Source organism: Gopherus flavomarginatus, chromosome 24, assembly GCF_025201925.1.
Source record: "Gopherus flavomarginatus isolate rGopFla2 chromosome 24, rGopFla2.mat.asm, whole genome shotgun sequence".
Classification (NCBI taxonomy): Eukaryota; Metazoa; Chordata; order Testudines; family Testudinidae; genus Gopherus; species Gopherus flavomarginatus.
Genome location: NC_066640.1, coordinates 9,937,197 through 10,002,905, shown reverse-complemented (window position 1 = coordinate 10,002,905; position 65,709 = coordinate 9,937,197). Strand labels below are relative to the sequence as shown.

Here is a 65,709-nt window from a genome sequence, read left to right as displayed (position 1 = left end):
TCAGCCCCCTTTCAAGATATCACACATTTGCTCTGAGCGGCACGGTAAGGGGGTGGGGGATTGGATAAGGGGCAGGGGGTTCCAGGGGGCAGTTAGGGGATAGGGAACAGGGGAGGTTGGATAGGCATGAGAGTTCTGGGGGGCCTGTCAGGGGGCCGGGATTTGGACAGGGGTCAGGGGGCCGGGATTTGGACAGGGGTCAGGGCAGTCAGGGGATTGGATAGGGAATGGGGTCCGGGGGGGCAGTTAGGGGTGGGGGGGTCCCAGGATGAGGTGATCAGGGACAAGGAGCAGGGGGGTGGGTTGGATAGAGAGCAAGGGAGTTTGGGATGGTGGTCACGGGGCAGGGGTGTGGATGGTTGTTGGGGAGGAAACAGAGGGTTGAATGGGGGCAGGGCTCCCAGGGGGCAGTCAGGAAGGAGGGAGGGTTGGATGGAGCAGCAGGGGGCAGTCAGGGGACAGGGAGAAGGGGTGGTTGGATGGGGCAGGGGTCCCAGGGGGCTGTCAGGGAATGGGGATGGTGGTGGATGGGGCAGAAGTCTGGGTGGAGGGGGCAGATAGGAGGTGGGTGCCAGGCCATGACCCCCTCCCCTAACCGGTTCTCCATACAATTTATGAAACCCGATGTGGCCCTCAGGCCATAAAGTTTGCCCACGCCTGCTCTAAATAGAGAAGATAGATTAGGGGGAAAGGATATAAAGAGGTTGAAGTGTTGGGATGCTTGTTGCAGTTGTTCAAAACAGCTGCCAGCTCTAATGAGACTTGATTTCTCAGGATGCAACCAAGTTGGCTGCACTTTTTGGCATTTGGAGCATTGCGGAACATGTTGAACCGTTAGTCATTTACATGCACTGCCTTGAATAAGGCCTCATAGGTTATCAAATCCACCTTTAAAATGTCACCGATTTGGTACCAAGTGTTACATGGACTCCTGCTGCTTTTTTGGAAAGGGTTGAATGTATATATTGTTTGCAGTGTTGTTCTAGCCAGTGGTCCCGGGATATTAGAGAGACAAGGCGGGTGAGATCAAGACGACCATGTAGCCTGAAAGCTCATCTCTTTCAGAAACAGACATTGGTCCAGTAAAAAATATTGCCTCACCTACTCTGTGTGTATACCAGGGGTAGGCAACCGATGGCCCAAAGGCAGCACACGAGCTGATTTTCAGTGGCACTCACACTGCCCAGGTCCTGGCCACCGGGCCAGGGGGCTCTGCATTTTAATTTAATTTTAAATGAAGCTTCTTAAACATTTTAAAAACCTTATTTACTTTACATACAACAATAGTTTAGTTCTATATTATAGAAAGACTTTCTAAAAAGGTTAAAATGTATGACTGGCACGCAAAACTTTAAATTAGAGTGAATAAATGAAGACTTGGCCCAGCATTTCTGAAAGGTTGCAGACCCCTGGTGTATACGGTCTAATATGGCCACCTAATGGAATCAGGGAGAAATGCAACTTGTCTTCTGAAACCCCTGAGAAAAATCTACACTAAGCTTTCATCTTGAATGTAATTCCTGTTTTCAGATGCAGCAAACCCCACAAGAGGGTTAGAAATGGCAGTGCCTTTTTGGAGGTTTGGTCTACAATCTAATTCACCTTGGAATGCACCTGAGATTGCAAACACTTATGGTTCTTTTCTGACTGACCAGTGTAAATAATAAAATCAACCAATAGAAACAATTTGGAGTAAGTTGATTTTATTGTGCTCAGTATCCACTCCCGGTTTGGGATAAACTCCTAAGTCAATTTACTTGCCTGAGGGAATCTGAACTGTATCAATTACTAGATACAGAAGGCTGCTTCTCATCTTTAGCTGTAGGATTTAAACAACACTCCGAGTGCTACACAGTAATAACACCCAGCTCCTGATAGTACTTTTCAGCAGTAGATTGCAACTTGTTTCCCAAAGGCGACATCACTAGCCTGTCCACAAAACCCTCCAGTGATGGGGATTCCACAACCTCCCTGGTCCACAGCTCTACCAAGAGTCAGTAGCCCACTGGTCGTCAATCACTGTGAAATGTATGTACCGCTAATATTCAAGGAATTGTGTGTTTATACTGAAAATTATGTTCTTAAGGCAGATAACCAGGAGGTGACTTGTCTCAGACAGAGGTAAAAGCTGCTTATCTCCCTGTCTAGTCGTTGTCTCTCTCACCATGTAGGCCTATTTGCAAACTGAACCAGGTTAATAGATTACTCCTATCTTGTAGATTTTGCATACAGGAAAAAACAATGGGGTGTGAGGGTGGAGGAACATATTGTCTGATTTATTCAGGGGTGCAAACAGGCATCCAGGATCTTTCACCAAGGAGGCAAGCTGACAGCACAACTTGTCTCATGAATGGAAGATCACAGCCAAGCCTGGCTGTAAAACATTGGAAGGACTGTGGGTGAGCACTGTCCGGCAAGATTAGCCTCTAAAATGCACGCTGATTTTATTTTCTATGTAACCATTTGTCCCCAATTACTTGAATCTCTGTACATCATTATAGAAACTGTAAACACAGCTAAGGACTGCAGCAAAGCCATGAACACTGTACAGCGAGTTTCCAGCAGCACAGGGGTTGGATGCTCAGGGACACGTTTGGAGGGCTTGGTTGTTGGAGTCAACCTGTAGAGAGCACGCAGCCTGCATAGATCCAGAGGGGAGCTTTTGTGTTGCCGGGGCTGGTGAGTCGGGGAGCTGGGCCCTGTCGTGAACAGACAAGACTTCCCCCTAGCTAAAGGGCAGGTGGCAGAGAGGTGCATCACAACCCTAGGTACCCCCAGGAAGCATCACAGGGACTCCTGTGAGGGAGGAGGCCCACAGACAGGGCAGAGTCAGCAAGCAGGCTGGTTGGAGAGGGGAGTACCGCTGAAGATACACAGGGGCAAGGTGGCTTCATAAAAGGCACTGGGAGATTGAGCAGAGGGTCATGAACAAGGGACTGAGGGCAAAGCAGGAGTAGGAGTCACGGGGGAAATGGGAGGAGGGAAAGGACCCAGGGGAAAATGGGCTGGCCAGGCTCTGCAGGGAAAGGGTGACAGTGGAGTGGGTGCTACTTCCCCAGCCGAGCAGAGCGTAGGGTCCCGAGACCACACAGTGGGTTGCCCCCTGGGGTAAATGCCTGATTCCCAGTTCCAGGCAGTTGTCAGCATGACTGTGATGTGACTCACATCCACGCACTGCAGTATCCTCTTGTATCTGTCCTACAGCTCATACTTACCGAGCATGCAATGACGGATCCTCACAGTGTCTGACTCCCAGGCCGTTCACTATGTTGGGAGTGTGGAGTGGCACCTGCCACCGCCACATGTTGTGGGAGCAAGGACACCCAAGCTTCCCTGCCTTATGGCTCCCACTCTCTTCTGCCCCTTTCAGTTTCTCTCCTTTATATGGCCCAGGTGCCTTCTCTTACGCCCAGCTGGGAAGCAGCTGACAAGTCCCAGGTGTACTGGACCCTGGTCAGTCACTCTGTAATTAGGTGTTTGCAGCAGACGGGTTACTCTTCTGGCCACCAAAAATGTAAAAACAAAAAAGCCTCTAAATGTGTTAAGCTGAAGAGGGTTTTGCATGCAAATACTGCTGTGTCTGCACCAGAGTTCGGGAGGGACGCAGAAACAGCCCGAGAGCGACCTCAGAGATCAGAAGGGGCAGGGAGTGAACCCAGCATGCAGAGCCCAGCTCCTGGGCCAGGCAGACAGCTACCTTCATGGAGACCTGGAGAGATGAGAGCGGCCCCAGGCCACACATGGACCCAGCAGTCACCCATCCTCAGCTTGCAACTGAGCTGTAGATACAGTAGCTTCCAACTTTTAAACCCGCCCAAGCCTCTCTTTCAGCCAGACAGCCAATCGCAGGGGCATGATGTGGAACATCGCAGGGTTACCACAGTAAGGGGGCAGGGCCATCCCCACCTTGTAAGCCATTTCCCAGGTTGTGCTGGGATGAAGCTGTAATTAGGATGGTAACCACTGCACAGAATACACCGGCCCAGTCCCGTCTGGCCATCTAAGTAGGGAGAAGCGTGAAAATAAGCAAAGATGGTCAAGTTTCTGTTTGAGTTATGTCAGGGATTATTAATGGCACAGAAGGAAATTGGCATTAATTTAAAAGAAGTTTTAATCCTCCCAAGTCATTTTATGAAACCCAGCTCCCTCCCCACCCAGGTGTTCCTCTCCCTTGCTTTTAGTCTAGTGCTTGCAAACCCCTTCATTACCCACACATTCTGATTTGCAGCAGCTAAGCTCTAGGTTGATTTCCTCAGATTTCTGACCTGCTCTGGGTTACTGCTGTCACAGAAGCATCCTTTGACTGGCAGGGGTGGCCAAACTGAGGGCCATATCGAGTTTCCAAAATTGTATGGAGGGCCAGTTAGGGGAGGCTGTGCCTCCCTAAACAGCCAGGTGTGGCCTGGCCCCCACTGCCTATCCAACCCCCCCTGCTTCTTGCCCATTGACAGCCCCACCGGGACCCCTGCCCCATCCATCCCCCCCATCCTCTGACTGTCCCCTGCCACCCCATCCAACCCCTCCTCTCACTCCTGACTGCCCCCCAGAACCTCTGCCCCATCCAACCGCCCCTTCTCCCTGATCCCCCCAGGTATCCTTTCCCTGACTGCCTTCCGCCGCTCCATCCAACCCTTCCCCTTCCTTCCTGATTGCCCCACCAGGACCCCTGCCCCCATTCAACCCCCCTGTTCCCCATTCACACCCCCATCTCGACCACCCCCACAAACTCCCCTGCCCTCTATCCAACTCCCCCTGCTCCTTGCCCCCTTACCACACTGCCTGGAGCACCAGTGGCTGCCGGCGCTACAGCCGCACCACCCAGAGTACCAGGACAAGCAGCTGCACTGCCCAGCTGGAGCCAGCCATGCCACCACACAGCACAGAGCACCAGGTCGCGCAGCGCAGCTGCAGAGCTGTGGCCTGACAAGAGCTCGCAGCCCCGCCACCCAGAGCATTGTGCCAGCAGCGCAGTGAGCTGAGGCTGCGGGGGAGGGGCCAGGGGCTAGCCTCCTGGGCCAGGAGCTCTGGGGCTGGGCACGAGGGTCCCAGGGCCTGCGTAGGAGGGTACATGGGGCTGGATATGGCCCACAGGCCATAGTTTGCCCACCTCTGGACTAAGGATATGTCTGCACTACAGAGACTATATTGGCATAGTTGTACTGACATCGATGTGTGGCCATAACCTCACAGCACAGATGCAGCCTACACCCCATGGAAGAGGAGTTACTGTTGACGCAGAAACATCTCCCTAAACAAAAGTTTGTTTCTGCTGAGAAACCTTTGTCCATCACCATAGCTGTATCTACGCTGGGGGTGCGGTCCTCATAGCTATGTCAGTCAAGGTGTGTTTTGTTCTTCCCTCTGACCTACATAGCTATGGTAACCTAACTTTTAAGTGTAGACCAACCCATAAGAATAATAGTCCTCTGCCTTGTTTGGGGGCACCATTCTCAGTGTTCCCTGTGTGGACACACACTATTCCAGAATAAAAGTGAGTTCATTCCAGTAAAATTATTCACAAGGGATCTCTGGGAGACCTCATGGAAATACAAATCTCCGCCTGTTTCCTCATCACTCCAAGAGCCTTACAGGATTTGGTCAGTGTCTTTTCTGTGTCCCTGGACCCTCCTCTCTCTCTTTTCTATTTAGCCTGTTTCTCCCCCCCTAAAATGGCTGGTAAGAGAATCCTCTTTTTAAAGTTGCAGTCCCCTTTGTCAGGTGACCTCCTGGTCAAATTCTAACTCTGGCATTTGCAGTGCCAATGGGACAGAAGACAGTTAACTGTAAACTGGTTTTATTTATGGAAAATGGAATGCTTCATCGACTAACATTTTAAATGGGGTATGAACAACACATTACCAAAACAAAGGAGTTCACATTGTAGTGAGCTATATAATGTGGCAACAGCTTAAAAAATTACACATTTATGGTAACCCATCAGTTACAGTTAACGATAACCTTGGGTAATAGAGAATTCACCTCCGTTGCCATCTCACATTAAAAAATTAAAACACATTCAGTAGCGACGGTTGAAACGGGGGTCATTGGGTCTGTTTGCTCTTTCTTGGCCTGCAAATCCTTCCCCTTGAATCCCTCCGCCATGAATCATCTGGCCTTGGTTGCCACTCTGCATGAAGCCTCCACGCCTACAAGGAGAGTCATACACTAAGTTTTTTTCAAAGAGTTTACGTTTTCACTGCAACTTTGATTATCAAATTGATACAGTCGGTGACAACTCCATTTCTTGCATGATTTTCGTTCAGTAAGATGTACCAGATAAAATCATGGGAGTATTTATGACTCACTGTCATTATATCAATGACGAATCACAAACGTTCTTCAATTATTTTACTTTGCATAACTCCAAATAACTTTTGTTCTCTCACAAAAGATTGTGCTGAATAATTTAAACATGCAAAGGAATGGGAACAGGAATAAATGGTACAAACCCCAATTATCCTTGATAAAGCTGCTTACCCTGACAGGCCTCCCCGATGTACTGCATGGCCTGGTCTGCCTCTACCACCACCTAGAATTAAAAAGAATTTTCAAGCATTCTCTTTATTATTCCCCCTATTTCAGTTTTGCTTTCTTTATGCTCATAATGTTCTGTGTTTACCAGCAGAAATCTAGCAGCAATTGGCAATAAAGCAGTAAGCGTACCTGGCCATCTCTCATGATCCCGCCCCATCATTCCTCCATCTGCACTGCCCTGCCACGAACGATCTTTATGTCCCTCAAACTTTCGACCATGATCTCCCCAATCACGTCCATCTCTGGAAGGAGAGAGAGAAAGAAAAATCTTAGGTATGTTTCTTACCAGTTTCATAGCATGCAGTGCAGCCAAATGTAACATCTCATTCATAAACATATTAATATCATTTACCAAGATACAAGTTTACCAATCCTGAATTACAATGTTCAACTGTTTAACCATATTTCAGTAATAAAGTTACTGAACAACCCACCTAACGTAACAAACGAGGAAATAGGATTTCCTTAATCCTATTTATGCAACAGGGTATATTTGATGCACAATGACTTCTCCGAGTATCCAGACTGGCCATTCTGAGCAACCCACTAATCAAAATTCAATCTGAGAACAATGTATGTTGTCATGTTCTGCAGAGTGGCTATTCAGAGGAAATTGTATCTAATTTTAAAGTTAACAAAATGTTCAGCTTTGGAAGTGTTTTTACTGGGTTGTTTTCCTGAAGGGAGCTAAATGCTCTTCCAGGCTGGTCCCTGCCACTTGAACAGAAAATCAAAGGTAAAACCCCACGGTGGAACTGACAAATGTGGATAGTCACAGAAGTAACAAACAGTAGATCTTAATATTGCGATAAAAGGAAGATTAATGGAGTAATTTCACTGAATACCTGTGAGTGCTTCCCATTATACAGCTGGAAAATCTTAATTCATGCTGAGACTGGCATGATGGTTAAACATGAACTGTCTGGGATTCCAGGTTTGTCCCATATTGGGTTTTCCATTAAGATTCTGGCTTCTCTTCCATTTAACAGTCTCAAATTCAGTCCACTAGCTACAAGTTACTCCCTCTTCAAAGAATTTCAGGAGCACCAGGGTCATATTCAAATTTGATCCTTAGAAGAGGAAGCCTTACAAGAGAACTGTGAATATAAGCAAAGCACAGCAACTCCTTACTACAGAGCTTCACAGTGCCCTGGGGCACTACATGTGTAAATCCATTGCACAGCCAGGAGAGAACAGACCTCAGTGAAACTATTTGGAGAGAAGATTTACTCTGGTAAAATCGGTTCCCTACTATCACCCTTCAAAAAGTTCATTTGAAGTTTCAAAGAAGCGTGACCATTGCAAGTGCTGGTGAAAGACTGCCCTCATTTCCACATACTAACCGAGACTGTGGAGGTATCCCTCTCCCTTCACTCATTCTTCTGTCAGATCCATAGCCACCCCAATTGTCCCGTGAGTCTCGTGAATGACGATCTGGTCCTCCATGGCGCTCATCTGCATAATGCTGAAAGGTAAAGGATACACATTGGAATGCTGTAACCTGATCCTCAACTTGGTAAGAGCTGGTCAATAGAATTTTCCCAATTCAATAATCTATCCATCAGTACAGGGCACGTTACGATCGCAAGGTTTCAGAAAGTGCATCTAGGAGTGTCACCACTAGAGCAAAAAATTTTCTCTGAACAACTTCAAAATTTTTTTGCTAATTCCATTTTGGTCTAGTTTAATCTGACAATTACTGTGTGGAATTAAATTATTCCAATGACTTCCTTACTCACTTTTACCGCTATGTTGTGCCTTTGCATTTTCTATGCACCCTTTTGGTACACTTTACCATACTGAGACACTCACTAGTTGTGTTTATAGTGCCAGAGGAACTACTTCTACTTCTGATGTATTTATGTACAAGTAAGTAGAACAAGTGATCAGACTACTCAAGTGTTTTCATTTTTACCTATTTAAAAAAGAAATTAAATTTTATAATGCACAGGTTTTCCTTTCCTTATCTGCATCTCTTACACTAGTTCACTATAAATTAATTGGACATTCAGTATAGGAAATCAGTTTATAAAAATTAAGCTACTCTAGGACAGAATACACATACAACTCACCTGCCCATCGCGATCTCCCATCACTGTTCTTGATCCTTCTCTCCTGAAACAGAGCAATTCGAATCAGAATCTTGCAATAACATTATTAAACTGTAACTTATACAAAGTATTTAGGGCTGTATTTTCACAGGTGCCGAGCAGAGGTTTCTGCTGGAATTGTAGATTCTCAATCTTTATAAAGTATCAAATTTCACATATGGAAACTGCGAAACATTCCGGATAGTTTAAAAACCGTGTCAGTCTCAACATAAGAAGGTAAATAGAATATTCATTGTATAGAGACATTTATCTTGTCTACCTGTTAGTGTGAGCTTTTAAAACATTCGGCAACTTTCTGACTTGCAACACTGGGAATATATAAATACGAAAGAAACCAATTAGTCATGGGGAAAAAGTGCTGGGTGCTCACAATGCTGTTTCACGGACTTTATGAGTCCTATTGCAATAAGTTTTGCTTGTAATGCTATTTCCCACATTTTGAACACATTTGTTGGAAGCTTTTAGTTGATGACACAGTACATTCAAACACCTTGTTTTGTAAGATTTCTTCTGGTTACACAGGTTTCACAAGTAAACCCCATAGACACTTAAACTTCAGCATGGAACAAGAATAGACAAGCTCAGGTCCTTTTTTAAAAAAAAACAACAGTATTTATCAAACAAACAGAGAAAAATGCCATACTAAATATACTATTGCCTTTACCTGATTTCAGGTAATGCAGGAAAACAAATCACTAACCTGTCCATAGAATGGTCTTGGTATCGGCCACGATCCCTGTGGTCATAATCATGGAAGCGATCTTGGCGGCTAAAATCAGAATGGTATCTGTCATCCATCGCCATTCGCTTTGCCTCTGGCCAGTAAGAGTCATCTCGCCTATAATAAAGTAGAGATTTAATACTATATGGTAGTCCAGACAGAATCATCTTTCTGTTTTGTTCTCTTCATATCTAGTCCCACTTAATTACTACTATTTTTTTTTTTAAAAGATAAGCAGAATTGTTGATAGGATAAGATATTTTCTTACAGAAGTGGAAAGGTGACATATGAGAAAGGAATACAGCAGAGCTAAGGCAATACAAGTTATGAGTTTCAGTACATGTACACAGAATTACAAAAATTATATGAATTACACCGTTAATCAGTTCCGTCCATGTTTCTTTGAATTTAAATTAAGGAAATACATTATTCCATTTCTATTCTGTGATATATCTGAACAGTTAATAATCATTTAGATTTGATTATTAAAATCTGATCTGCCAAAACAGTATCTTTCAGTTTCAGAAAAAAAGAGTGCTTTGAGTTAACTTATATCAATCTTTACCTTATTGTGCATGTGCTGAAACAAGAAAAGAAATATTTTCTTCTATCTGCATTTGTTTTAAGATATTCTACAGTGATTTGTCCATCTGTCACAAGGCCTGTCTATATGAACTATTAGTGCAGGGCACGCTGGGATGTAAATCTACCTTGTACTAACCTGCCATGCACTAACTGTGTAGACTATGATGCTGTTCACTAAAAGTTCCCTACTGTGCTTTGATCTACCCCTCTTCAGTACACCCAGAAACTTTTAGTGGGCAGTAGCAGGTTCCACAGAGACAGTTGGTGCACGACAAGCTAGCACAATGTAGCTTTACATCCCAGCATGCCACGCACAATCCCTCAGTGCCTCATAAAACAGACTGCTTGAACTCTAGTCAAAATGAGATTCCTATCAGCAACAGAGGGAGAAAGATAGATTGAGGTAGGTTTTTTGAAATTACATGGATCTTCTAAATCCACCTTTAGGGGAATTTACTAGATTTTGAGTTCTCTCAATTCAGAGTGAACTGTTATAGATAACTTTATGAAGAGTAATGTGTTTAAGAATGGTTACTGACTGAACTGTTGAATACTGGCAAGCACATTTTTGTATGTAATCTATTGGAGCATCTGACACGAAAGCCCATCAATGACTGTCCGCCTACCAAGTTCTCTCCATGGTTTGGGACTTCCGGAGAGAATCTACGGACTGCTAGCTTTTCTGCTTGCATCAACAAATGGGAAATCATTAATTCACTGTGTTTGGAGTTTTTACCTCCCATCTATGTCATATGGTCTTCTCAACGCCGATCGCCGTTCCTGTTCATAGCGAAGTTGCTCATGCTGACGACGCAGCTCCTCTCTCTCTCGCTGTATGCGATCCTGTTCTCGTCTCCTTTCATGTTCTATGTGCATCCGCTCTCTCTCCAGGCGCTCTCTTTCCATCCGCTCTCGCTCAAGGCGCTCTCGTTCAATTTGTAGGCGTTCTCGAGCTATCTCAAGTCTGTCTCTTTCTTCTCGTTCCCGTATGGTTTGCAAATGCTGCTGTCTCTCCCGACGCTCACGGGTGCTATATAAATAGCAAGGTAAAAGGTGTAAAGATTTAACCCTTCAATGCTGAAAATGAACTACAAAGCGAAAATAGGAACTGTAATAATCCTAGATTTGTGTTGGGGGTTCCCTCTAACCAGGCTACAGGGTATTCAGCACTGAGGATGGCTGCTCACCCGTAACTGGAGTTCAATTATATCACTGCCACAGAAGCATGCACATCCTCACAGATCTGAACATTAGGTGCAAGGTCAAGGAACCATGATCAAAAATGCCCTAAATTCATTCCTATTACTCAAAATATCATCCAAGGACTGTGAAGAAGCAGGAAAGGATGATGGGTTAGTGTGAATCTGCAACGGCCAGGAACTCTACTTACAGGTGGGTGAGTAATCTCTCTTCCCATCAAGAACTACCTTGGAATATCCACTGTTAAGAGGGCTGAAAACTGAATACAGAGTCTAATCTATTTAGATCTATGAACAGACAGAGATTGTCTGGACTTGTTCAAAAAAATACTAAAAATTATGTTGAAGTCTTATGAAAGGGGTTGGTTTTTTGTTTTGTTTTTTTTTACCCTACCCAGATTTAGCTTTCCCTAGATAAGCTGTGAAATTTTGAAAAGGATGGGAAATGGATGCACTGATTAAGATGAAGTAAAGATCAAGGAATTTAGAATGTGGACACAGTACTACCTTTATCCTTTTATAGAACAATATTAAAGGGGTATCAGAAATAAATAAGTATCTGCACTAGGTCCCCCTCTGAGCTGAAAGGACACAGAGAATGTAGCTTTGAGGGACAGTTGGTAAACCATTTATACAGAATCATAGGACTGGAAGGGACCTCAAGAGGTCATCTATCTAGTCCAGTCCCCCGCACTCACAGCAGAACTAGGTATTATCTAGACCACTCCTGACGGGTGTTTGTCTAACCTGCTCTTAAAAAAATCTCTAAGGATGGAGATTCCACAACCTCCCTAGGCAATTTATTTCAGTGATTAACCACCCTGACAGTTAGGAAGTTTTTCCTATTGTCCAACCTAAACCTCCCTTGCTGCAATTTAAGATCAACTTTGCACACATGCGTAACCAGCTTTTTTAAAATTTCAATTTACTTGTAAACTTTGAATGGTCTGACAAGGTTAGTTACCTAAAAGGGAGCTAAGATTCACGCTGCCAGATGGAATGAGTCTGGATGGAAATCTGCCCCCGATTTCGAGACAGAATCATCCTCTCAGGCATTTGCCTGAAAGCCATGAATTGGGTGGGATGGAATTGTTTTGGGGGATTTTCACCTCTCTTGCCTGATAATGTGTGTGCCCAGAGCCAAGCAGCAGAATACTTAACATTAATTAAACCTATGTACAAAATAGAAAAGGCAGAGGACGACAATATGAGCTATGTTTTCACATATAGCTCAAACTGTCACTTCTGACTTTTCCATTTTGTACATTTTTTCTGTTTTCACATATGTTCAGATCCAAAGGGGGTACATGAATAACCTCAACAATCAGTGCTTTGCAGTCTCTTCTTGGGCTTGTGGCCTCCTGAAGTATGACCTGACACTGGGCATCTACGTGGGCAATGCTTAACTGAATTAAAAAACTATACTTCATATACCAACGATAAAAGGACTATGTCCCCTTTAAATAGCTTTAGTGAGAAGTCAGTCACCAAAGTTCTAAAAAGAAAAAAAATCTCAAACAACTTTGCCATTGAACTTACCGGCGTTGCTCTGCCTCTCTAATTTTTCGCTGTGCTTTGATTTTGTCGAATGGCACAATACCTTGTCTCTCTTTGCTCTCTGATTTGCGGTCCTGGCTCTTAAGGCTCTATCGTAAATATAAAAGTTGATCAAGGCTTACTGGAGTGCATTTCTAAGAACACAGTTATGATAAACGATCAAACAATACTCATAACATCCCTTCCTTTTACAAATGGAAGGTCTGAGAACTTAGTCTCTGCATGAATTTTTTTTTAACATACTTATTCCTTTTATAAGTGCACACAAAACTCACAAAAGAAACATGGCTTAGCTTGAGAGCAGTGCTGGAGTTTTGGGATGTCAGCCATTTGAAAGCCATTTTAACTAATGGAAATTTTGAACCCAGAAAAATTCAACTTACTCTCTCTTTTGATGTAGTTGAAGTTTTCACGCTAATAACAGGTTCTCCTTTGGATTTGTCCATTACTACTATCCTCTCTGCTCCCTTACTTCCTATACAAACCATAACAAAAGATTACATAATATAATGGGAGCTTTGACTTTCAGTGGCAAAAGTCCTCAAAACATGAACATTTTTAACATTAACCCCTTTTCAAAATGCTGTTTCACAAAAGTGACTTCTGCAATTTGTACCCATAAAATAAAGTAACATTTTTAGTTTATCTTTGCTACGTTACAAACTGAGTTACACCAGGGGCAGATCCCTTGTAAGACTTTTTGATGCTACTTGATATTAAAGAGATATCAAAGTTATCAGGTACATAGTGAATACATTTTTATACAACTGTTTCAATTTCTAAAACCAACAGATACTAAATATGAAATGCACTTGTCAGTATAACCTGAAGCATTCAACAACGATTGTTATAACAAAAAGAAACAGACTTCATAAACACGATTTAAGTTTTATAATTTTGGCAGTTTCCAGCAGATTTCTACTGACAAGTTATTGTTAAGTTTTACTTACTGTTTAGTTTACTACTAAGTTATATTTGATTAAATTACGCACCCTGTGTGTTCACAAATATATCGGGCATGGAGATATACGAGACATTGAACTACAAAAAACAAAATCCTATGTTTTCTCATTCTACCCAGACTTTACTACATAACTAGCGTGATGTAAAAGTCCAGTGTGACATTTTGACTACACATCCTATTTCTAATCGCATTCACTTGAAGTATCCTAACATACATAGCAAATAGTGCTTGTTTCTAAGCTTCTCCCCTAAAAATGGACCTGATAGTCACAGTTACACAGCTACCTATATTATTATTTGGGAGGGAGAGATAGCTCAGTGGTTTGAGCATTGGCCTGCTAAACCCACGGTTGCAAGTTCAATCCCTAAGGGGGCCCCTTAGGGATCTGGGGCAAAAATCAGTACTTGGTCCTGCAAGTGAAGGCAGGGGGCTGGACTCAATGACCTTTCAAGGTCCCTTCCAGTTCTAGGAGATTGGTATATCTCAATTATTATTTATTTATTATTATTTATTTATTAGCCTTGATGTCTATTTCATATATGTGCATGTAACACTTCAATTTTTCAAATTACCAGTTTCATGAAGTCTTGACAGAACACCAGCAGCATTTCATCACCCAAAATTATGCACAACAACTCTGTTTAATGATGACGACCAAAACATAGTCAGCTACAGCAATTTTTTAAAAAGTACCATCCTACCTTTCATCTTACAATCTCAAAAGATTTTACAAAACATTTAAATCATTTGGTTTGGGAAGACACAATTGTAAACATCCACACGAATCATGCCTAATACTCTAGAACAAAACAGCAGTTAAATTACCTGATTTTGTTATCTTCAGTTGATCTGATGACCCAGACTTCAGCTCATCTTTATCCTTCTCTTCTTTTTCTTCTTTTCCTTCTGCTTTCTCAACATCATCTTGTTGGTCAGCCTTCTCATCCTTTTTAACACTGCCAGACCTACAGAAAATAAACTGATTTAAAACTGAAGGAAAACACTCAACATCACATTGACAAAGAATGATATAAATGTGCAGAAAGTCTGAGCGAAAAGCAGATTGATATAAATGTCCTTTTGCATATAAGGCATTGGCTTAAGTCTCTGGAAGAGATGCACATTATGTTCAATGGCACTGATACTGAAAATGCTAATTCCTCTATTGGCATGAAGTGAAAAAGATCAGAACCTACTGTACAGCTTCAAAGAAGTTTTGGCCTAGCATAAGATCAGGATAACTGAACTATACACAATAGGAAAACACACCCTATGGTGTGCCTAATGCCAGAGAAGATTCCTGAGGGAAAACATGGCAACCAAAGTCAAGCCTGGTCGGGTTTTTGTAGCATGGCTGCTGAATCCAACAAAACTGACACTATACAGTGGGTGGGCAAACCTCTCATAAAATTAAGTTTCCAGAGGTGAGGGTTAAATTAAACAAAGACGAAAAAACTAGTTATCAAACAGCATTTGACAAGAAAGTTATGCTTCAAGAAAACATTTAAAGCAGAGGACTTAGCTGAACCCTCCTGGCTACTCTAAGTATTCCTAAAATGAAAAGCTGTGTGGCACTGATGAGAACAAATGGTGGGAACAGAATCTTGAACATCTGATCTCCAACTGTTGGTTATTACAGTAGCACTAAGTAGCCTTGTTCCACGAGAGAATCTCTCATGTGTAAAAACCTCTGGTACGGGAACAGACTAATGAATAGATCAGGACTCTGGAGTGGCGCTCTTTACAGCAGCAAAGAGTTCTGTGGCACCTTATAGATTAACAGATGTTTTGGAGCATGAGCTTTTGTGGGTGAATACCCACTTCGTCGGAGGCATGGGTCTATAGGTTTATGATACTGACGAGTAGCAGGCTTTATTGCAGGCTGGCATAAGAAGATCTAGAAATACCAAAAAGCCCATGACTGAGAAAACATGGATTTTATATATGCCTAACCAGGCATGCAGTTGAAATATCTGCACTTCATTCACTGTTAACTTTTATAATAGTATATTTGGTAATATAGATCAGAAAGAACAGTCATTATGATAAAACATCAGAGAGCCAAAAAAACTGAATTGGAAAATGGAACTGAGAAATGCAACTGAGGTAGGAAGTAAGGATCCAAGTGCATATCAGGGAAAGTTAGCATTCAAGAAAAATAATCAATTTCTGAGATTTCTCCACCATCAACAATAATCAGGATACTTCAAAGTCTACACAGGGAGTCAGGGTGGAGATCTTTTAATTAAAGTCAATCAGGGATTTATGTTGTGTTTCTGTAACTCATTTTTACTGTTTCTTTTTGCTACTTAAGCCTTATTAGTTTCTATATAATCAGATACGGATTTGATTTGTGACTACATACATCTGACCAGAAATGTAACAACGAAACACAAATATTGCTTCCATTCATATTCCTATTTTTGCATGCATCACTGCAGACCTTTTTGTGTATTCACCTTGCTCACTTCTTAACACAGGTTTGTTTTTCCAGACAAAGCAGAAAATACCCCAAAACGATCACACTATTTTTCAGATATGGAATCTATAGAGTGATACCTCTCACTGACAACTGTCTCCTTCTTCACTTCATTTTCTTTTTTCTCTGTAGGTTTTTTCCCAGCAGGTTCATTTTTTGCCTGAAATTATATTTGACAAACACCAGTTGAAACATTTCAGTAATTTAGGAATTCTTAGACGGGGTTATTCTATCTTTGGTTGAGAATTATAACTTACTTTTTCTACAGAAATTATTTTTCCATGTAACTCTGTTTTGTGAAGGTGTGTAATACATTTTGTTGCCTCCTCAGCCGTAGACATTGTAACAAACCCATAGCAGCGAGAACCAGGACTGCGAGCATTGGTTACCACTTTTGCACCAACCACCTTAAGGAGGATAATTATAGTGTCACTCTAATATAAGTATACAACACACACATATGTAGCCCATTTATAACCTTAAAATATTAGCTTCTTTCTCCCCCACCTCTTTTACCTACTATAATGCAGCCTATCATACCTGGAACATCTGTTTTTAAGTGACAAACAACTATGAAAACAATCTCTTTTGGAACCAAGCACTGTAACTGCAATGTTGCAAAAGTTCAACTGGTGAAAAGCAGACAATGTGAAATCTATTTATAAGAAATCCTCTAAAATCAATTAGCTCTTCTGCGCATCACCATCATTTTGATGAATGGCAACAAGAAGAACAACAGTCAAGGGCAAGCGTAATTTCCACCCGTGTTGATACTAGTTCATCAATCTGCTAGGATGAGTCTCAATGTCAATATCAAAAATGTAACTTTTCAGTCATTGGTAGTTGTACGCACAAAATACTAACTAATTTTAAATGTTTTCAAATACAATTCAGTTTGAGAGATGGGAAGCACTCACCAAAAATACAATTTAAAAAAGCCTACTTATATGCAATTTTCAAGTACGCTACAGAAGACAGGGAAGAAAATGCTGAAACAGCATGTATAGAAAAGTATTTCCATAAAAGCTCTTTTTTTTATGTAGATGAAGTCTATACAGCACACTTTACACTGGGGGAATAAATCAGAAATTCACATAGGCTTCCCATTTGAAAGTGCAGCTGAAGGTGGAATATGCTTTTAACAAACATGTAATTTACCGCAGATATACTTTTGCCTCTTGTAAGTTTAACTTTGTCCATAATTAATATTCCAAAGAAGAACGTGGATTCTTTTGTTTGAATTACAGTCACTGCGGTCAGATTATTCAGGCAAATACAAAGACAGCTGTCACTGGTATTTTGGATTCACATTTGTGTCATCTCCTCCCAGATCATCAGATGAAATTTTGGAATAAACTAAGCAAAATGAGTACGCTTCATTTTAATAATGTAGTTTGACATAGTTAATTCTCTTGGCACCAAATGCAATAGCCACATGCAATTCAAACAAATCCCCGGATGTACTGAACTTAACTCATTTGATTTAATGTAAGACCACAATAAATTAAGTTTTGCTATTTCTCAAGTTAAAATTTGCGGAAAGCCATTGCCACCACTTGCAGTGGGAACAGTATTTAAGCACTCTCATCATCTGACAATGTCGTTTTAAAGTACACTACTGAACTTCTGAAAAAATACTTACGTATTCCCTCAAATATGAGGAAAGTTACTAATTTTGGCATCCATCATATATTAAATCAGCCCTTCCAATTTTCCTCTTAACAGGGGTTACAGGATTTAATTCAGCACACCATTAACAGCAGCATACAAAACCTTTTTTCAGGTGTTAAAGCCATTAGCCTAAATTGATTCAAACTAGGATCTGGAGAGGAAAGGATATTTTTTGTATTGAGTGAGGGACAAAATACAAAAGCTTAAATGGCTTAGATTAGTACATCTTATTTGCTGCTGTGTGTGCACCAAGAATATTTTTGACAATTTACACTTCCAATTACCTGTACTTAATCTGTGGTACTGGTATTCCATTAAAATACTTTAAATAGCAAACACCAAGAGAAGAAATATTGTTAGCTAGTTTTGGACAAAAGGATCAAAAACCTTACCTTTCCGTATTTGCTAAAAAGATTCTTCAAGTCTGTAGCTCTAGTGGTGGAGGCAAGTCCACTCACCCAAAAGTTTCTACCAGAACTGCTACTAGCGCGACCTAATTCAAAAAGAAAACTCATTATTTCACCATAATTAAAAAAAGCAATTCCAGTTCATTCTTTAGTCACAGGTCAATTGAAATATAGTGTAAAATTTACCTTCACTGATTGACATTCTTGAAAATGAGTACCTTTAATATCAAAGTATTTGCAGTTGTAACAAAGAAGCTTTAACATGCATGATAAAAATATAGTACACTACTTTACAAACACTCAGACTCCACTAAATAGAATCGTTACTCACCTTAGATAACTGTGGATCTTAAGAGACGTTTTTGTCCATGTGAATCCCACTCGTGGCACAAATATTCCTCATGCGTGAGAGACTGGAATTTTTGACCATTCAATCTAGACTCCTAAGTGTTTAAAGCCCTTTTGAAAATGAGATTTAGGCTCATAAATTAGTTAGGTGTTGTGGCACTGAGTGCAGCAAAACCTAAATACCTTTAAAAATATGTGCCTACATGTCTTAGGAACCTAAGTGACTTGAAAAAAATGGATTTTAGGTATTTCCAAGGTAAAATTTTCAATCACTTAATCCAGGGTATAATGACTGTTAAAGACATGGGTTGAGCTCCAAGTGGCAACCCTGCAGATTTGATATAAGAAAACTTCTTAGGCATCCTGAAAAGGATGTCTCACTTTAGTTGTGTGGGCCCTGACACCCAACGGAGGGGGCTTATCTACTCATGCGTAACAAATTGCAATGCACCGAGTGACACACTTGGACTCATCCACATAACCAAAGCCCTGAAAAACAGGTTCTACTAGCTGTTGAAATGCTTAACTGGCTTCCACTTCAGCTACATTCTGCACACAGATCCTCCAGCTGTCATCTCTGCCTTGCAAAATCCCTATACAGGTGTGTGTCTATTCTGCTCTGATTATCTGTGGATGTGCTGTCAATGCATTAAACTGGGCTTGGGAAAGTTTTCAGCCACCTATGAAATGTCCTTGCTGCCCATAATTGAAACATGTCTTTTTATCAATCCTAGTGCCACTCTCTTACCCATTTCCTTAGGCTTTTGAGTGGCCAAATGTCCTTAACTGGGTGGAACAGATCTTGATCTGGCTGTCTCTAATTGAACCAACACTTGTTCAGTTTGGAGATATTTCTCTTTGAACTGCTCTGATATTCCTTTCCGTTCCTTCACCAAATGCAGGCTAGCTTTACTAAAGCCCTTCTCTTCTCTTGACAAAGTTCTCTTTTCTGAATCAGGTTCTCACTTCCAACAAGAGTTGTGCACTGGAAATGTTTCTCTGTCGACCACCTGGACTAATACCCTGGTTATCCTCAGTGTGGTTAGCAATGATTTGTGCCAACAACCTGGTCTTGTATACAAGAGTCTAATTCTGCATATTTCTCTTCACCTCAAGAATTTTTTGGACTAATGCATGCAATCTGCTTAGGTACACAGGTTGTTCTCCAGTATGTTGATCAGTTTCAGAAACTGAGGCTTAAGCTCTGACACTCTCTACTCTTCCATATACCTTTTCAAGACTCTTAAAAACAGTCCCCAGCGCTTGCCTGGGTATCAGCTACTATGGCTATCCTCACTGCTGGGGTCAATGCATTCTCAGTGATATGCCCTCTCTTTATCTTGTCAGAGATTTCATCATCTTCCATAAATACTCTGGTTTGAGCTTGCCAGGTAGGATAATCAACCCCTCCACTGAGTCTGGGTGACCTGTCTGAAAAACTTTACATCTGTCATTCTTTGTCTCACTGACAGATTTCAAAACTTGCTCTTGTAAACAAGACAAAGATTTACAGCAGGAACAGATGCTTCCACTGAATGACTACCTGTTAACCCTCTAGTTTGTCAGTCACATGTGTAAATAGCCTGTCAGTATCAGATCCTCCATCAAAATATTAAGGATCCCCATGCTCATTGTGCTGGAAATCTGTGAGCAGTTCTAGTGGTGAATAGATATCATAAACCATTTCTTCACTAATCTGTGTATTTCACACAGACTCTCCCTCTCTGTGTATTACCGAGGCAAGAAATGGACATTCACAAAGCATATAAAACTGTTCTCCTTCAAAGCTCTGTATATCAATTACCTGACCATATGCCCACCTATCAGACCACCCTACTGCTTCTGTACTATCAGTATGAGACACGTCACTGATGAGAATGGGTCTGTAGGAATTCAGCCCAAATGTGTGGAAGTATCCATAGTTCTAGACAACAGAATCAATACAGTACATGCACACACATAGACTACCACTCTAATCTCTTTGACCGAATTATACTGATTGTCTCAGAAAGAGAAATCAGTTCAAACTGTGGAAATCTCAAGTCCAATTTTTGGCACTATCTGTGTAACAGGAAGGGGGTAGATGAAGAAATATTACATACAACTATTACACTCCCCTTTTTCCTGCGCTTCAGATTAACATTTTTCTGAAGCACAAGCCAGAGTTCTCTCTTTATGCATTATGCAGTTAAATCTCATGGCTATTGTATGTAAAACTCTGAACAGCTGTTAACTGTTCCCAGGCAGCTTCAAAGAGAGTACTATACAATGTCTTAGTACACAAAGATTTAAGACACAAAAATATCGTAAACAGTGTTTGGAATACTTATGAATATTTTTAAATAAAGCCTTTTAGAATGTAATAGAAACATCGGTAGATTTACAAACTGTCCCATTTTGTTGCTGTTGTATGTATTTAAACATAAGGTTTCAACAGAACATTTGCATTTCTATACTGTAGCATGCACATATAAACAAAACTCCACTGATTCTATTTCAGAGGCTTTTTTAGTCTTTATAGTGTGGCCCTAAAATGTATATCACCACCTGGATTCTTCAGAGCTTGAGAAAAATGGAAAAGAATAGCGATATTGCCAAACACAACGGAGCCTTGTCAGCAAACAAAAATCTGGGAATCTTTACAGCTAGAAGGATTCCAGCCCCTGGATTAATAGTTCCTGGTCTCAGTTGGTGGAGAAATAGAAATCTGAAGCCTATAACCAAAGTGGTAGAGGTACTGGGATCAACATTTAAAATATCTATTCTCTGCATTTCTCTGAAGCACTCACTCTATAGGGTACTATCTTTTCCCCCACAAACCCAGCTAAGTCAGGTAAGAATTTACAAACCTTTATCTCATTGAGCTCTGCTCTGTTCTCTCTCAGACAAAACCCCCTTTTAAGCTCCACCTCCTCCCTCACCTAAACCATGACTGGCACAGCTCCCAATTAGTGAATGTGTGGGACCTGAACAACTGCTCACCCTAAATGAAAACTACTCCCGCAGTTTCAGACCATGTCTATTAATGCCCCATGTGCTTCTGGATGTCTGGTGGAAGGACCCAGGACCTTGGGTCTCAAAGTTTCGAAGGAAAGAATCTTGGAAGGATCCTGGGCTGGTATTTGCTCTGAGGAAAAAAAGTAGTTGATGTTCTTGCTGGCAAGGAGGTATACCATGGAGGGCTCTATTTGCCGAATAGAGGCTTGAGGATGGAGTTCTTCAGCAGCTACCAGTGGTTGGCTGAATACTGAACGTTGAGGCAATAATGTCAAATTGTTCGTTCCTGGTAGCTATGCTGTAAAGATGGCACTAATTCCACAGCTTGATTGTCTCCTGACAAGGAGAGGATGAATTGGCATCCTCCTGCCTACTGATATAAAATATTACTTTACCGAGGTGTTGCTGTACTATGGTTCTTTTCAGGAGCATCAGAAAAGCTCTTTACAGTTAGTCAAATCGCCTTGAGTTTCAGCACACTGCTATGGAGTAAGGATTCTTCCCAGGACAACATGCTTTGCATCTGCAGGTAGTTTAAATGGACCAGAAATCTACTATGGAGACACTTGTAATCTTTGTCGTTGTGGGAGGAGAGGTGCAGAAATGGTATCTCTTCTTTGCAGCTCAACTAGGGATAGGTCTGCCAGTCCAAGGAAACTACTATACGAGTTGGAAACACAGCGCAAATATTTGTATTTGGTGGATTGGTAAACAAGACTTCAGCCAGTCTCGAAGGGGAAGACTTGCAAGAAGTGTCACATGAGCGCACAAGGCCATGTAACTTAACAGTTTAAGAGATTCTTGCTGTTGCAGGGTTTCCTTGAGGATGAAGATCAGGGACACGATAGCCTCAAATCTGTCTTCAGGGAGGTATTCCTTTGCTGTACTGGAATCTAGAAAAGCCCCAATAAAATACTGTGGACTGGGTTGGCGAACCTCAATTTAGAGGATCCAGAAAGGCCGAACAAAGGGTTTGCTGACCCTGTCTCAATACTGGTAAGGAGAATTAGCGCAGAGTCCCTACTTACAAAGGCATAAGAACGGCCATACTAGGTCAGATCAAAGGTCCATCTAGCCCAGTATCCAATAATGGCCAATGCCAGGTCCTCCAGAGGGAACGAACAGAATAGGGAATCCCGTCGCCCATTCCCAGCTACTGGCAACAGAGGTTAGGGACATCATCCCTATCCATCCTGGCTAATAGCAATTGATGGACATATCCCCTATGAACTTATCTAGTTCTTTTTTTGAACCCAGTCATAGACTTAGTTTTCACACATCCTCTGGCAAGGAGTTCCCTAGGTCGACTGTGTGTTGTGTGTAAAAAATACTTCCTTTTGTTTGTTTTAAACCTGCTGCCTATTAATTTCATTTGGTGACCCTCTAGTTCTTGTGTTATGAGAAGGAGTAAACAACACTTCCTTATTTACTTTCTCCACAGTGGTCATGATTTTATAGACCTCTATCACATCTCCCCCCTTAGTCGTCTCATTTCCAAGCTGAAAAGTCCCAGTCTTAAATCTCTCATCACAGGGAAGCCGTTTCATACCCTAATCATTTTGTTGCCCATTTCTGAACCTTTTCCAATTCCAATATATCTTTTTTTGAGATGGGGCGAACACATCTGCATGCAGTATTCAAGATGTGGGTGTACCATGGACTTATATGGAGGCAATATGATATTTTCTGTCTTATTACCTATCCCTTTCCTAATGATTCCCAACAATCTGTTTGCTTTTTTGACTGCTGCTGCACATTGAGTGGATGTTTTCAGACAACTATCCACAATGACTCCAAGATCTCTTTCCTGAGTGGTAACAGCTAATTAAGACCCCATCATTTTATATGTATAGTTGGGATTATGTTTTTCCAATATGCATTACTTTGCATTTCTTAACATTGAATTTCATCTGCCATTTTTTTGCTCAGTCATCCAGTTTTGCGAGATCTTTTTGTAGCTCTTCGCAGTCTGCTTGGGACTTAACTATCTTCAGTAGTTTTGTACCATCTGCAAATTTTGCCACCTCACCATTTACCCCCTTTTTCCAGATCATTGAATAGGACTGGTCCCAGTACAGAGCCCTGGGGGACACCATTATTTACCTCTCTCCATTCTGAAAATGGATCATTTATTCCTATCCTTCGATTCCTATCTTTTAAATCAGTTACCGATCCATGAGAGGACCTTCCTTTCTAATCCCATGACAGCTTACTTTACATTTTTTGGTGAGGGACCTAAGGCTAAGAGGAGGAATCTCTGGGAGTCAAAGTCTCTTTTTGGAGTCAGAGGAATGTCTTTCCAAACCCAATGCTCCCTATATGAATTGTTCAAGAAGGTAAAATTATCTACAGAGTGATGAGTTCTGGTGGAAAAAGATCAGCATATAGTCCAGGATGTGACCTTCATAAAAACAGATAATACATTAAGAGTGTCTATCCAATAATGGAATAAGTCCATTTGGCTCAATGTCAGCGTTTAGGCTCAGCCACTAGGTGAAGAGGTGCTAAGTAGGAGTCAGAAGGAGGAAGAAAACTTAAAGAAAAGAATGACTGCCAAAAGGGCAGAAAAGTGCCCTTAAATACTTACAGCAATTACGAATATTTACAAAACTGATTTGATGAAAGTGTGCCAACAGGCAGACACTGCCAAGTTCTGTTTTATTGCTGGAGTGGTCAGAGCTAACAGAGAGGCAGTTGGAGCTGCACTGCCCTACATACCCTTGAACGGGGAAGTGAGACAGAGGTATAAGGACATGCACAGGCAATGGGCCCCAGCTGACACTCCTGGGTGAATCTCATTTGCATATGGTGTGTACATGCCCCATAAGTGGGATGCACAAAGGCAGATTCCATGAAGAAACAAAAGAATCTGAATGAGAAAGAGAGCCTTTGAAGATTGACATGTAAGTGTACAGCTATTGCAATTGAGATTTATATGCAGTTATTAGAATCCCTGTTTTAGAAAAGAAGATATGTAAATATATGAAACAAATTTATCAAACTGAGAATTATGAAAGGCTCTTCACCCAATGAGGCATCCATAAGCACCTTCCCTGGCCTGAAGGACGTATCTGTCACGTATTAAAGGTTTTCTTTGAAGTCACTGTTATAATTTGTGAGATATAGTCACCTGATATCTACAGAAAATGATCAGAACAATAAGCTTTCCATGGTACACGCTAAGTATTTTTTAAACAATGGTTACATAATGCAGATAGAAAGCCTTAATTAAACAAATCTTGCAATAATTTAAATCAATAATTGAAATCAGTGGAAGTGCTGTTAGATACATTTACAATAACCTACTCTGCAAAAAAGGCAAAGAAATTACACAAGTTTTACCAAATAAGTCCTAGGATGAAGATTGTTTTCCTTTACAACATACCTTTCTCATCTTTTGACACTGTCTTTGCATCTCTGTCCTCCTCAGGGCTAAAGACAAAAATTAATGTTAATCAATAAGGAAACAAAATGGAAAATTGACTCTAAATTATGGTATTAAAATACCTACCAGAAACTAGTTGAGAAACAAAAGACACCTTTGCAAACTTGTATTAAGAAATCTGACATGAAATAAGGGAAGTCAGATTCTTAAACTTATGTCTGGCAGAAGATAAAAATAAGAATTTAATAAAACAACCTTTGAAGGTTGAGAAAAGGAAGGAAATCAAACCATCAGTTAAAAATTGCACAAGAAGAAATAAAAGATTCTTTAGGAATAGACTACAATTTCATCAGTCTTGCTGGCCAATTGAAGAAAACAGCTTATTTGCATCACTTAATGACCAATAAAAAAAGATAGCATCTGGTCTAAAACTGAGAAAAAACAAACCTCTTTTTCTGATCACCGCCCTCATTGGTAGAGGACTCTTTAGTAGCAGATGATTCTTCAGAATTAGCTTTGTCTTCTGTTTTCTTGGCATCTTCTTTACTATCTTTGGTTTCAGGACCTGCATCTTTATCCGCTGTTTCCCCACTAGAGGCTTCCAGACCTTGTGATGGTTTGCTACTCTGATCACTTATGTTTTCTACCACTAAAGATTCAGAGTCCATTTTCTCTTCATCTATTGTCTGTTCACTTGTCTCCCCTTTTGCTATAACTAAATACTTTGCTTCCTTCCTTGAAAGATCTTGTGCTGACTTGCTGTCCAAATCTAAAGCATCTTCCTCCGACTGATTGGCAGCAAGAGTGTCCTCTTCCTCTTCTAGCTTTTTGCCTGCCACGGCGTTACTTGCTTCTTGTGCATATGGCTGCTCCACTTCGGAAATGTCTTCTTTAAGTGGTTCAGATTTACAAGTTTCCCCCAAAATCTCGAGTATTTTCTCATTTTCTACGGATTTAACAGGAATAGAATGGCACAAGATTTAATCACCAGGGAAATAAAGCAATCACAAATGTGGAACTGGCATGGTTGCCACACTAACACCAAGAGAAGTTCTAAGCTACACAGAGATTGGAAAACCCTAATGTATACAATATTAAAGTTCTATACTATTTGCAGCCTAACAAATTATATTAAGCCCAAATGTTATAGGGAAGAAAATGCCCCCACAGATTTAACAAAAACCTTCTGGCTGGTCCTTGACATTCTTCATGAAATTGTTCAGTTCTGGTTCTTCTCAATTTAACTTCCACAATCCAAGATGCTTAACTGAATGTATCAATGCACTGAAAGTTCAATTTTCTAATTTCTGTGAAATTCTTTTAGCAGACACTCCAACATGAAAACTGGGACATCTTCTGATGGTGCATGAGTATATTTTCAGTCCAGAAAGTGAATAGAATCTGTATGGAATTTCCATGAAGAAACTGTCTTCTTTCTTCTGTATCCAGTTACTAATTTTTAAATTTTAGGTCCCTACAATGGCTTTACACTGCCTTTTCTGCTCTACTAGTTAAAGAATTAAGATACTCTGATATCACAAGATCTGTTTTACATGTAGAATCTTTAGCTTTAAAACTGAAATTAACTTTTCTAGATCCATTTACATTGTTTAGGAGGCTTTTAAATAACTACTTTATGTCAGTGAAAATATTTAAATGACAGACATTAGTTCACAGATCTGGGGATATGATTGGGTTTCCAATCTCTATGACCCTTGCATGATCTGGATTGTCCACCATAGGAATAATGCAAACTATAACATTGCATTTTTTGTTAAAATAACTAGTGTTTTAAAAAGGGTTAGTTGAAAAGATGGGATTACATTGTTCTTTAATAGTACCTGGCTCCAAGGGCAATTCCTCGATTTTCTGTAAGGAAAAAAAACAAACATTTCAAACACTTTTATAAAGCTAATAAACTGAGTCTAAATTACAAGCAAAGATAGAATTTTAGACTATTTGATGTTACACTACGTCAGATACTGTATTTAAAACTGGCTCATCTAGAACTATTTCACATAACTTTCATATGTGTATTTGCTTAAACAAAACCACAAAAATCAAAACTACCTGAGTTCAGCTACATTTGTTGTGTGTCTTTCTAGCTAACTCAGCCTATGTCTACACTATGGACATTGAGCTGTGGCACTGTCAGGTCTCCAGTGTAGCCACTCCATGCTCTCCTGCTGGCATAATTAAACCATTCCTAATGAGCAATGGTAGTCATTTTGGCAGGAGAACGTCTACTGCGGACACAGTGCTGTCCACACCGGCGCTTTTGTCCATGAAACTTTTGTTGGTCAGGGAGGTGTGTGTGTTTTTTTCATACTCCGACCAACAAAAATTTTACCCACAAAAGTGCTAGTATAGACAAAGCCTCAGAATACTAAAAGCATTAGAAATAAAATTTTTGTCTAACATGCCAAAAATAATAAAGATAGAGAAAAAAAATTGCACATTTGTACTAACCATTGTAATTCGCAATGATGAAAAAGGAAATGAACTGAACTGAACATCAGATTATGTAATGTTAGCATTAATGCGGTACTTTTTTGTTTCCTCTCTAAAAGAAAGGAAATCAAAACATGTATAGTAGGGAGTATTTAAGTTATATTGGTGCCTACACAAAAGGAAGTTAAGCTTTCCAAACTAAAACCATTTTTATTTACAACTCAAATAGTAGAGGATGATGATTTCTCAAAGCAGACAGCGAACAATGGCAGATGTGCTCAATCAGTTTATAGATATGAGTATAGGTAGTGTCCAGACTCCAAAATAAGTAGGCACTATCCTGCTGAGACCCGACTGTCATTATGACTTTATTAAGCATCACAACATCTATACTAAATCATAATATGAACTACAATTAGAGTAAAAGAGTTGAGTTCAGTTTTATTATGTTGAGAGATTAACTGGCAATTTTCTATGTAGGATTGAAAATAACCTGCAGCAGAGATAAAATTTCAATTTACCTTCATGATATTTAAATCAGATGAGGCAGCATCTAAGTTGTTTCCAATTTCCTCACATTCTTCCTGAAAGATTGAATGGAGAATATTTCACTCCTTACAAAAGATTAACTGCCGCTTTACAGATAAAAACCTAAATAAAATATTGGAAGGTAGGAGAACACACTACTTTATCTGACTTTCCCAGGGAGATAGCATTGGTATAAATATTTACCAGTAGAGGAATTTTTGCTCCCAAACCTCAAAATGCTACCCAAGAATGCTGAAAAAGGTCAGGATAATTTTTCTAACAATTTAATGAAATTATTTATTAGTAAAAATCAGTTTGCAATGGTCTTGTGCACTTAAAAAAAGCTCCTGATCTGAACAGAAAAATTGTTAATTTGTTTGATAGCTTTAAACTTTATGATGTCTCATTGCCTTGCTTCTCCTGTTTCTAAAGGGAAAAAAGTAATCTGAATTAGTTAACACAGGACTCATACTCTGGGTTTTTGGAGACACAGCATGTCCTACAAGTAACATTCTTGGACCCTGCTGAGAGATGAAGAATAAGACACATCCCTCAAAGCCCCGCTACATGATTTAGAGCAGTTTTAACCTGTAGAATACCAGAGGTCTTGCCTTTCAGATATAGGAGCCAGCACTGCAATGGCAGAATTTAAGACGTAATAGTAATGTTAGTACCAAATTGGCATTCCCAAAATAGAGGAACATAACATTAGGGGAGCCTTGAAGTGAGCAAAATATTTAAAATTCTGTGTCAGCCAAGTGAAAATATACTGTACAATAATGCATATTTGGGTCTCTCACAAGGCTCTCAGACATACCAAGGTGCAATTTAAAAGAATGTGAATGTAGAATTAGGGCAAAACAGAATATGCAAAGATTTAAAACCTAAATATTTTGAACAAGGACATTAGTTACACAGAGGGTGTGGAGGAAATGAAAAAAGTTCAACCTCCAAATTATTTCCATTAAGTGGAACACTAGCATCCAATAAATAAATTTTGATTCCTGACATTTAAGTGAGGCATATCATCTACAATTTTCAGAAATTAAACATATGAAAAGTCATATGTCCAGTTACCTACCTCATTTTCTGTAAGTTGGTCTGGAAGTTCTTTCATTTCTGCATCAATATTGTCTTTACTATCAGACAGTGAGTCAAGAATATTATCAGCACTGTAATCATCTCCACAGTCTACAGCACTGCCATTATCTATTTCAGCTTCATCTAATACACTAATATCCATCATGTCAATATCCTGCAAGTTATCCAAACTTGCTTCAATATCCTCCTGTAAAAAGAACAGAATAGTTGTATATTCGTTGTGGCTTGAAAGCAACACTCTTTAATCTTCATCATGGTTTCACATACCTGTTCATCTCTAGAATTTTCCTCCAGTCCGTTGTCTTCAATGCCTTCTTCTGGTTTTCGCCCTGAATACAGCATTATTCAAAGGATTAAGAGCAATGTTTTACAGAACACACACCCTCTTTGCTAAATTAGCTATTCAACCTTGAGTATGTTCCAAAAATTAATCATTAAGACCCTGCTTCTGGGGCTGCAGTTAATCTGGGCTGCATTTACCACTATAATGTCATTAAATGGCATCAACTTGAACGAGCGTGGTGTGTGTCTAGTGCCTGGTTCTAAAACTTAGGTGGACCTAGCTATGTCACTTGGGGCTGTGAAAGATTTCACACCCTGAACTCTGTAGTTAGGCTGACCTAATCCCCAAGGTAGACATGGCCAAGTAAACCTAGCAACCATCTCTCAGAGAGGTGAATTGGCATCAACAGAAAAAAAGGAAGTGTCTACACTATGTGCTATTGCAGCATCACAGCTATGCTGCTGTAGTAGCTGCAGTGTAGTCATACCCCACGTGACTACTTAGATTTCCCTACATCATTCTCTCACTGCTATACACCTCAGTAAAAGGGGACTATAAAGATACATTTTAAAAAAAGAAATCTTAAAAAAATCATTATAATGAACAGAATCATAATGTCACTTTCTATATTTGTTATGCTCATCTCAAAAATAGATTAGTCAATTATCAGTTTTTAATTTAGATCCCAATATTGCAAGCAGGTCCAAGATATCACTTTACGGGATCAAGGTCTTTGATTTTAAGGTCTTCAAGACATGGATCATGCTTAGCTATGTCTGTGACTAGACAAATTTATGATGGTATAAATGTTAAATAGTCAATTTCACTTTCTGGTTCTCAGGTACTACCATATTGGATATACAGGCAAGTGGCCCAATATAAACTCAAAAGCGACAACTTGAAATCTAATCAAATTTTAAAAATAAGCTACAAGTAATTTCAGAAAATGCAAGCCAATTTTTGAAGTTTTGCAACCACATAGTTTACTAATAATTAAACTAACTCCTTTCAGGAAAGGAGGGATTTCTTTCTAAAACAAACTCTGCTAAGGGGGCTTTCAGCGCAGCTCCCTCTCCTATGCCTGGCACAATCCTGTATTCACTGTCATGAGTACTAAAAATACACTTGCAATTTAAGACCATGTCCACTTTATGGTTGAAGGTGTACTAACATAGGTATATTTGAACTTCATAATACATTTTTAAGTTGTCTTCACTGGTCAAGGAAACAATGCTAAGCTTAAACATGTAATAAGTTGCTGATAGCATGATTTCAGCTGTATATTAACAGAAACTGGAATGAAAAACAGAAAATTACAAGTAATCTTAGAGAAAACTAACAAAAGAAAGAAAAGCAAGACTATGTAGACACAAGTTACTTGTGAACCAGGAGTGTCAACTGTTTTGTACCTTTGCTAGTCCTCTTTGGTGTTCTTTTATTGCTAACTTCTGAAGTCACCGGCATTTCATCAGGGTCTCCCCCTTCTTCCTCAATGGCCTATTGGAAACAAAGAAGGTAATTTGTTTTGGTGAGTTTTCAAGAGCCTGTTTCCATTTCCCCAATATCATCTCATGTATACGGGAATCAGATATCAGCCATCAGTAAACAGCTCGGAGTGAGGAGGATCTATATCAAGGTGCATTGCTACAATTTCCAGGAAAGTCAGAATACAATCAGCAGGTCATTTATTCTCTAAATGACAGCACCATATCTAAAGGCTTGGCAGGTTACTTAGTCCGTAAGCTTTTGGGAGCAGGGACCAGCTCCTTATGGGTTTGGACAGAACCTAAAGCACGTGTCATTGGAATACAAATGCATAACAACATTTCCTCGCCCAAGGATGACAGCAGCACAATAGCCCCAAGGGGCTCAGTGAAGGGTGTGCACTTGGGGGAGAGGGAGAGCTCGAGGCCTCAAAGAAGAGAGTGGGTTGGGAGGAGGGGAGGCTAGAGGCCCCAGAAAAGAGGGTGGGTCGGGGTGGGGGGTAGAGGCCCTAGAGAAGGCGGTGGGTTGAGAGGAGGAGTGGGGGGGCTAGAGCCCCCAGAGAAGGGGGTGATCCGGGGGGGATAGCGGCCCCAGAGAAGGGGTGGGTTGAGAGGAGGAGTGGGGGGGCTAGAGCCCCCAGAGAAGGGGGTGATCCGGGGGGGATAGCGGCCCCAGAGAAGGGGTGGGTTGAGAGGAGGAGTGGGGGGGCTAGAGCCCCCAGAGAAGGGGGTGATCCGGGGGGGATAGCGGCCCCAGAGAAGGGGTGGGTTGAGAGACGGGTGGGAGGTGCCCTAGAGTTCCCAGAGAAGGGGGTGGGCCGGGGGTGCTAGAGTCCCCAGAGAAGGGGGTGGGTTGAGAGACGGGGGGGGGAGGGGGCCCTAGAGTTCCCAGAGAAGGGGGTGGGTTGAGAGGGGGAGTGGAGAGCGCTAGAGCTCCCAAAGAAAGGGGTGGGCCGGGGGGTCTAAAACCCCCAGAGAAGGGGGTGGGTTGAAAGAAAGGTGGGGGGGGCTAGAGCTCCCAGAGAAGGGGGTGGTCCGAGAGGGGATAGCGGCCTCAGAGAAGGGGGTGGTCTGAGAGCAGTGGGGGGGCTAGAGCCCCCAGAGAAGGGGGCGGTCCGGGAGGGGGTAGCGGCCCCAGAGAAGGGGGCGGTCCGGGAGGGGGTAGCGGCCCCAGAGAAGGGGGGGGGTTGAGAGGAGGGGTGGCGGGCGCTAGAGCCCCCAGAGAAGGGGGCGGTCCGGGAGGGGGTAGCGGCCCCAGAGAACGGGGTGGGCCGGGGGGCGCTAGAGCCCCCAGGAAAGGGGGCGGGCCGAGAGGACGGGGGGGGCGCTAGTGGCCCTCAGGAAGGGTATCCGCACCAGGGGCTGCGATGGGGCAGACACTGGTCCTGCGAGCGGAACGAGGGGCCTGAGCGGACGCGCCCCAGAGGCCCAGCTCCGAGGGGAAGAGCTGAACAGCTCGTACCGGGCTTGGCTTCGCGCCATTTCCCTCCCCGGGGAGAGCGCTCCGCCGGGCCCGGTACGCGCATGCGTCCAATGAGCCTCAGCGCGGGGACAAAGGAGCCTGATGGAGCGTTCCCGTTCGCCCCTCCCCCACCCCAGCCTCGCCCCTCACCTTCCTGAGCCGCTCCATCAGGACGCTCTTGTTGCCGCCGCTGTCCAGGTTGCGGCGCTTGAGCTCGGCCCTCAGGTCGATCACCCGCAGCTCGCTCAGCCGCCGGGTCTCGGGCTCCGAGCCTGGGGGAGCCGCCCCGCCCAGGGGCGCACACTCCCCTAGCCCGGCCGCTGACTGACTCTCCGCCATGACGCCGCTGCTGCTCCGGCTCTCACGCGCGCGGGACTAGGCAGGGTAAAGCAACAAGAGCCGCGATCGCAAGTACAAAATGGTGGCGAGGCCGAAACGCACTAGGGGGAGGGCGGGCGCGGCGCGCAGGCGCAGTAAGGAGGGAGAAAGGGTATGCGCAGGCGCACGAGTTTCAAGACAGAAGGGCGGCTCTCCATTGTGGGACAGACACTCCTTAACCGTGTATGCTGACTGCGCATGCGGGTTACTGCGGCCCTGAAGCGGATCGGGCGCATGCGCCAGGTCCAGAGTCGTTTCAGGCGGCCAAGGCTGTGGCGCATGCGCGCAGCCCTTATGCCCTATAGTTTCTCCCTAGTGCGCCTGCGCTACAGGCCTTGTGCGTGTCTCTCTCTCTCTGGCGGCTTCGTCACCACCATTTTGTCCTAGGATTGCGGCTCTTGCTTGCCCGCGTGAGAGCCGGAGCAGCAGCGGCGTCATGGCGGAGAGTCAGTCAGCGGCCGGGCTAGGGGAGTGTGCGCCCCTGGGCGGGGCGGCTCCCCCAGGCTCGGAGCCCGAGACCCGGCGGCTGAGCGAGCTGCGGGTGATCGACCTGAGGGCCGAGCTCAAGCGCCGCAACCTGGACAGCGGCGGCAACAAGAGCGTCCTGATGGAGCGGCTCAGGAAGGTGAGGGAGGGAGGGAGACAGCGGGGGGAGGGGCGCTGAGGCGCGCTTTCCCGGGCTTGGGGGGGAGACTGGCTGAGAAAATGGCGCCAAGTGGAGAGCGACAGGCGTCACGTGATTCCACCGGGCCCGGCGCGAGCTCTTCCTGCAGCGCCCTGAAGCGTTCGGTGCGGATCACGTGTTCTCCCCTCCTCCCCAAGCGTTGTGGTCTCGAGCCCCGCCCCATGACAGCGGGGGAGCCGCGACCCGCAGACCCTCCCTTTCGTGCACATGGCACCTGCTGGCTCAGGCCTCGGGCCCCGTGTCCGCAGGGGACGTGTGTGCAGCGTTTATTGCAGACCTTAAATACCACGAGGCTGGACGGTGGGAGCAGAGTGGGCGACACGTGGCAACAGTGACCAAAGCCATCCATGGCTGCCATTCTGCACTGCCTTGAAACGGAGACCCTGTCATTCATCTGATCACGTGGGGGCAATGGGAGGGGTGGGTGAGTAGGGAGATAGGGGTGCGTTCTAGGAAGCACTGGCACACATTTTGCTCTTTCACTGGTGACTGGGAATTTTTGGTGTTTCGCTGTCATTTAGTCCCACTTGTATTGCATACAAGGTTCCAGTGACAGCATTTTTCTCTCTGGTGTGTTTATTACCCAAGACCAACAGTGCTCTGTAAATAAACAATGGCTTTATATCTGTTTCTAATAGGCTATTGAGGATGAAGGGGGAAATCCTGATGAAATTCCGGTGGTGTCAGAGATAACTATCAAGAAAACACCAAAGAGGAGCAGCAAAGGTACAGGGGAGTTGAGAGAGGATTTTTTTTCTTTGATCTTGCACCTACGAAACAGAATCTAGCTTCCCGTCCTTTTCTTTCCCTGCTTTCCCTCTGAAAAGTATTTGTGTCTTAATTTTGGCACTGTGTGAATTTATGGTGCTGAATTTGTGATTAATAGTATTTGGTTGAGTCAGATATAGCACAAACAGGAGCACTGTAAGATAAAATGTACGGTTTAGGCGAGGGCAGATAATCTTACCATCAACATCTTGTGTTACTTACTCTCTTCCATACTTATGTGAATGAGTTTCAGTCAGTCCAGTATGATACCAAGTCCATCATTAGTGAATTGCACATTTTGTTCAGTATTAATCACAGGGCCATGCATAACTTGAGAATACTCCCAAACAAAGTTTATTGGATCGCTAATGAACGTTTCCTGAAAGACCAGCTTAGAAAGGATTGACTTCTACTGCCAAGTCAGTGAAAATTTATCACGATGTTGTGTCTTTGCAGAAAGCTAGTTTGGCATTTTGTGAGGAGGTTGCTAGCCCTGTTAGGTTGTGGACAAATGGGGAACAGGGTGAAACAACCAAATTAATTTACGTTTATGACCATATTCAGAATTTGAGACAAAGCCTCTAGAGGTGAAAGGTTAGGAAGTTAACTTATTTCAGCATGTAACCAAAATGTTAAAATTAAAATGCGTTACTCATTTGATGTGATAAATTTAATCAATATATATAAGCTCCCACAACTTAGTCTGCAGCAGAATGTTAATATATTCTTTTCATGTATTTTTCACGTTCCTGTTAATACATGGAGATGGCAACCAGCTGCATGACAAATATAGAACAGCTGTTTGTGTGATGGAAGGTGAAATCTCAAAAGGAGTTTCTAAAGATTTTACAACAAATCGCACATTGAAGACTCAAACACAAACTTTTCAATGTAAAATAAAGTGATTCCAGGTGAAACTTAATTCAGTATATTCTGTTCTGCAAGGCAGAAGGGGAAGTCATTTAATAGGTGTGCTACATGTGATGACCATAAATGTAGTACTTGAAGTTAAAGTTTCATACCCCAGGTTTAGAATTCCTTATAGTTTTAAAACCTCTAGAGTTTATAACAGTGATGCATTTGCATTGCTGTAGTTAAAGGGCTGTCATGGTTACCTTTAATTTCCTATTTATCTGGAAAGCTTGCTTCAGATGTCAGATTTCAGAGTGGTAGCCGTGTTAGTCAATATCAGCAAAAGGAAGGAGGAGTACTTGTGGCATCTTAGAGACAAACAAATTTATTTAGGCATAAGCTTCAGATGGTATTTATAATTTCAGAATACCAGATTTCACTTAAAACAAAAACAAGTCATTAGATTTCTAATGGTCAGAAGTCATTTTATGCTGTGTATGAAAGAAATTTCTCTACTTCTGAAATTAGGGATAGGTGTTACTGCAACATAAATATTCTAAAGATAGAATCTGTTTTAGTACTAGAATTGTGTACAACAGGGATTTTAATAAGGTCTAACCTCTATTTAAATGCCTAATATAAAATTGCTAAAAGCTTTGAAGTGCGTTAGATGTGGAGAAGTTGTTGGTGATGCACAAATACTCACCTAACAATACTATGCCTGTTAGTCACTCTTAACATTGGGAGGATTAAATTCACTTGTAAATTATTTTGTCTAATTTTTCCCTTCCCAGAAAATACCTAAAACATGATTGCAACATTTCAGCATGTTAATAGAATGAAAGTGTTCAAGCTGAGATGTTTCTCATTGTAGAAGGGCTATTTCTAAAACCTCTCTCCCTTTCTTGTTCTACTGTGCTTGTGTTCTTTGAGGAAAATACACTTGTAAATGTGTGAGAAATTGTCTGTTTTCATGTGTTCCCTGTTGATCTGTGTTAGAACTGAAGTATGTTGTTTCAGTAATGAGTGTTACTTTTAATGTTATGGATCAAGTTGAATTCCTGAAGTAGTAAGACTTTTAGGCAGATCATTATAATAAACTTTTGAAAAGAGAAAATTAATAGTCTTTAAGATACTTAAACACTACAGTCATGCATAGTCAGCCTAAGGGTACTTTTAGCTTAGTCTTGTCAACTTACGTTTTGTTGAACATTCAGAACTTTTATTGCAGCTTACAAAAAGAAATGTGATGTTCAGTGTTATAGGACTGTTGAAAGTAAGGGAAAATATGTTTCTTTTCTGTAAGAAACTAGTTTTAATACCTATTTTAGGAAGAAACATCTAAAAAATAGCAGTGTATGAATTCATCATTCTAATAAACATAATATTACTAGGGCGTAGATTAGAAGAAGAGGGAGTTGAAGATAATGGACTGGAGGAGGATTCTGGAGATGGGCAGGTATGTGAAACCACATTTGAGGTGAAAAAGAATAGTGCTGCATTCAAGTCACAATGACTATTATATATACTTTTTTTCTTTTTACAGGAGGATATTGAAGCAAGTTTGGATAACTTGCAGGATATTGACATGATGGATATTAGTGTGTTAGATGAAGCTGAAATAGATAATGGCAGTGCTGTAGATTGCGGAGAGGATTACAGTGCTGATAATATTCTTGACTCACTGTCTGATAGTAAAGAAAATGCTGATGCAGAAATGAAAGAACTTCCAGATCAGCCTACAGAATATGCTGTAGGTAACTTGGAGGCATCTCCACAGTTTTCAGAAATTAAAGAAGAATCAAGAGAAATACCAGTAGTGATGGTATGGATCTCTTACATGTGTGGAATCAGAATTTTTTTTTTTCAAATTAAATAGTGCACCATTATCTAAACAATAGCAGAAATAATTTGGGGATCTAAATTTTTATGGCCATTGATTTTTTTTCTGTTTATGGAAATAACATTCTTGATTTTAAAACATTTACTGTAGTTTTTGTTTGCATGCATCATATTGCTACCCACGGTAGTAGTAGTAGTCTAGAAAGCATAATTTCTGTTAAATCTTTGAATTCTCTATTTTGCCTTCAGTTTACATTCCCATTTTCTCTTTTTTTCCCTTTGTTCTGGAGGGCAGTGAGGGATCCAAATGCTTTAGTTGATTGACTTCATAATTGCATAGTATGTTGCTTCTGGACTGATTCAATGTATTTCAAATTTCTTGTAAGCTTTGGGGCTCCCATTCTGACATTTGGAATGTTTTCATGCTTGCTTTTTGTGCTTATCGTCTGGTAATAGACTGCCATTCCAGCTTTGTCCATTAATGGTTGACGATAATCTCTCTCATGAACGTACAACTTAAAACTCACTTGAAACATACAGTTGGGCAATGAAAGACAGTTGTTATTGCCCAGCCTCAGATAGGGAGTACAGATATTACCTCTGACATGCATTGTCTCCAGCCTGGGTTATGGGAATGCAGGGAGCTGCTTTTGGTTCACTTTAGAAACAGCAGGCATAACTAAGAAAGTAGTTAAATAATTCAGATTTGATTATATTGTTAAGGTAAAATTAATGAAGTCTGAGATTTTCCAAGCAGTATTTAAATCAACTTGTTGTTTAGAAGTTTGACTTTCTTGCTTTGTTTTGTAGCTGTGATTGAAAGGCAAATAAAAATGCCATATAGAATTTTCTGTTAACATTGAAAGTGAAAGTTTATTTTTTTTAAAAGCTCAGACTTTTAAAGTAGGCAAGCAGAGCCTGGAGACAGAGCTCATTGCCTGTCTTCCCTTTTTTTTTTAATGCAGTCATCTGTAACCATTTTTCACCTTCTTTGTTGCTCTGTAGAATGCTAGCAAATATTTGCTTAATAGCCATTATCTGGAAAAAATCAGATAAAATATTTTGCCAACCTCAAAATTTCTCATTCAGGTTTCATTATCGATAAAGCTTTGATGAATCTTCTGTACAGAGTGACATATTTTTCCTATTTATTCTTCTAGGCAGAAAGTGAGGACGCTGGAAACAGTTTAGAGGTTTCTTCTGATTTAACTGTAGTGAAGGTAAATTCTTTTTTTAATCTTAAATTTAATGTCAATAATGACACATGCTGTATAAAGAGCTTAGTTTTAGGCGGGAAAATACAAACACCTAATTCTTATATTCAGAAAACTTAGAATTTGTTTTTGTGATTCACTGTTATCATATTATGCATAGTAACAAAATTATGTACCTTTCCCTATGTTGAATTTGTCTGGTGATTGGAAGAATTGAGCCTTTTTTAATGCTTTGTTCCAAATAATTTACTGTCAAAATATAACTCGTATGCTTGGCTATATTTCATATACCATCAGACTTTTGTATACACTCATTTTTATACTGTTCATTGTTACCATAATTGAGTGTGATATAAATTAACTGAAACGTAGGGCCTGGTTTTCAGAAGTCTGGAGGATCCTCAGCTCCCGTTGACTTCAACAGGAGTTGTAGGTGACTTGTACTTCAGCAAATCAAATTTGTTGTAGTTACATAGTGTTGGGAAAATGGTATCTTTCACATAGGCACATGTATTTATAAAGCTATTATCTGCTGATTTGTTTGCCTGTATTTTAAAGGCGCTCGAGTGAACAGTACAGTGTACACTTCAGCTGACTAATAGACCAATTGTGATTTTTTTCCATCCTTTATATGATGGACGTGGCCATAGCCCTGTAATATGCGTTGAATGCCCACAAAAACACTTAGTGTATGTGTCTGATTCCAAGTAGTCTTAGTTTTTTGTATTTATATTTCGTCGGTGGAAATTATAACATACTTACCTTAAAATCTTACTCAAAAAATGATTGTTTTAAGGAATTTATTTTAAAATCTAACCTTTTCAAGGTTTGTAAGAGTTGTTAAAACTTACAGTAATTTTTCCCCCATATTCTCTTTTGTAAATAATTTTAACCAAGCTCAGCATCTTTACATAGGATAGTGTTTTGTAATATATGTATTTTTTCCTTATAGGAAATTGAAGAACTGCCTTCGAAGCCAGGTACTGTTTTGGGGGGAAGAAAATAAAAAGTTAAGCTATGAAATGGTTTCACTCTTGCACCAAATTCCTCTTGTACCCTTATTCGTTTTATTTAACTGCATTACTATAGTGTGCATTATTCTAATGGTGCACAGTCCAGATCATTCAAGGATCATAGAGATTGGAAATCCAGTCATATCACCAGATCTGTGACAGTGTCATCTCTGTTATTTGAGAAATACATTCAGTGTGATAAAGTGGTTGCTTTAAAACCTCTTTAAGTAAATATGTTTATTAACCTAACCTTAAAACTTGAAGGTTCTGCATGCAAAACAGATCTTGTGATATCACACAGTACATTAACGCTGTAATTTTGAGTGGAGGAGTGCAGGTAGTGTAATACGATAGTAGGGAACTAAAATTAAAGAGTGCCTGGATTTCAGAAGAACGAAGACAGAGTTTCTTCATGGAAATTTCATACAGATACTGTTCGCTTTTCTGGACTGCAAACATACTCATGCACCATCAGAAGATGTTCCGGTTTTCATGTTGGACTGTTCTGCTAAAAGAATTTCACAGGAATTTGGGAATTGCACTGTCAAAGAATTGATGCAGTCAGTTAAGCATCTTGGACTTTGGAAGCTAACTTAGGAAGAACTAGAACTCAACTTGAAGAAGACTGTCAAGGACGAGACAGAAGGTTTTGTGTTTAAGTTTATTGGGCATTTTTCTTCCATGTAGCTTTCAAGCGTTAATATAATAGTTTGCTAGACTGCAGATAGTTTAGAACTTTTAATATTTGTGTACATTAGGGTTTTCCAATCTCTGTGTAGCTTAGAACTTCTCTTGGTGTTAGTGTGGCAGCCATGCCAGTTCCACATTTGTGATTGCTTTATTTCCCTGGTGATTAAATCTTGTGCCATTCTATTCCTGTTAAATCCGTAGAAAATGAGAAAATACTCGAGATTTTGGGGGAAACTTGTAAATCTGAACCACTTAAAGAAGACATTTCCGAAGTGGAGCAGCCATATGCACAAGAAGCAAGTAACGCCGTGGCAGGCAGAAAGCTAGCAGAGGAAGAGGACACGCTTGCTGCCAGTCAGTCGGAGGAAGATGCTTTAGATTTGGACAGCAAGTCAGCACATGATCTTTCAAGGAAGGAAGCAAAGCATTTAGTTGTAGCAAAAGGGGAGACAAGTGAACAGACAATAGATGAAGAGAAAATGGACTCTGAATCTTTAGTAATAAGTGATCAGAGTAGCAAACCATCACAAGGTCTGGAAGCCTCTAGTGGGGAAACAGCGGATAAAGATGCAGGTCTTGAAACCAAAGATAGTAAAGAAGATGCCAAGAAAACAGAAGACAAAGCTAATTCTGAAGAATCATCTGCTACTAAAGAGTCCTCTACCAATGAGGGCGGTGATCAGAAAAAGAGGTTTGTTTTTTCTCAGTTTTAGACCAGATGCTATCTTTTTCATTGGTCATTAAGTGATGCAAATAAGCTGTTTCCTTCAATTGGCCAGCAAGACTGATGAAATTGTAGTCTATTCCTAAAGAATCTTTTATTTCTTCTTGTGCAATTTTTAACTGATGGTTTGATTTCCTTCCTTTCCTCAACCTTCAAAGGTTGTTTTCTTAAATTCTTCCTAATTTTTATCTTCTGGCAAACAGAATTAATTGTCTGTTTAAACATCTGACTTCCCACATACCAGATTTGAAAAAGTTTGCAAAGGTGTCTTTTATTTCACAACTAATTTTCTGGTAGGTATTGAATTCTAGCACACATAATTAAGAGTTATTTTCACTTTTTCCTGGTTGAATAACACTGCTTTTTGTCTTTAGCTCTGTCGAGGATGCAGACACAAAGACAGTCTCAAAAGATGAGAAAGGTATGTTGTAAGATTAAGACTGATTTGGAAAAATGTTATAATACTAAATCTTATTCTTCTACATCTATCAAAGATCCAAGGGAGTAATTGAGAACACATTTCAATTGCATTGTTTAGCCATGATTCTGCAAACACTTAGGCATATAATTAATTTTACTACAGTGCAATCCCAATGAAGTCAATGGGACTACTTGCAGTAGTAAAATTAAGTGCAGGTGTGTTTATAGGACAGGGGTGCATCTTTGAAAATATAATCTTGGCGGTAAAAAGTTGCTTCCTACTTTTAATATAGGTCAATGCAGTGAATCCTTGAGCTTTATGATAATTGAGGTTAGCTTTAGTGCATGGCAAACATTGATTCCATTTAAAGTTACTAACATAAGGTGGTATGTTTCATGGTACTATCCATTTTGATTTAATGTAATTCTATATAAAAACTTCTTGCTTATTGATTAAAACAAAGGCAGGGTTTTCAGAAATTTTATCTAATACTTCATGATAAGATTTATAACCTTTGTGGCACTCTTCAAAAGTGTTCAAGTCTCCAACAATATTCTCCATTGTCTAGTAGAATCAGGCTTTCAGTAGATGAAAATTTCTATTACTTTCATTATTCTGCATCTCGTAAAAACATAAGAATGGCCATACTGAGTCAGACCAAAGGTCCATCTAGCCCAGTATCCTGTCTTCCGACAGTGGCCAATGCCAGGTGCCCCAGAGGGAATGAACAGAACAAGTAATCAAGTGATCAAACCTCTGTCACCCATTCCCAGTTTCTGGCAAACAGAGGTGAGGGGCCTTGATATTAACCATATCATAACAATAGTTATGTCAAAAGAAATAGTATGTTTGAAACTTCATGTATTTAAAAGTGCTCAATATATTTAACATCAAAATGGTCTGTAACTGAAGGAAATGGAGTTTCTAGGACAGTTGTTTTTCACTGCGACATTTTTCTGATATGGTAGTGATTTATTTTTGAATTAGGTCGTACAAGTAGCAGTTCTGGTAGAAATCTGTGGGTTAGTGGACTTTCCTCCTCTACCAGAGCTACAGACTTGAAGAACCTTTTCAGCAAATATGGAAAGGTATGTATTTTTTTATACAGTGCTTTTAAATTAAATGCAATTTTTTAAAATTAAACAACTTATTAAAATTAAATGGTAACTTAAAATCTCGCTATTGTTTACGTAATAATGAGCATCATGTTGAAATAAATTCTGTCTTCTACCTACTTGTGTAAAACTTTAAGAGGAAAAAGAGAGTGAACTGGCTGTATGGCTGAACAAGCTAAGCTGGATAGCACATAGAATTGTCAGTTACTGAGGGTCAGATTTCCAAAGTCAGAGGCAAAAGGAGCTGGGCTCTTGACTGCCTTTTATGCCTTTGAAAATCTCCCCCGAGAGGACAGTCCTCCATCAAAACGTTCTCAGAAATATCCGGTAAAGTAATGCAATGGTTGCCCAGATTAACCCCTCTGCAGAGGATGTTCATGAGAGGTGGCATGCCGGTTAGAATACAGGAGTGGCAGAGCCGGGGATCTGTCACCTTCCACATCCTAGTCACTGCTTCACTACCTGGTTATCCCCCTGAAATCTAATGCTGTCTCAAACAGTATTGGCTTAGGTGGTCATCCTTCCATAGTTGCTACTATGAAAAACCCAGTCAGTGACAGCATGGTTCCTCCTGGAGCTTTTTAGTGTCAGCAAGGAAATGGAATCTGGAACAGCTGGTAGCCACTTCTTCCCCCTCTCCTCAAATGGCTTTTCCCATTTCTAGAAAAAAATTCACCGGGATGCTCTGGAAGGTCAGCTGGTGGACTTCTTGGATCCACTGCTACGTGAGAGGCAGTTGGAGGATAGGTCTACACTGCTATAGTGCTTCAGTGTAGACACCTACTACAGCAACAGGAGAGATTCTCTGGTTGCTGTAGTTAATCCACTTTCCTGAGACACAGTAGCTAGGTCAAGGAAGAATTCTTCCTTGGATCTAGCGTGGTCTGTGCTGGAAGTTAGATTGCCTTAAGTATATCACTCAGAGGTATGAATTTTTCATGCCCCTGAGCAACATAGTTGGTTGACCTAACTTTTCAGTTTAGACCCAACCCCAAGTCATTGAGGTTTTTCTGACTCAGTCATTCCTTATGTCATTTATCTCTTCAGAAAAGGTCAATTTTGAGTTGTTGAACATGCTTATAAATGTTCCAGTGAAAGTCGTACTACTGCAGATGTATTTTGAGATATACGTAAATGCTGCATTGTGTTACGGGATTAAATAAAGAAATCTCCACATGAACATAACTGATTTATGCCTTTAATTCTTTATATAATTTAAGTGAAATATATTAACCATGTCGTATTAATGGTGATGTTAATAAGGCAAGGCAATGCACTGATATTGGTCAGTGCTGCAGAGAGGATGTTCATTTTGCAGTTATCATGTCATACTACATAAACCAAATTAGTGGTTTTTGTGCAAACTACTATAGTAGCACTATTTTAAGTTTTTTATATTAATTTTGATACTGTCGGGATGGAAACTCCAGCATAAGATTGCTTATTTCAGGAGTACTAGAATATGCTCTAGAATTTTAAACTCTGGTCTTTTCAGTAATGTTGGCACTGCCATTGGCATCAAGGGAAACACAGTTAGTATTTATACTTCACTATGATAAGTACAGTACTTCTCAGCACAACATTTTTAGAATACTAATTGCCAAATTGGATACACCTCTGTTCCAAAATGTAACCCTGATGCCATTATCAAAATCTGGACAATTGAAGTCAGGTGGTTTCTTAGAAGTGTTGTAAGCTCTTTGGGGCAGGGACTGTCTTTTTTGTTCTGTTTGTACAGCACGTGGCACTTTGGGGTCCTAGCCCATGTGTAGGCCTTCTAGACTTTATGATAATACAAATAATAAATAATGAAAATGGTGTTCCAATGTTCCTGGTACAAAACCAATGTTCCTGGTACACGTGGCATAGCTGCCATTTTATTCTGTGTACCAAGTATGTTGTATCAATTAAGTGATAAATGGTGGATTCTCTGTAACTTGAAGTCTTTAAATCATGATTTTAAGGACTTCTATAACTCAGCCAGAGGTTTGGGGTCTATTACTAGAGTGGGTAGCTGAGGGTCTGTGGCCTGCAATGGGCAGGAGGTCAGACTAGATGATCATGATGATCCCTTCTGACCTTAAAATCTGAGTCAGTCTATGAGACTGTATGGTTGAAGGTGTTGCAAAAACAATAATAAAAAAATACCATTTCTTAAAGGTGGTTGGTGCAAAAGTGGTGACTAATGCTCGCAGTCCTGGGGCTCGCTGTTACGGTTTTGTTACAATGTCAACCTCTGAGGAAGCCACCAAATGTATTGGTCACCTCCACAGAACAGAGTTACATGGGAAAATGATCTCTGTAGAAAAAGTAAGTGGTAATTTTCCAAGATGTATACCATAATGAAAATATAAGAGTGCATGCATTAATGACCTCAGACTTGTAATTGATTATATTTTTGACAAATGCTATTCCAGGCAAAAAATGAACCAGCCGGGAAAAAACCTTCAGACAAAAAAGAAAGTGAAGCGAGGAAGGAAAGAGACAGGCACCATTCCACAGATTCCAAGTCTGAAAAGTAAAGTTGGTTTAAAAAACAAACAAACTGTGAAATGTAACTGTGAAAGACAAATAGTTTAACAGAATTTAGTTTTATTGATATTACTGTTTATAAAGTACCCAAACGTGTTTTGTTGTTTCATGCTGCACCTGAAGTATGGATTGATATCAAGAAAGAATAAGCATTTTTATTGCATTGCACATCTTGCTTCATGGATCCTGTATTTGACCTTTAGAGTTCATGAAATGGAACTATCAAGAGGTTATAACCTGTAGTCGGTTTCTTTCTTTGAAAGATCATAGATACCCCTTTATGCAAACTTGTGTACCTGCTTCAGTTCAGTACTCTACATTTGCTTTCACGGCCTCAGAGCTGTCTTGTTACCCTGGTACACACATTTCTGACTTACTTATAAAATTGGCTTTTAGTGATACAATTAAAAGTTAACTTGTGTGCATCAAGTCAGTCTTATAAGATCCATGTCTGATACCTCTTTAAAGTCAGAAAAGGTCTCATGTCTAATCTACATTGGCAAAGGTTTGCTGGTGTAACTGGAGTGTCAAATCCCCCTAGTATAGATGCATATTTTATCAGAAATGTGCTTTTGCCAGTATAGCTTATACCAGTTCCTCAAATGAAATAAGCTATTCTTGCAAAGGTACTCTTGCTGGTACAACTATGTCAGCACGAGGGCTTTTGCCCAAATAAAAATGTCATAAAAATGACGCCACTAACTGACACTATTATATTAGAAGAAGTTTCTAGTGTACACCTGGCCTTGCTTAGATTGCAGTTCATTCTTCTGTTTCCAAATCCTAGATCTGCTTTCTCTTTTAAAGTGCTGCAAACTTTACTTCAATATCTTAGGCCTTCAGAGCGCGTCATGTCAGATTGCTGATCCCTGTAATGATCGTTCACTTTCTTGATAAATCTTGTACTACTTGAATGTGACAGTTCAGTACCACTTGCAGTAACTAACATCTGGAGCTATGTTCAATATCACAATGATTGTTTCCTTTTGGAATTATTCGTGCCCTTCGAAGAGAGAAATAGTGTCTTCTGGAATGCTGGTATGCTAAATGTGTCAGACAAATAAGGTGACCAAGAATCCTCAGTGGTAGTAAAGCGCTGCACAGTGTGACTTTTCCTTCCATATTAGCTTAATCTAGTTATTTATAGCTTGGGACCTAGTCATATTGTTTTGGGCCCTATATTGGTATCTCCTGATCCAGTTCATTTTTATGTAAACCAGCATAGACACCATGGTCGTCATGATTGTTTCATATATCTTGTCCTCATAAATGAAGTATTAAAGGGCCTTCCTGTAGTCTTAATGGAACTGGGTCAGCTCTCTAAATTTTCAGATCTTCCTGTTACTTAGGAAGCTTTATTGAAAGACTTATCTCAGTTTCTAAAAGGGCTGCTGGAATGGGTCATGAGATGTCTGCTAATATTTATTTTCCTGGGGGCATGATTGCCTCTACTGCTTATTTGAGGGGCATTCCATTTCACGGTATTCTTAGGGCTTGTCTACACTGGCACTTTACAGTGCTGCACCCTTCTCGAGCGCTGCAAGTTTCAGCGCTGTAAAGTGCCAGTGTAGACACTGCGCCAGCGATGGGAGCCGTTCCCCTCGTGGAGGTGGGTTTTTTTTTATAGCGCTGGAAGAGCTCTCCCCCAGTGCTATGCCACGACTACGCAGCCACGTTTAAAGCACTCCTGCAGCCAGCACCTTAACATTGCTAGTGAAGACATGCCCTTAGATGCTACACTCTATATTTAATTTACTTGCCAGACTCCTGATTACTGATTTGACTTTTACTTGAACTGTTCCTTACGGCAGAACATATTTGCAAAAGCTTTTATCTTACTCTGGTTCACTCTGTATGGATGTCTGTTTTTAAATGGGAAAGTGAGCTATATATGAAGATTCATAATGGATTGAATTATTAACAATTTGGAAAACTTAATATTCAAAAGGATCACCTATTCTTTCTAATTTCTTTGGATCTTTTTAGCTTTCATATTCAGTCAGCTAAATTAAGGAAAATATGTGCAACTATACGTTGCATTCAGGATTTGGCAAATTGGAAGAGCTTATGAAATTTCAGGTTTTGGATGTCTTTTGTGGTTCGTGCAGAAATCCAAAAGAAGTGGATTTATATAGATTTGTGTTCCTATGTACTGTGCTGTTAAAGCTCAGTTTATTTATAGGTCAGTCAGTGTTAAAAAGGATGAGAAGACAGATAAAAAAGATGATACTAAGAAAACAGAGAGAGATGGAAAAGATGAAAAAGAAGGAAAAGAGAAAGATGAACAGAAAACTACGTCCTCCAGTCGCTCTAGGACTAGCAAATCAGGTAATGTAAGCTGCTTTCTAAATAGAGAACTATATTACAGACATGGTTCATATGGACAACTAAGTGACAAAAGATTGACTTTCCAGACATACAGATAGGATAGATTAGATTAGATTGTCTTGCCGTATCCAGTGAAATCTGTGAGGAAAGTGATAAAACACAGAGAATTCTTTGGAAAAGTTTTCATAATATTCAGTACCCTGTGTTTTAAAAAGGAGTACAAATAGGGAACTGTTTGAGAACTGTTGATTCTTTGGAATTTAGACTTGTAATCTAAATATTTTTGGCAATTTAATGTTTTTCAAAATACTTGAAATTTGATGACGTAGATAAATGCTTTTAGCTTTTTTCAAGGATTTTTCTGTTCTGAACAAAGTATGTTTTTACGTTGTAAAAAAACTCACGTAGTATAAAATACATTTTAATTATGAAGGCCCAGCTAATTTAAATAAGTCTTTATTATTCTACTTAAGTTGTTGCAATTTAGAATATTTATTATATTCAGCTACAGATGGTATTCCAACAAGTTTAAGATAAATGGTTGACTTTAATTCATACAGCATTATGCTGTTTCTCTTTCAGACTCAACAGAGCAGCAGCTATTTGATTTATGGCATAATGGGTTTAGATTTATAAAACTGCAAAATTTGTGGAAAGAATAAAAATGTATGATTTTTGCATACTTTTTTATTATCTGTGAAACTCTTGCTTCTGATTGTAAGCAGGAAGCAAATTTAGTCTAAAGCTTTGCAGATATGTATATAGTCTGGTGCAGTTCATGGTCTGTCTTTTGAATGAGAAACATTTTAAGTTGCAAAAGTGGACTTGAATTCACTATTTTGAATTTTTCTTTGTCCTCTTCAAATAACATCAGAAGTCTTACTGTAATTTCCCATTTTTTTTTTTTTGTTTCCCAAGGTTTGCAAAAGCATGCATTCTGAATTACTATTTTTACTAATACTCCATTTTCTTTGATATAAATCTCATATTCAGGCTAAAAAAATTTAACCTCCAGCCTGTCACTTAAAAAAAACAAAACTAAACACAAAAACATAGTTCTGCTGTTGTAATATTTATAAAAAACATCTAAGGTATATTAGATTGTTCTTGCTACAGTTTGTTATATTCATTATACAATCTTTGGTTTTTTTGGTTCATTTTAGGAAGTCGAGGAATTGAAAGGACAGTAATAATGGATAAATCCAAAGGCGAACCAGTTATTAGTGTGAAAACTGCTACCACATCAAAAGAGAGAGTAAGTACAATTTCAATAGAAAAGTTATCTCTGAAAATAGACTTAAGCCAACTTTCTCTGTACCTCTGCAGAGTATTTGACTTGCATTTTGAAAATTGTGCTTGTTCTTTGTAAATAAGGGGATTTGGCTAGTAATATGACACTATATTGGTAAATGATTATGCCTTGTCTATACTACAGCTTTCTTCACTGCTACTTTAGGCAGAGTTACACATATTTAATGGAACAAAGCCATTAAGATCTCATGCTGCCCAGATGTGTAGTGTGGGGAGCAGTGGGTGTCACTGCACCTTTAAAGTGGTATGGTTTGTGTTGTACCAGAGACAGAACTAGCTGGCAGACTCACTCCTCAAAAGTTGTAGCCAAATTATTGTTGCTTCCTACGGCTCTCTTCCTTCTAGTTCACCTGCAAAGTGCCTACAATTATTTGCCTCTCTGGTAAGGAAGGGGGGATGATAGTGGTCGTATTTGTGGGCATTTATCTTATCTGGTCTCTGGAAATGTAATCCAAACACTTTTATTCTGGTTCATGTATTACTTTTATTAAATGCAGAATACTAAGAGCCAGGATCGCAAGTCAGAGAGCAAGGAGAAACAAGATATTTTATCATTTGATAAAATCAAAGAACAGCGAGAGCGTGAGCGACAGAGGCAGAGAGAACGAGAAATCAGAGAAACGGAGAGACGCCGGTAAGTTTAGTGTCATCACTACCCTGAGCATCGGGAGCCCCCCACGCCCAGACTTGCACCTCACTGAGCTCCAACCAGCTGCACCGTGACCCCCTACCCCACCAGCACCCAGATCCTCCGCTGAGCCCCCTACACCCAGACCACCCCCATGCTGACCTATAACCACCTTCACCTGGAGTCCCCAGCGGAGTCCCTTTGCCCCTGCACCCAGAACCGCCCCCAGCGAACTCCTATGCATCCAGATCCCCCGAGCGCTTGGACCCCCCCACTATGCTTCTTGTACAATGATCCCTCCCCCTGTGGCCGAAGAGCGTTTGGGCCAGGACGTGGGGGAAGGGGTCATTACATGGGGAACTGCTCCCCCTGTCCATCCAGTCCCCGTATATCCAGACCCCTCCCCTGCACCCAGAACCCCCACCCCACCAAGCCTCACCTTCTGCAGCCAGACTCTCTCTTTCCCCCTCACCCCCCTTCCAGTGCAGAGCTTCCTGCAGCTGGGAGAGGTTTCTGGGGGTTGATCTGCCTGAACTGATGCACCCATGCTGCCAGGGAGGGGTGAGTGAGCACTGGTGCAGCTTCTCTTTGCTTCCCCACAGAAACCATTTTTCTGCAGGAAGCAAAGAGAATCTGCAGGGGGCATGTTTCTGCACATACACAGAATTTCTCCAGGAGTAAAATATGGTGTCACTAAAACCTGATTGAACTATTAATTCAAATAATTCAGATTTGGCTCCTTGTTCTCATCACAGATTGTGTGCAGAAACGATGACTTTTTATGGGTTTGTGATTTATAGTGGTTTAGTGTACACTTTAACAAATTTATTTAGGTGTAGTGGGTTCTATATTGTGCATTCAATATTTAGAATGCAGTGAACTGTCCCTAATGCACCAACATGAATCATTTGGTGTAATAGAGAGAAATTAAATGTATTCCTTCCTTGCTAATAGGGCAAAACTGGAACGTTTTTATGACTTTTTACCCTTACTGCTATGCAAGGGACGAATTTTCAGAGAACGTGTTACAGAATCATTTATCCTGCTTTGAAAAATATTTGCATTTATGTAGTAGCAAGAGATCATTATCCTGTGATAGCAGCAAAGTGTCCTGTGGCACCTTATAGACTAACAGACGTATTGGAGCATATGAGCTTTCGTGGGTGAATACCCACTTCACTGTTCTGTTGACACAGTCTGTTATGAAAATGACAATTTCTTATTGGAGCTATCTGTCACCTCATGCATAGTTACATTCAACTTCAAAGTTTAGTCTCCCATATCTTTGTCCATTGTTCTGGGTTTATATTTTTCTAGTGTTATTTTTTGCATGAGCTTTAATAGATTCGGAGGTAAATCTTTTGAACAGAAGCAGAAACTTTATTTGTTGTTCAGTTAGGCATTTTCAAATTTTGCATTAAGCTTTGCTAAAATACCTTTGTTTTGACTTTGATTGTATTGAACTGTCACCATGAAGGGCGAGTAAAGTTATTCTCTCCCTTCAGTCGGGGAGTTGTATTCCTGCTGGCTTCTCTTCCAGAAGAATGTAAAGAGGGGCATAGAACTCTTCGCGTTATGGGAAAGCATTTTCAAAACCGCTCCCTGAGAAAGGGGTGTTATCCCTACTAAATTCTTGCCTCTCGGCTCGTGTGTATATTGTTACTTTTTAAAAAACTATTTTAAGTGGCTGTGATGTTTGTTTAGTAGAAAATAACAAAGTCAGCTGGGTTGTGGGAGAAGATCTAGGAAGCCTTAAAAAGATGTCACTTGAAGGTGTAGGGTACTCTTCAAAACCAACAAACTGCTACTTTCCCTTTTCAGAGAACGAGAACGGCGAGAGCGAGAGCAGCGTATTCAAGCCATTCATGAACGGGATGAAAGACAGAGGCTTCAGAGAGAGCGCGACAGACTTGAATTTCAAAGGCAGCGGCTTGACAGAGAGCGTTTGGAGAGGGAGAGGCTGGAGAGAGAGAGGATGCATATCGAGCAAGAAAGGAGGAAGGAACAGGATCGGATACAGCGAGAAAGAGAAGAGCTGCGTCGTCAGCAAGAACAACTGCGCTATGAGCAAGAACGGCGATCGGCAATTAGAAGACCTTACGACACTGATGCGAGGTAAGTGATTGCGGTGAGATTCCAAATTGAGTGTGTTTATAGCAGGAAGTTTAAGGCTGTAATCAGTGATTTTTTTTTAATGCAATTAGTAAGAACTCTTCTTAGAACAGCTGCTAAACTTCTGAGCCCCACCACTGTTTCCAGCTTGGTTTGTTTATTTTATTCTAGTTAATTTGATGTTTTTAAATAAGCACAATCGGCAAAACACACAGATGTATATTAATGAACTCAAAAAGCAGTAAATGCACATCCAAAGTAGATTACAAAACACAGTGCAGTCAAACAGCCACAGCAAATGATGTATTTCATACTTTTCTAAGGCATCCATTACCATAGAGTGTTAAGTGCAGCTGCATGAATTAAAGTTACATCAATGATTCTTGAGGAGAAGGAATTCTTTTCTCTCCCAGCTCTTTGAAGCAGCCTTTTATCTACCCCTACCTTGACCCGTAGAATGGTGGGAGTATCTTCTTCATTGGCATTAAAGCTGCTCTTTTCTAGGGAAGGCCCTGAGCAAATCGTGTTGTTAAATAATAAATACATTCACAGTAGTCTCACGGGTAAGTATTTGAATTTCAGTGGATACACGTGGCTGCCAAATCCCCCCTGAAGTGCTGCAATTTTTCCAACAGCAAGCGTCCCTGTTTCTGCTTCCCTGCTAAGGCTGCAGTTGCTCTGGGAGGTTAACAGGCTGATTCCGATCCTGGGTTGGGTGGCAATAGGTCAGTTGGATCCTGGAGAGTAGGGTGGGTGGTAGTTGGGGTAGGCGTCTCAGCCGATGGCTTTATGCAGCCTGGCCTAGTAAGGATTGGGGCCTGGCTTTCTTCATGCCCACCTCTGACCCAGACTGTCTGCTGCTGCATCCTGGCGGGTGGGTAGAGGAGGGCAATGTTCTTAATGCCTGGCAATCAGGAGCCCCACCCCATCGTGGTCCTCCACAGGTCCACTGTGGGGGAGGGATAGCTCAGTGGTTTGAGCGTTGGCCTGCTAAACCCAGGGTTGTGAGTTCATCCTTGAGGGGGCCACTTAGGGATCTGGGGCAAAATCAGTCCAGGGGAGATACGGCAGCTCTGGCTGGTAAGGAGCTGAAAGTGTGTATAAGGAGCCCTGGGTCAGGGTGAGACAGGATCCATCCCCCATTCCACTCCCCTCTGCCAGGGCAGGATTATTTCCCCCCTCCCCCAATGCTCCAAGTGGATGATCCCATTCTGAGCTCCGTGCCAGCTAGTGCTGTGGTATCTCCCCCGGACCTGCTGGGGGAGCCGTGTGGCAGGCTGAGCTGGGGCTCCTGATTGTTGTGCGTTATCAGTGCTGCCCCTTCTCATTGCCAGACCCTCCCTGCCCCCACAACACATGTGCAGCTGAGTCCCCACTACCACCTCTCACCTGTAGGAAAAATCATGGTATTGGGCTAATTTCATGATTTCTGTGTGGTCCTTGAAATCTTGATTTACATATAAGGCAAGAAGCATTTTAGTCACTTGTGCCTTGCTAGCTTTTCACCTTGACTGACTGTTTCTGGGGCAAGTATTCACAATAAACTTCAGTTTACATAGCTAGCTGAGTGCCCAGTGAGTTAAATTATATTGTTAGTGTCTTTTGCAATCTTAAGATTTTAGAACGTGAGTTAATACAATAGTGTATGATGTTAATTCCAAATGCATTCTTAACCAGGTACCCTGAACAATATTAATATTTGCAGTCCAGCCGCACACAGCTTTACAAATGATGATAGTGCTCTCAAATGTGTCTTGTCTGCTAGATATCAGTTCACCTTTGCAGTGTCTGTCTGTCTGGGACAGCTGCAGGCTGATAGAGGAATATCAGAATGAGTTGCCTGAATTTAACATGTTCTGAAAGCGGTTTCATACATATTTTTTTTTGATGATATACCTGAAATCTAGTCATCTTGGGACAAATTCAACCCTGGTTTGATTCTGGTGAAGTGCTCTGGTGGGGTAGGGGGTGTTACACCGGGGTGAATTTTGCCCTCAGTCACCCATTCTTTTTGCCCTGCTCAGTCACCTACATTCATGCAGAAATAAAAAATTGCCAATTGGAAGCTGTGCTGCAATGCACATAATACCATGTGACAGCACTCAATTATTCTTTTGACTCCTACAGAAACTAGATTCTCAAGGGAAGTTACACGAGATGCTGTAGAAATTGTTGACTTGAATCATAAAACACAGATGTCAGAAGGATTAAAGTGTCTTTCCACTCTCATTTCAACATATGCTAAGATTAAGGTGTGTGCAGTATTGATGCAATTAGCTTCTTTTCTGAAATTGAAATGAGAAGTCAGTTTGGCACTTCAGGGATTTTAATTATCATATCAAAAATATAACTATTGAATGTTCAGCTTAACCCACAGGTTGCTTGAAGTGAGACTTGGTTTAGAAAGAGCAAGATGGAAAAATTATTGCTTCACATTGTATTAAATGTGCACTTCCTTACAGGCGAGATGACTCATACTGGCCAGAGGCAAAGCGAATGGCGATGGATGATAGATACCATTCTGATTTTAGTCGCCAAGATCGCTTCCATGATTTTGATCACCGGGATCGTGGCCGATACCAAGAGCATTCTGTGGATAGGTTAGTGATGTGGTTTTTCCTCCTGTATTAGCCGAAATTAAGAAAAGACAAAATATTTAGTATCATATCAGCTTTACTATTTGCTTATAAAATAGTGCAAAAAAATTAGGTATTAGAACTTATGCGTTCTTATGGCTGTATGCGTATCTGCTGCTTGCAAGCTTGTGTATGTTACTTATGAAAATATTGTCAGACTTTGAAAAAATGTTGTTTGCCAATGTGAAACTGAAAAGCATAGTGAACTTGTGTAAAGCGTGGAAATAAGCACCACAAGGAAAGCCACTTTCTGTACTATCGCACAAAGCATGTGTGGAAATCTAGAACATCTAGATAACAACTGTACAGGATTAGCACTCCTGATTCCTAGCTCCTTGGCACAAGAGTAATGGAACTGCCTTTGTTTTTTTCGCTCTACAGATATTGCTGTTAAGGGTTTTGTTTTGTTTTGTTTTTAAACTGCATTTGACGAAGGAATTCGTGGGAGCTGTCCCACTTTGATTATTTTCCAGCTGTTCATGTTTGTGATGTTTGTTGTGTACCCTTTCTTGGTCCCCATCCTTCCTTCCTGTCAGATCTGATACAGAGCTATCACTTCAGGTGCTTTTGACACATTTTAGTGCCCTGGTATGTGTATGTTTTGGTAAACCAGTTTCTCTAATCCTAATATTATATTTCTAATGAAATAAGTATTACCACTTCCATACTTTACAGTGTAACAAATACCAGCATTCAATGTTGATTACTTCCTGGAAACCTCAGTGTAATTTAACTGGAAGATATCTCCATTGTTACTGAATTGCTCTCTTTTTTGCACCCCAGGAGAGAAGTTTCAAGGGCAGTGGCAGATCGAGATGGGCAGGTAGGTTAAATTGAAACTCTTGCTTCATAAAAATGTGCATTTAGATGGCGCCTTTCATTTGGAAGGATCCCAGGGCGCATGGGACTTAAATGCAGCCGCCACTGGTATGAAACACAACAGCTGTTTAATAAACAACTGATTTCCCACACTGAATGTGCAATGCATAAATCATTTGCTAACTACAGTAGTTGTCATAGATTAGGAAAAAACTCATGTCTAAATGATTGAAGTTACCATATGGATTCTCTTTTTGTGGCTAGTTGATGAAAAGAAAGTGTGTTCTGGTTATTGTGTCAGATGTATTATCGGTAAATATAACGTGTAAGGTAATTATTCTGGCATTCTATCCATGAACAGCAAAGAACCCAGTGTCTTCAGTATAGCAAAATGGTTTATAGAAAATGCAAAGGTACCAAATGTAACCATGCAACAAATATCACCTTTTTAAAAACATTGAGGTAGGGGCTGGATTGGTATTTTGGAAACTTAAGAATTCTTTTGATGCTTTACCAAAGTGAAAGAGTTGAACTGAGACTAGTTTATGTAAAGTTATTTAAACCTGGAGGAAAGAACTGAAGCAAAGGCAAATTGTTAAAGGGATTGGAGTAAAATTGCATTCCACAGAAATATTAATTCACAGAATGAGCCTTAGAGTAGTAAGGGAACCAGTGAAGAGTTTTGAAAGTTATTTGAAGGAGAAAATATTGCTCCAAGAGCTCACACAAAGTAGACAGTCATAGAGGGGCTGTGTGGAATCTTGTAAAAAAAAAAAAAATGCTCTAGTGACTTGATAGGTTGTGGCACTAGCTAAAATCTGTTGACCAGCATTTACCAATTTGAGAGTTAGATTACAGCATTCCTGTGTGTCTTTCAGCATTATCCAGATGAGCGCCATGGAGGACCAGAACGTCACTCGCGGGACTCACGGGACAATTGGGCTGCCTATGGGTCTGACAGAAGAATAAGCGAAGGGAGAACAATACCTCCACAGTCCCGGTTAGTACATGTAAATGAGGACAGTCATTCACCAGTGCCATTCTCTTTGAAACATCAAATGAACTTTCTGAAGGTTCATAGTGGGAATCAGTTTTATAAGTGTAAATCCTCTCTCTAGATAGTTTCATCAAGGGTCTGTTTTCTTCTGGACGTGCAGTGAATTTACACGTAGCTCCCTCATAGACTCATAGACTTGTTTGGAGGATTCTCTGCAGCTTGAGGTCTTCAAACCACAATTTGAGGACTTCAGTAACTCAGATATAGGTTAGGGGTTTGTTACAGGAGTGGGCGGGTGAGATTCTGTGGCCTGCATTGTGCAGGAGGTTAGACTAGATGATCATAATGGTCCCTTCTTATCTTAAAGTCTATGAGTCTATGAACAATCTTTCTAATTCGATTGTATCCACTGTAAACGTAGGATTTGCATAGATATAGTTTAGTAAATGATTTTAATAAGTTTATGTATGGGGTGTTGTGTTTGGCTTCACGCTTAGCTATCGAAGTGATAATGGACACACTTAGAAGGTTTCTTTCATTTTGTTTTTGTTTTGTTTTTTAAGAGATGGACGTGACTGGGGAGATCATGGTCGAAAGTTAGAGGGGCATCAAGATCGTTCATGGCAGGGCAGTGCAGATGGAGTGATGGGACGGGATCATGAGAGATGGCAAGGTATACTTGCTGCTTAATAGTGTGATTGTGGTTTTTCTAGGCATTACTGCTGTTGAACTTTTAGCGGTAGTTAAAACTCATACTGAGCTTTAAAAGCATTACCAAGCAAGCAAAATTCTGGGAAGGTGTTTCTTTAAAAAAATGCTTTATTTTTATTTAAATGCTTTCCCGTTTATTGTAGGTGCTGATAGAGGCATCCCTGGTCAGTCCGGAACAGGCCATGTGATGAATCGAGGAGCAATATCAGGGTAAGAAGCTTCTGTCAAAGAGCTTTTCCTTTACTTCCTTTCCCTCTGCATGTTGTAATTGGATCAGTTGAGTAATGTTTCCATGATTTTATCTGGTGCATTTTATTTCAAGAATAAAAATCATTAAAAAAATGTAAATACTGCAAAATCACAGCAATATTACAAATTTGCAATGAAGCTTAAAACACACATTTTAAAAAGTTTGACTTTGTTCCTAGGCGTGGAGGCTTCATGCAAAGTGGAAACCAGAGCCAAATAGTGCAGGCTAGTGGAGTGCCGGGAGCATTTGCAAACCAGGACAGAGCAAACAGACCCAGTGATCCCCGCTTCACCCATCGCTACTGAAATTTTTAACTTTCTCTGATGGTGACAGTGGTGAATTCTGTTACCCAGGGTCACCTTGAATTTATGTAATTAAAAATCTGCCATATTGTAATTGAAAACTATGTGAACTCATTTGCTTTTTTGTAATAAATGTGTTTTTGTTCAAACACCACTTAAGTTTCTGTTAATGAAACATTCCATTTTTCATAAACAATAAAATTAGTTTACAGCTAACGTTCTTCTTTGTTTTCATGGTCTTTGGCCATTCTGTATCACAAGAGCAGTAGAAAAAAATGTGAAATTAAGAACATAAGAGCGGCCATACTGGGTCAGCCCAAAGGTCCATCTAGCCCATTATCCTGTCTTCTTTCAGTGGCCAATGCTAGGTGCCCCAGAGGGAGCGAACAGAAGAGGTAATGATCAAGTGATACATCCCCTGTCACCCATTCCCAGCTTCTGGCAAACAGAGGCTAGGGACACCTCCCTGCCCACCCTGTCTAATAGCCATTGATGGACCTGTCCTCCATGAACGTATCTAGTTCTTTATTGAACCCTGTTAAGTCATTTACCTATATCTCCAGCAAAGTAACCATTCCTCTGAAAGCACAAGGAAATTGTGTGTGTTGTGTATATCTGAGAGAGCTATGTATTGGTACAGTACACTTACAGCTTTTTCAGGTGAAGAAAAAAATAACTCCTGCTCTTAGGGTATTTTTGTAACACCTTTATCCACAAGCAGGCCAGGACATCTGTTTCATTTCATCTGGAAGATGGTGCACAGTGCTCTCTACCCAAAGGAGTTTGTTCCCTTGCTGACTGCTGCATTAACTGCACACATGCACAGCCCCCATTGTAGTTCTTGGGAGTGGCACACATCTGTAAGGGGCATTGAGCTCTGGAGACTTCCATGGATTGAATTGCCAGCATCTGCCTCTGGGTTTTATTGGAGATCTCCAAGTCAAATATTGAGCAGGCCTACTTCTGCTCAGCAGTGAGACCTGATGAGGTGATGCTAATGGCCAAAACTCCCGTAAACAGGCGTGTCATCGCTGAAGTCAGGCTGATGTATTTTTCAGGGAACGTACGTGTCTGCAGGAGGGAAAAAGCCCCAAGTGCTTACAAGTAAAAACAAAAGCTAGGATGACAGTTCACATTCTAATTTCATAAGCCGTTAGCTCTAACACACATGTGTTATATAGCAGGTCAGAATGGATGATTATAGGCCATACTAGCCTTAAAATCTGTGAATCTTGGTATGACTGAGTCACTCCTGCAGGGATGACTGAGTTAGCAGGAGTTACGAGACTGGTCGATCAGCGTCTCCTAACATTCAGTTGCAGAGAGCAAAAAACCCCTTTTCAGTTTCTTTGAATGAAAGAGAGAAAGTGGCCAATCTTTATATCTGAACTGATTCACCTTGGTATGTGGGCCAAGTTCACTGGAAGTAGAAACGAGGAGTCATATTGGAAAGTGCAATGGATGTTGCTTTTACGTTCTTCCCAGAGAATGGCAGTCTGAATACTGGTGGATATTCAGAGAGCAAGAAAGGTACGTCTTGTGAAAGCGAGGCCCTGTTCCTACAATGTGTTCTGCGCAGGTGGGCACCTGAATGCTCCTTGAAGTCAATGGGATTTTCTGAGAGTGCAAGGATCAGATTGTGCAGGGCTAGTTGCAGGATTGGGGCATATTGCTAGTTTATAAAGACAGGTTGAATGCAAGTCCAGGTTGATGATGTGTGTTTGAGCTGAATGTTTAACCTGTAGCCTAGGGCCTTCCTGCAGTAGAAAAAATTTCCCCTCACACGTGGTGAAGGGAGAAAATGACAATTACATTTTAGCCCTTTTCCAACCTTTAAGTCATCAGAGAAGAGCTAAATGGAAAAAAGTTAACTTTTTAAAACCTGCTCAAAATCGGTTGTAGTGGTGAGTTAGATCTTGAGAATACGGGGAACAGACCAGCTGTGTCACTGCAATTTACAATCTCATAGTGGTTTCTGATGTAGCTGGGGAAAAAAGAGCTAAATTCACCCAGGCAAGCGAAAGGGCTAATCATATAATTACAGACAAAATGTTCAAACTTGCAGGCTAAAGCTACATTTCTCGCACTGTTCCACTAGGTGGCTCCATTTATAAATGTAGTGCAGTGGGTTTCCAGGTGGTGCTGAATGACATTTTAAAGTGGAATTTAATAACATGCACCCACTTCTCCTCCATGTTTTGAAGACTCGCTTTTCACAAACAAACCCAAGTGGTGGGTGCTTTTCCTTTACTATAACTACACTGTAAAATAATTGCACTGTCTAGATCAGTGGTTCTCAAACTTTTGCATTGCTGACCCCTTTCACACAGCAAGCCTCTGAGTGTGACACTCCCCCCTCATAAATTAAAAACACTTTTTTTTTAATGCCTAACACTATTATAAATGCTGGAGGAGAAGTAGTATTTAGGTGTGGAGGCTGACAGCTGGTGACCCCCCCATGTAATAACCTCACAACCCCCTGAGGGGTCAAGACCCCCAGTTTGAGAACCTCTGATCTAGATCTTTCTAAACTCCTTGGGCCAATTTCATCCCTTAAAGGATTGACTTCTTCAGCTGGCCCTCGCTACAGATGTGTAAGCGTGTGTGTAATGTATGTAGTTTTCTTAGGAATTTAATTTAAAATATCTCCGCTTAAGTGGTACAGCTGCAGATATATACAACTTTAGTGTTGAAAACAATGTAGGGGAATAGATTAAAAACTGTTTAAGCAACTGAGATGGTTGGTATCCAAAGGGGGTGGAGGTGGGTGGGAGTGTCAATATAGATTCATGTATTCTGAGGCCAGAAGGTACCACTGTGATCATCTAGTCTGACGTAGAGAACTTCCCCAAACGGTTCTGAGAGTAAATCTTTTAGAAAAAGCATCCAATCTTGATTTTAAAATTGTCAGTGATGGAGAATCCACCATGAGTCTTGGTAACTTGTCCCAGTGATTAATTACTCTCACCATTAAAAAAATATGCCTTATTTCCACTCTGAATTTGTCTATCTTCAATGTCCAGCCAATGGATCATGTTATACCTTCTCTGTTAGACTGAAGAGCCCAATATTAAAGATTTGTTCCCCAGGTAGGTACTCACAGACCATAATCAACTCACCCCTTACCCTTCTCTGTTAGACTCGAGGAGTTCAGTCTATTTAGTTTATCACTGTAAGGCATGTTCTCTAATTCTTTAATCATTCTTGTGGCTCCTTCCTGTACCCTCTCCAATTTATCAATATCTTTCTAGAATTGTGGTCACCAGAACTGGACACAGGATTCCAGCAGCAGTTGCACCAATGCCAAATATATAGGTAAAATAACTTCTTTATTCTTATTTATGATTCCTGTTTATGCATCCCAGGATTGCATTACCAGTTTTGACCACAGCATCCCACTGGGAGCTCACATTCAGCTGATTGTCCACTATGACCCCTAAATCTTCTTCAGAATCCCTGCCTCCCAGGATAGAGTCCCCTATCCTGTAAGTATGGCCTGCATTCTTTGCTTCCAGAAGCAACCTGGTCTAGAGGGAAGTGAAGGCAGCTGTAAAAAATTAAAAAAATAATATAACAAATGGAAGAAAGGGAAAGTTGATCACAATGAATATAAATCAATAGTTAGGAATTGTAGAAAATTGATAAGGGAAGCCAAGGGACACAAGGAGACATCTATGGCCAACAGAGTTAAGGATAATGAGGAGTTTTTTAATTAACTTAGGAACAAAAAGAATCCTAACAATGGTATTGGTCCATTACAATACCATTGCATCTATTTTACCTATGCACCCACGAAAGCTCATGCTCCAATACATCTGTTAGTCTATAAGGTGCCACAGAACTCTTTGCTGCTTTTACAGATCCAGACTAACACGGCTACCCCTCTGATACTTTCAGGTGAGGCTCTCTCACATTCATGTGACTTCAGGAGCTAGAGCTTTAAGAAAAATGCCAAATATCGGAAGATTTGGCAACATTGCAACTGGGGCCAGCTTTTCAAAAGATCTCTGCTAAAAATGGCCAGGATTTCAGAAGTGTTCAGCTCCCATTGTGACTCTCAGGACCAGCTTTTTGAACAGGCTGATCTCTTCTGGAAAGCTGGTTCTGAAGTCCTTTTGATCCCTCCAAGCATACTTGAGTGGTGTCTCCGACTTGAACTGGTTCCTCTGCACAGCAGTGAATTTCATCCAGCCAGTGCTGGCAGCCTGCAGAGTAATCTCCCTGGGATTGAGGGAGGGGAAGCCCCATTGCTCAGATCATTTCAAACCAAACTGGCCAAAGCACTAGAGAAAAGAGCATGGGGAACGATCCTGTGCTGGCTTCGCTGGAGGGGAGTGAACAAGGTGACCCAATAAGTGTTTTCAGTCAGCGAATCCCATGGGTAAGAGCAAGATGAGCTGATGTCACAGAGTACTGGAATCAGTTTGAAGACAGAGGGTGAAGTAGTAAATGAAGGCGCCACAGGAACTAAGTATATGGACCATCATAATGTTTTACATTCACACAGCACCTTTCCTCCCGGGATGTGCTGCCAGCTACCTACACATGGGCTAGAGGACAGCCACAGCAGCAAATCTGGTAAGAAAAGGTGAGGTTTTGGCCCAGGACACCTCTGGTAGAAGTGCCAGGTGGATATGTAGGGCCTTGTAATAATAACCAGAGGGTTGAGTGGATTTCCTGCTAGTGGATCATGCTGGTGGGTCAAAGAATAGCAGGGCCAGCCCCATGCCCCTTAAGTGCTAGTGGGCCCTCACTACACCACAAACCTAGCGTTCCACGCCAACCTCCTTGGTGTGCAACCCAGGTACCCGTAATGGGTAGTGACTAGGCAGGGGCTGGCAATCTATGTACGTGCTTAAGCCAAGAAACCGACCTCGGCCCCATCCAACGTTGGTGTTGGACAAGGAGAGGAAGATGATGACTAAGCAGAGAATCATTGACCAAATCAAGTCGTCCTGCAAGGTGGTATCCCAGCAACCATAGTGCTGCTGCCTCCTGCACTTAGCTGTGGGGACTGGGAATACAGGTCGCCTGGTTTGCGCTGGTTCTGATACTTCACTTTGTCTTCCCCGCCCGTTTTCCTGGACAGCAGAGTCATAAGCTGCTGAGAGCCTTCGCAGGACCCCCCCCCCCATCTCTTCTAGCCATGCTCTAGTCAGGACTTTCTCCCAGTAGCCATATAGGAAGGGCAGACCCACAGGCTGAGAACTCATGCTCTGCTCTAAACTCTTCCTACAGGAACATTCCCGCTGTTGAACTGGTTCCAACTCCCTTCCATCCACAGAGTTATTGCAGGAAATGTGTCAAAGTAAAAGAAGAAAGCAGATGCTGACACCAAAAACGATTCAGCAGGTTTCCTTTGGTTTCCTATTATAACTATCTCCTGGGGCTTCACCTACACCTGTAACGTTTCCATTCCATTGACAACGATATTACAGTGCAGTTGTAATTGCTCCATAGTTAAGGTTGCATTAGTGAATTTCAGTCTGGTGCTGGAAAGAATGCTGACTATCTGGTGTCTTTGAGTGAGGGTCGGTAAAATGAAAAATGGCCCAGAAGCTTTGGCTAATTGTGGATTTTCTGGCGTATTGGGGGATGCAATCTGAAGTTCTGGAACATTTATAATAAGCTGAGGAAAAACAGATGTCTTGGAAATTTTTTCTGGGGAGCAGCTCACTTTTCTTTGTACCCCTTTTGCAAGAAATCTAATGTACTCTGAGATGCTCTCCTTTGATCATATTGCTGCTTCTCATACACTCCTTCCTAAAGCATCACTTTGGCATCAGGAGTGTTTGTTTGATAACGTTTTAACTATAATGGCAACAGAAATGCAAAAATGATACACACATTCCACCCCCAGCTTCATCGCTTACCCTCCAACACAAAACCTTAGCAGTATGAAGGCAGAATAACTGCCCCAGGGCATGGAATGTGTGACAGTCAGATGTGCTGATCTGTGGATATCAGTGATAGAAAAGCATAGCAAGTCTCAACATTGGGCATCAGAGCATGAGTGGGATGACACTGGCATAAGTATTGCTTTTGGGTACGTGTTGGAGATGGAAATGAAGGGCTTAGGAGGCACTGGAGTTTGTTCTGCACAGAAGTGTAAGCAATATGAAGGTGGAAAGGAATGCATAAATCTTTCCCTCAGGGGTGGTGGGTAAAATAGGCCAGGTCCTGGCCCCGGCCCATGCTCCTCTTTCTCCCCCGAAGCTGGTAGGGGCTCAGCTCCGGTCAGAGGCCAGCAGGCAGCTGGGGCCAGCCAGCAACCTGGTGGTGTGGCCAGCACTGGGATTCACGGGTTTTTTCCAGGACTCCTCTGGCCTCGGAACTCTGGTGGATGACAGGGGTCGGTAGGAGCAGGGCCTGTCTGAAGGGGTGGGGCCTTGAGGTTAGTCTCCCTGAAGGGGAGGCTCACACACTGCCCATGCTTTCCCTTTAGCTTATTTCCATACTTTTAAGGTTTTGGATGGATGGGTATGTGTGTCCTGCTGTCCCCGAACTCTCACTATATGTACCTTTTGTTTACAAATATATATTGATCGTTGCCTGTTAGGTTCACTCCCTCTGGGGCACCTGGCATTGGCCACTGTCTGCAGACAGTTTACTGGGCTAGATGGACCATTGGTCTGACCCAATAAGGCTGTTCTTATGTTCTTCTAGGCTCTCTGGCTTGCAATCAATGGAATTGGAGAATTTTAATTGTATGACTCCTTCAGTCATGATCTGGTTTGTTGTCTATTCCTGGCCTAACAAATCCCAGTCCTCACAGTGTCCTTAGGACTGTTTCGCAGTGCGAACACAGCCAAGGCCTGGTTTTCAAAGGTGCTGAACCAGTTGGAAACTCAGGCCATGGTGTTCAACACACTTGAAAATCAGCCCACTAGTAGCTGGGAACTAAAAGCTGCTCCCAAAATAGCATGAGTCTGTGTAACTGACCCCAGTGGAGTAAACAGATTTGAACCCAAGACTTGCAGAGCTGAATGAGCCTCTGTTGCACCAGCTAAAAGACACTGTCTGCTAATGGAGGCAGCAGCAATCATAAATATTTTATCTGTACTAGCCATTAGAGGGAGACAAAGAGAGTAATTCCCCTAGTATAAGAAGACCTAGTTTTATATGATGCTGCTCATCTGTAGATCTCAAAGCACTCTCTCTCTTTCTCATGCATGCTCTGACATCCCAACATCAATCTCTCCTACTCCAGGGCTTCCGCCATGTTCAGTTAAAAACAACAAACGCATAAAAACTTCATCCTCTAAGCATAAAATCCATAAAATTGTTCTTAGGATTCTCCCTGCTAGACCTCCTCTCTTGCTGTGCCTGGTTCAAACCGTTTCTTGTATATACTCTTGAGCTGGAGCTAATGGGATTTGCCTGGTGAGCCAGCAGAAATATCTCTGCATCCCTGAATAGGGCCCTGAGATCCTGACCCTTTGGGCCTCCATGCTGATGTTTCAAAGGGCATGTGATCAATCCCATGGTCTTATCTTCTGACAGTCCCACCTGGTCGGGCAACCTGTCGGTGAAAGCCAATAGCTGAGGCTTCAGAGCAAAGTGAATCCCCTCCCACACACATACTGATGCTCTTGGCTAATAGTGCAGGTATTGCTGTATGTCGGGGGTCGGCAACCTTTCAGAAGTGCTGTGCTGTGTCTTCATTTATTCACTCTGATTTAAGGTTTCGCCTGCCAGTCATACATTTTAACGTTTTTAGAAGGTCTCTATCTATGTCTATAATATATAACTAAACTATTGTTGTATGTAAAGTAAATAAGGTTTTTAAAATGTTTAAGAAGCTTCATTTAAAATTAAATTAAAATGCAGAGCCCCCCAGGCCCGAGTGCCACTGACAATCAGCTTGCGTGCCGCCTTCGGCACGCCTGTCATAGGTTGCCTACCCCTGCTGTATGCAGAGAGGAAAGACCTGCCAGAAGTGACTCCATCATCAGCTTATTTATCCAGGACTTTGGCTGTGCTTATCCTAACTGGGATGGATCCATCCTCTGCATCTGCTTACATCACGAGTAGGCAGGATACACATACCTTTATGGCAGGGGCAGGTGCTATTTCCACCACCATCCTCCCTTGAGAGTTAACTGGGGTTTCCACTGGGGACTTCACTGGGCTCCTGCTAAATGAGGCCTTTAAGGAATGTGATACCCTGGACAGGCAATCCCCAGTAGTCAGCCCTTCCTATAGGAGGTTGTGGCAGCCCTGTTACTATTGCAGTCCCCCCCCTCCCCCAGCCCTGGGCTTTCCACTGCTAGAGTCCCTGGCATGATTTACTTTAGCAGGAGGTGGTGTAAAGTGCAGAGAATTTAGCCCATTGCTTTAGCTCAGAGAGGAAAGATGAGTTTAGGGTTAAGGGACTGGGATGCAGGAGTTAGGGGTCAATTCCTGGCTCTGCCATAGACTGCCTGTCTGATAGACTCATAGACTTTAGGGTCAGAAGGGACCAATATGATCATCTAGTCTGACCTCCTGCACAAAGCAGGCCACAGAATCTCACCCATCCACTTCTATAACAAACCCCTAACCTATGTCTGAGTTATTGAAGTCTTCAAATTGTGGTTTGAAGACCTCAAGCTGCAGAGAATCCACCAGCAAGTGACCCATGCCCCACCCTGCTGAGGAAGGCGAAAAACCTCCAGGGCCTCTGCCAATCTGCCCTGGAGGAAAATTCCTTCCCAACCCCAAATATGGTGATCAGCTAAACCCTGAGCATGTGGGCAAGACTCACCAGCCAGCACTCAGGAAAGAATTCTCTGCAGTAACTCAGATCCCATCCCATCTAACATCCCATCACAGACCACTGGGCATACTTACCTGCTGATAATCAAAGATCAGTTGCCAAAATTGAGCTATCCCATCATACCATCCCTTCCATAAACTTATCAAGCTTAGTCTTAAAGCCAGATATGTCTTTTGCCCCCACTATTCCCCTTGGAAGGCTGTTCCAGAACTTCACTCCTTTAATGGTTAGAAACCTTCGTCTAATTTCAAGTCTAAACTTCCTAGTGTCCAGTTTATACCCATTTGTTCTTGTGTCTACATTGGTACTAAGCTAAAATAATTCCTCTCCCTCCCTAATATTAATCCCTCTGATAT

At 41.4% G+C, this 65,709-nt stretch overlaps 2 protein-coding genes across 3 annotated transcripts; one reads left to right on the top strand and one right to left on the bottom strand.

Moving 5' to 3' along the window:
• Positions 1-5,777: 5,777 nt before the first annotated feature.
• On the bottom strand, positions 5,778-32,726 carry LOC127040335 (scaffold attachment factor B1-like). 2 transcript variants are annotated; one of them, XM_050934378.1, is made up of 21 exons: positions 32,418-32,726; positions 30,731-30,818; positions 29,306-29,367; positions 29,019-29,225; positions 27,931-27,993; positions 26,800-26,827; positions 25,406-25,904; positions 24,959-25,005; positions 18,214-18,314; positions 16,408-16,557; positions 16,231-16,310; positions 14,497-14,636; positions 13,091-13,182; positions 12,690-12,796; positions 10,688-10,981; positions 9,346-9,483; positions 8,607-8,649; positions 7,878-7,999; positions 6,664-6,776; positions 6,478-6,529; positions 5,778-6,146 (listed from the first exon to the last, which is right to left on the bottom strand). In XM_050934378.1, the coding sequence occupies exons 1-21, from the start codon at positions 32,604-32,606 to the stop codon at positions 6,017-6,019; spliced, it is 2,745 nt and encodes a 914-aa protein (XP_050790335.1). In that variant the 5' UTR covers positions 32,607-32,726; the 3' UTR covers positions 5,778-6,016. The 2 variants fall into 2 exon arrangements, with proteins under 2 accessions (XP_050790335.1, XP_050790336.1); XM_050934379.1 differs by having other exon boundaries at positions 6,051-6,146; positions 6,450-6,529.
• A 102-nt stretch (positions 32,727-32,828) lies between these two features.
• LOC127040334 (scaffold attachment factor B1-like) lies at positions 32,829-56,811 on the top strand. The gene is given in 22 exon segments (XM_050934377.1): positions 32,829-32,993; positions 32,995-33,270; positions 33,969-34,056; positions 36,345-36,409; positions 36,497-36,775; positions 37,953-38,012; positions 38,959-38,986; positions 39,911-40,400; positions 40,808-40,854; positions 41,842-41,942; positions 44,130-44,279; positions 44,387-44,487; positions 46,684-46,829; positions 47,993-48,084; positions 48,638-48,774; positions 50,590-50,883; positions 53,343-53,480; positions 54,300-54,339; positions 55,214-55,335; positions 55,896-56,005; positions 56,187-56,253; positions 56,472-56,811. Coding segments are annotated over 22 exon segments (3,108 nt in total). The 5' UTR covers positions 32,829-32,843; the 3' UTR covers positions 56,599-56,811.
• Positions 56,812-65,709: the final 8,898 nt, after the last annotated feature.

Excerpts from the sequence above, each read along its gene's own strand:
- LOC127040335 (XM_050934378.1), bottom strand. The coding sequence starts at position 32,606 with ATGGCGGAGAGTCAGTCAGCGGCCGGGCTAGGGGAGTGTGCGCCCCTG. Across the intron at positions 16,311-16,407 it reads AAATAATTTCTGTAGAAAAA|GCAAAAAATGAACCTGCTGG; the intron begins GTAAGTTATAAT and ends ATATAATTTCAG. Across the intron at positions 8,000-8,606 it reads TGGGAGATCGCGATGGGCAG|CATTATGCAGATGAGCGCCA; the intron begins GTGAGTTGTATG and ends TTTACCTTTCAG.